The following is a 72,089-nucleotide window of genomic DNA, read 5'->3' as shown; positions in this document are numbered from 1 at the left end:
GCCTACTGACAAGTCCTTAAAATAGGCAGAGTGACATTCCTCTAGGGACACAACTGCCTCAATGTTAATACTTTGCTAAGGGCAAAAGGTAACTTTAGCCCGACCCCCAGGATCCTGTAAGCCTACTTTAACATAAAAAAAATTCCTTTAGAAATTTCCTTTATCTCTAAACCCCCCAAGATACGTGTTGGCAATCACCGCCGAAGCATATTGCCCGCCAATATACATCTGAAGGGTCTCATGACTAATGCTTTATTAGACAGTAATAAGTAAATGGTAATAAATCCCAACAATAGCTACCCCCCTCAAGGTCCTAGAAATCTTGTTTCCAAAATTTCTTAGAGACTTACACTATCCCTAATCCCCTCCCAACTTGAAAGTGTATAATGGGCCACTCTCCATGACCCCGGTGCAGCTCTCTCTGCCCAAGGGTCCTAATCCCATGCTTAAATAAAACCACCTTTTTGCACCAATGTCTCAAGAATTCTTTCTTGCCCATTGGCTTTGAACCCTAATATCTTTCCTACATCAGTCTCTTAACTTTTCTTTGAGAAATGTGATTGTTTTACTTTTTGCTTATATGTCTATAAATCTATCTCAAGTTAAGTTTTGTGTATACAGTGTGAGGTAGGGCTCATTTTTTTTTTTTCCCGAAACTGTATCAATCTTTCCCTAATGCAGGGCAGCAGTGCCTATGTCATAAGTCAGGAATCATATATGTATGCATCTGTTTCTGGACATTCTATTCATTTTGTCTATCCTTGTGTCTATCCTTGTCTATCCTTGTGCCACCCTGACTTAACTACAGTATTTGTGAAATTAGTACTGAGATCTGGTAACCTACTCCCTCCAGTTTTACTCCTGCAACTCAAGATTTTCTGGGCTCCTCTGGGTTCTTTGCTTTCTCATATAAATTTTAGCTTCAACTGATCAATTTTCATAAAAAACACACTGGAACTTTAAAGGGGATTGTACTGAATTTGTAGATTAATTTGGAGGGTATTGGCATCTTAAAAATATTGAGCTTTTCAGGACACCTGGGTGGCTCAGTCAGATAGGCATCTGCCTTTGGTTCAGGTCATGATCCCAGGGTCCTGGTATGGAGCCCCATGTTGGGCTCCTTGCTCAGCAGGGAGCCTGCTTCTCCCTCTGCCTGCCTTTCCCCTTGTTTGTGCATGCTCTCTCTCTCTCTCTCTCTGACAAGTAAATAAAATCTTTAAAAATAATATTGAGTTTTCCAATGCATGAAAAAGATATATACATCTTAATTGACAAACTGTTACAATTTCCCTCAGCCTTTTTTTGTACTTTTAAAATTGAAGTATATTTATACTTGCAGTGTTATATTAGTTTCAGGTGTACAATGTAATGATTCCACAGTCCTATGCATTTCTCAGTGCTCATCATGATAAGTGTACTCTGAATCCCTTTTATCTATTTCACTCAAACACCAATTTTTGTATTTTTTAATGGTAAAGGCCTTGCATATATTTCATTAAATTTAAAACTAGGCATTTGGTATTTTGGTACTATCGTAAGTGCATTTTTAAAATTTTACTTACTTTTGTTGCTAATAAGAAGAAATTCAAACAGACATTTATATATTCAATGATTTTTTTATTAATTCTAATTATTTGTGAGCCTCCTTTGGATTTTCTATGCATGTAATTGTGTCTTGAATTAATAATGGCGGTCTTAATTTTTCTTTTCTATTCTTTGTATCTTTTATTTCCTTATCATTTACACTGGGTAACAAGTACAATGCTGAATAGAAGTGATGGTAATATACATCATTGTTTTATTCTTATCTCAGTAGAAAATTGTGCAATATTTAACCAGCTTAAATATAACGGTAGCAGTAAGACATTTGTCAGTATCTTTTATCAAATTAAGGGAAGTTCCTTTCTTTTCCAAAACAATGAGAGTTTTTTTCTATGATAGTGTGCTAATTTTTATCAAATGATCTTTCTGTTTCTATTCAGATGATGTATGAATTTTCTCTTTTATTCTAATAATGATAAGAGTTATATTGATTGATTTCTGAGTGGTAAATAAACTTTAAGTTGCAAAACTAAATACCTATTGGTCGTAATATGCATAGTATACTATCTTTTATATATATTTGGATATTTTATTTGGATATTATACTACCTTTTATATAGATAGATAGATAAATAGATAGATGATAGATAGATATTTGGTTATTTTATTTAGGTTTTTAGTGTAGAGATATTGGCCTATAGTTATTCTTTCATGTAATGTCCTTGTCACATTGATGTATCAAGGTTACACTGGCCACATAAAACAAACTGGCTAGTGTCCTTCATTTTACAACTTTTTGGAAGAGTCTTTGGAATTTTACTACTATTTCTTCCTCAAATGTTTAGCATAATTCACTTGGGAAATCATCTGGCCCCGAAGAGTTCTTTGAAAGAATGTTTTTAATTACAAGCTATTCAACCTTTTCATTTCTTCTTATGGTAGTTTTGCTGATTTTTTTTCAAGTAATTTTCTATTTTATCAGATTTTTCAAATGTATTGGCATAAAGCCATTTAAATGTTTTATTATTATTTTTAATATTTGTAAGATCTATAGTGGGTTTTAGTTTTTCATTCTTGATATATCTTAAGGATGTATCACATTTATTAATCTTTACAAAGAAAATCTTTTTTGATTTATCTGTGTTTTCTATCACACATCTGATTTCTTTCATTGATTTCTTCTCTTGAATTTACTTTTTTTCCCCTCCTACAATCTTTGAGTTTACTTTGCTGTTGCTGTTAGCTTCTTGTGATAGAAGCTTAAATTGTTAAAGTTTAACTTTTCTTTTTTTCTGCTTCATGCATTTAGAGCTATAAATTTATAGTTAAATACTATTTTTGTTGCAGCACTCGAGTGTTTATGTCATTGTTTCATTATCATTCAGTTAAAAAAAATCTTATTATTTCCATGTGATTTCATCTTTGACCCACTGATAAACTCATTAATTTCCAAACATTGGGATTATTTTCTTTATATATATCTTTTTTTTTCTAGTTTAATTCCATTGAGATCAAAGAACATACTCTGTGTGATTTCAGTCTTTTGGAATTTGCTAGGTCTTGCTTTCTGGCCCAGCATATGGTCCCATTTGATAAATGGTCCATTATTAACACACATATAAAACGTTATTCTGCAGTTGGATGAAATCTTCTATATGTATCAAATAAGTCATGTTGGCTGATCAGACCTCCTATGCCCTTTTTAAATTTTGTGTGTGCTGATTCTGTCACTTACGGAGACGTGTTAAACCCCCCTCTATGATTTTGAATTGTCTATTTTCCTTTTAATTCTACCATCTCTTGATGTTGAAGCTATGCTATTTGGTGCATAAAATTTATAATTCTTATATTTTCCTGTAGAATTAAGAAATAATGAGTCTTTAATGTAATTGAAGACTGATAAAGCTGGATTTTAAACTAACATCCAGCTATTTATCTCCTATATGTCCACCTCTTCTTTGCTTCTTAATTCCTCCTTCCTTGACTTCTTTCAATTAATCAATTTCTTTCCATTTTCCTGTTCTATAAGGCTCTTATTCTTAGAATGTTTTATCATTCCCTAAATGATTGCTCTAGAGATTAAAATATGATTTCTTTCTTTTTTTTAAAGATTTAATTATTTGAGAGAGTGCAGGCATGCACGGGGAGGAGGGGCAAACGGGGAGGGAGAAACTTCAGCAGACTCCACACTGAGTGCAGATCCCAAAGCAGGGCTGTATCTCAGGACCCTGAGATCCTGACCTGAGCCAAAACCAAGAGTTGGACACTTAACCAACTGAGCCACCCAGGTGCCCTAAAGTATGATTTCTTAAATCATTATTTACATTAATATTACTACCATTTCCTCATCAATGTAAGAAACTTGTAACAGTTTAATTCCATTTATCCCTGACGGGGAGCAGGATATGCCACATCCAAAAATGACATTTTGGCATATTCATTATTTTGAATTAAAGTTACTTGAGAAAAATCCAGGGCAAGACACTGTGACCCTCCTTTGTCTTCCTGAAAGTAATAAATAAATCTCCCATGTAAAAGGTACCTACCCTTTAGCAAGAGGAAGAGAGACACCCTTATGATCAGGGATAGGGAATTCAGGGCTAAGAAGGCTGTATAAACAAACCTTGTCACTTCTTCATTAACTTATTACCCCTTTGTCTTGTCAATTCTTCATAAATTTATTGTTTGTCAAAAAGGTATAAAAACGGTCTGCTTTGATCACTTTTTTGAGTTCCATATTTTTATGGGCTTCCATATGTACAAAGTTCAGTTTGTTTTTCTCTTATCAATCTATCTTATGTCAATTTAATTATTAGACCAACCAAAGAACCTGGAATGGAAGAAAGGAAAACTTTTCCTTTCCTAAACTATTTGCATTATTACATTACTGTTGCATTATTTGGATTATTGCTGCATATGTATTATTGTATATTTTATAAACTGCATGAGACATCATTATTATTATTTTAAACCGCTAAAATTCATTTATATTTATTCCCATATTCACCTTTCTGATGCTTTTCATTTCTTCCTATAGTTTTATTTTTCCAGCTAGGATCACTGTCTTGTATCTAAGAACTCCCATTAATATTTCTGACAACATAGGTATTTAACAATAATTCTCTCAACTTTGTTTTCTTTTTTTTTAAAGATTTTGTTTATTTACTTGACAGAGAGACACAGCGAGAGAAAGAGAGAGAGAGAGAGAGAGCACAAGCAGGGGTAGTGGGAGAGAGAGAGAAGCAGGATCAGCAGGGAGCCCGATGCGGGGCTCGATCCCAGGACCCTGGGACCATGACCTGAGCCGAAGGCAGACACTTAACGACTGAGCCACCCAGGTGCCCCTCAACTTTGTTTTCTTTTAATCTGCAATTATGTTGATTTCATCTTCATTTTTGAAGGATTGTTTCTATAGGTATGGAATTCTGGGTTGGAGGTTTTCTACCTCTAATACAATACTTTAAGGACTCTATTCCTTTGCATTCCATCTTCTAGAGCTTCTGTTGAAAAGTCACCCATCAGTCTTATTGTTTTAGTAGTGACAATGGGCCTTTACTTCTTGTTGCTTTTAAGATCTTTCACTGTCTTTGACTTTGAGCAATTTCACTATGATGTGCTTAGGGTAGTTTATATACATATGTATATATACATGATACTTGGGGTTGTAGAGCTTTCTTAAATCCCTTGGCAAATGTCTCACAGCACTTGGGGAAAAGTCTCAGTAAATCAGAAGAATGTAAAATTTGCATCACAATTATGGATCATAGAGAAGGGGTAAAGAGAGAGAGGACTTAGTTCAGATAGCTGATCCTTCAGAAAGTCTTTGAAGAGTCATACCTACTCACAAACCCTAGGTTTCCCCTAGTTGTCCTCTCCTAGAACATTGCATTACAGCAAATTTAATAATATACTGTAAATATCTATCTTTTTCACTACTGAAATGAGCAGACTACAAATAATATGGACCCTTTGTTACCAATGTACACAAATGTGTATGTATGTGAAACATGTGAAAAATAATTTTTATTAATCATATGACCACATTAATAAAAATTATTTTATTATGCCATTATATATTTTTATTTTTGTTTATGTATTTTGCTTGTTTAAAAATTTTAAAAAACTGGACAATTAAATAGGTGCTTTAAATTGTCCTGAATAGTATTTACTTCCTGGAGTCAATTAAGAACTAATTATTTGAATTATAAAGTTATATTTTCCCCCAAATCAGTAGATTTACTTAATAGGGGGATCAACTCTTACATTGTAATTGATTTATAAATTTTTATTAAATATAAAATACCTATAGTAGATTCACCTTTGAAAATACTTCTAATTAAGCATAAAGTATAACACTAAACAATTATTTAATATTTACCATCCTATATCAATTACTTAAACTCTTAGTCAGTGTTTCTCTTCAACTACATTCTCAAATATCTTCAAGAAAATTACCACCCGCCTGCCTGTCCACCTAAAAGAATGAATTACATTATTTTGTCAAAAAGGTTGGGGAACTTAAAATCATTTGCATATTCTTGGCATAGATTTTTGTTCACATGTATTGATTATTGCTTCTATATTTAATATAAGTAATGCAAGAGAAATACTAAATGTTCCTGTGATAAAATTCTTTTAAGTTCCTGAGAATTTTTAGCAGAAGTATGCTACTACAGATAGTTACAAGAGTGGCATCTGTTGGTCACTCATGTATCTGCAGATATGTGACTAAAGCACAAATAATGTGGCAGCTTGACTGCATGAAAGCATTATTTACTTCAGTAGTGAAAGGTGATTCTGTGCTAACACTTTGTAATACCACAATGACCCTAGCATAGACCTTGTAGCATAGTAAAATAAGATTTTTTGGAATATTTTTGAATATGCAATAAGGGAGGCTAAGAGGTAAATGCAATAATTGAGATACCATTCAGTGTTTTTGGTACTTTAGGAAAGAGAACAAACTTGTAAGAACAAGCTTGAAGCCAAAGATTGCCAGAGGAGGTAAAGTAAAGCCATGTGAGAAGAATGTGTGTCATGGAGGACACACACATCCATACACACTCATGCAAGCATCTGGACAACGTAAACCACACAAGACTAGACAGAGGTGTTGAGAAGTTTAGATTAGTTCATCTGTAGAAAATGTGTGTGAAGCATAGCCAGAAAAAGCTATCAATAAAAACTCTCACCTCAGCATGGGGGAGGTTAAATGTAAGGAAATATTACTTGCACTTACTCTGTATGGGCAAGAAGCAAAGGAAAGTATTTGAAGAGGGAAGTTACATGTCAGGGTCGGCCTCAGAAAGACTGATAGAGCAATTGGGTGTTTCACAATCATATTTAAGAACCTACTTATTGCTCACTTGAACCACTGGATGTCCCAGAAATAACAGACATCAAGGAGAGTACAGAACCCAAGGAGAAGAATTAAAAACAAACAAAAACAGAATGAAGACTGCCTTGAATGCAACAGAGGGACCGAAGAAAATAAGAAGTGGTAGTTGTTTTCAATAAATAGATCACAGAAATCTTCCCAGGCAGTTTCATTTGATAAAGAACAAACATCATTCGAGTAATTGCTCAGATTTCACCTCCTCAGTGAGACCGTTCTTGACTACCACCATCTAAAGTACCCTTTATCTACTATCTTCTTCCCCTGCTTTCTTTTATAACATTTACCTCCAGTGGGCATTTTATTATGCATTTATTTGTTTCTTCATTTCTTCCCTCTGCCAATGCAATGTAAGCTTCTGATAAGCAGGTACTTTGTTTTATCTTGAATACTAGCTGATATGTAAATGTGCTCAAGAAATATTTATGGAATAAATGAATGAATTGAAAAGCATCAAAGATTAAAGGGGTAACCAGGATCTGAAATCAGTGAATAGAGATGGCATTGAATAGATGAACAGTGAGGGATTAAAAAGTGATTAAGACAGTGTATAGACACTGTTCAACAGCTACTGGTGGTTCTCAAAGGAAAAAGAACAAACTGAGTAGTGAGAGATTGAAAAGCAGATAAGACAGTGACTCTTGTGCTACTCTAGGCTTGGAGGAAGAGTAAAAATATAAGAGAAAGAAAGAATGATTGACAGAACCAAGTCTTAATAAAGGTAGCCTCCCTGACTATCTACAGAGAGAGTGGCCAGAGAGATCCTTCTAAAATGTGTCAGGTCATGATGCCTTTCTGCTCGAAACTCTCAAGGACTTTCCATTTCATTTAGAATAAAAGTCAAAAGTCTCAATGACTTTCCATTTCATTTAGACCCTTAAATGGTCTACCCCATGCCACCTGGTCTGGAACCTCCCTCACCTCATTCCAACATTGTTTTCTTCCCTCACTCTGCCGCAAGCCGGTGACACAACCAGCCTGGTCTAGTCCATAGTTCACCTCCCTTTCTTCCTCTGTCTGGAAACTTCTTCCCCAGAAGTCCATACTGTATGTGCCTTGGTATATTTTCCACGTAGCTATCTCCCCTAAATCTTTCATATCTTTCCTGAAATGTTCCTTAGTTAGGCCTTTCCTGACCCTTCATGTAAAATTGAGTACATTCCCTTCCTGTACTTCCCACTCTTCATCTACCTTATTTTATTCCATAGCATTTATTACTCTTTGACATATTTCAGTCTTACTTTGTTTACTGTCAATGTCCCTACCTCTAGAATGTAAGTTCCACAAAGACATGGATTTTTGTGTTTTGTTCATTGCATAGCTCCCAAACTTAGAATAGAGTCTGACACATAGTTGGAACTCAAAAAATACCATTAGAAAAATGAGTGCCTATGTGCGTAATTATAATGAAATACGGGAATGAACAACCCATAGAGGATTTTAATGCATTCATCAGACTACCTTGGTTTTGACTGCTTACTCATGAATATCTCTATCAATGGTTCTAAATCAGGGATATTACTGCACCCCTGCCCCTTCAGAAGGGCATTTAAAATGTATACAGGTAGTTTTGGTTGTCACCATTCTGTAGAAACTGAAGTTTCTCTAGGAACTTAGCATTCAGAAAAGCCAGGGATGATAGATGCTTTTCAAGGCATGGACAGTCTGTCGCAATAAAATATTTGTCAACATCATTCTTACTGAGAAACACTACTGAAAAATAATTCTTCCTTATCTATAAAAACACATAAGGTCTGCCTAATGCTGTTATGAGTCTGTTTATTAATAAATAGGAAAGTATTAAAAATAAGTGAACATTATGTTTTACTTCAGGAAAGATTTATAATTTATCTGAAAACTTATTAACATAATTATAGTTTTAGATAGTTCTATTATATAGTAAGATTTATCATTTTATTTTCTATCTCCAAAAAGGTATTTCATGTTCTTAGATTTTACTGTTTTTTTTTTTCTACTTGAATATGTTTCTCCTTCACGTTGGTTTGATGGTTTCAGTTCATGAATCCAGTCAAAATAGAATTCTCACTGTCTCAGTGTTCTGTGTACAAAAACTAAGTACTATGGGGAAAGACCCAGGTTGTACACATGACAATTAATTCTGTTATTTCCAGATTGTCCTAGTTGATTCACATGGAATTACCAAACAAATGCAAACCTTGACATACTTCTTTTTACTTCTTTCTTCTTTCTCTTTCTCTGTGGCCTACTCTCATTTTTAAGTACAAATAGTGCAGGAGAAAGCTGAAGAATTTGGTGCTGTTCTCTCAGAACTAGCATTCTTTGCTTCATTCTTTCCCATATAAGGGTGAAATCAGGGGACAACATAAAAATGTCTGTCTCGGCGATCTCTATCATAAGTTGGCCATTCAGATTAATGGACCTGTTCCCAAAAGGATATTAACTTAATTCTGATTTCAGCTACAGATTACAAAATAAAAGTAACTTAGATGAGAGATAATGGTTTTCTAGAAAAACAGGCTTGGTTTCTGTTTCTATGGCAAGTTAATTCTGTTAGCAGAAACTCTAAGGATATAGATCCCATAGATCCCTAGTTATTTTGCAGAACATCATGAAAAAATAATAGTGGTTGTAAAAATAAAGATTTTTATTTATTCCTTACCAAGAACTGTGTGCAAGGAATTCTTTACATCCATTGCCTCATTTAATCTTTGCAGCTCATTCATTTATTGATCTACCTCACAAATATTTATTGGGCACCTCCAAAGTACCAGGTATATCCCAAGGCCCTGGAAATAAGGTAATAAATAAGGTAAAGTGCCTGCCTTCATGAAGCTTATGTTCTAGTGGGAAAGACAGATAGTAGACCAATATATGTAATGGAATTAGCAGCACACACACACGCAGATCTTAGCTCAGTTATCATAGTGGTAGCTGTATGGAGGCAAAAATGCAAAGGCAAAGCTAGAGAGTGATGGGGGTGGGAAAATTTTCAGTTATGGGGATGGGGCAGATTGAAGGGATAAGAAAAAAGCCACGTGACTGTCTGAGAGGAGGATGTCCTAGTCAGAAAGAAGAACAAGTGAAAAAGCCCAAAGACCAGATGAATTTGGCAGAAAGCAAGCACAAATGGGCTGCCAAAGAGAAGTAGAGGAGGATGGAGAATGAGGCAGAAGCCCGCCCAGTAGAAGTGAGTAATGGTAATGCACTGGATGCATTGAGTGCGTTGGAATGTCATAGGAAGGTTTGGTGCAGGAAAGTCATTGAACGTGCTTTACTTTCAAAAAGATCAATCCAGAAGCTGTGTGGTGGTGGACTGTGAAAGAGCAAAAGCGGAAGCCTCAGAGAAATATGTAGCGAAGCTGCCAGTATTTAGACCTGTTGCCTCCAAACTTTTTGGTGTGTACTGTTACCCGTAAAAAGTTTTGGATCTTGCACACTCACTGTATACGATATAAATTATATCACATGCTAGTATACGTTAGACATTAAACCATGCACTGATATATTGTGTGTTTATGAAATAGAAATAACAAATAAAATATTTAGAATAAAATTTTTAAAAACTTTTAAAAATATTTTATTATCTTATCAGTGTTGTAAAAACATTTGTCTTCACCAAAATATTATTTGGTATTTCTACTATTATTTTAATTTCAAATTTTATTAGTATTTACAATTTCTATCAGAGAAATATGACAACATAGGCTCAGTAATTTTGAAAAGTTTTATTTAGTACAGAACTTCAAGCACAATTTTCATTTATGTCGGTTTAAAAATGTTTGCTAATCATGATAGCTTCACTGTCACCAGCTAACATATCAAAGCAAATGTTCATGAATGAATATTTAATAACATGGTCACCATTCCAAATAGTCTTGAAAATTTTTAATTCTTTGACGAGTCTGTCACACGTGATTGGATCATCATTATTTTTCCTCATAAGGTGGTTGACAGAAAGCTTGTTATCTTAAGCAGGGTAATTATGACTGTTAAACTTCCTTGTGCTTTCATTACTAGATTATTTTAAACCGTGGGGTTCTGCAGGAATTTTCTAAGAATATTCATCAATGTAGGGCACCTGGGTGGCTTAGTCAGTTGAGCATCTGCCTTCGGCTCAGGTCATGATCCTAAGGTCCTGGGATCGAACCCCAAATCTGGCTCCTTGCTCAGTGGGGAGCCTGCTTCTACCTCTCGCTCTGCTGCTTTCCCTGCTTGTGCTCGCTCTCTCTGTCAAATAAATAAATAAAATCTTAAAGAAAATAAAGAATATTTGTCAATGTTCAGTAAAATCTGGATTTCAAAAGTAGTTAATTCCCTTACTTGAGTCACTAAAATGTACTATGTGCAAAAGTCTTAAAAGCAAACAGCCACATGAGGAGCATGGTAAGGCTGCTTTGGACAGCTCACCAGTCCTTCAGGACACCCCACTCACTTCTGGGGACATGCGGCCCTTACCTGTGTGGACCTAGGTGGGGAGGGGCTGTCAACCCATTATCCTATAGAAAATCTTAATAATTTTTTTTCTTTTTTTATTGCATTTCTGTCAATTTTATTTTATTTCTTAACAGAAGTAATATACTTTGAAAGCAGTAAAGGAACAGAATGACTGTACTTAAACATGTAGTTTCTTTTTTTTAATTATTATGTTATGTTAGTGTTTTCTCTTCTTTAGATAAAATTAAATAGAAGTAGGAGTTCTTGTGATTTTTAAGCACTTTTCTTAGTGGTTCTTCTGGAGCATTCTCTGGGAGCACAAACTCCATCTTGGATACCATTAATCTATGTGAGAAACAATGGTGGCTTGGATTAGGCGGTTGGCAGCTGAGGTGGTGTCAAGCATTACTTCTAGTGGTGGATGGTATCAGAGATAACAATCTGGGCAATAAATGCACTTATTGTTATTGGATTGCCATAAACCCTAGGGGGCTTTTTACTATTCAAAGCTGAACATATTAATTTTCAAAAAAGAAGATATCTTGAGGTAACAACAATTCATACTTGACATTTCAAATTCATATTTAATGTTTTAGTGTTACTCAACTTTTTTGGAAATTATGCTTCTTTTCTCTTACACTGAAAAATTTTGGTTCCTAAAAAGAGTACCCTAATTACTTACTTGCGTTATTCTTCCTCCCCTTTTCCCCTTAATACTACCACAGAGAGCCAACTGAATAAAGTTACGGGTTTCTTCAGAGCTCTGTCTTTGTAATATATTCCACTAAGGATATACACTCATTGTGTTTCAAAGTTATTTGAAACATTGTTGTCCCCTCTACCCAGTTCCCTTCTTACTCTCACAGATAACCATTTTCCTTCTTTTTAATTTATGATTCTATGTCTGTTTTTGCAAATAAAAACAAGTATATATTGTAACTGCATGTGTGTATATGTGTACTATTTCCACTAATATTTCTTACAAGGGGAATATTCTAGTTATATACTTGTATACCATGCTTTTTCACTTAGCATCGTACGCAGGGAGACCACTCTGTACCAGTGTACAGAGATTTTTCTCGGTCTGTTTTTCCTCTGCATAGTATTCCCTTATGTGGACACACCATTCAGCCAATCCCCTTTGTAACTTTCCAAACATGTGGATAGGAAACTGGAGGCTTACAAGATGAGGGAGTGAAGTGAAAAGGAAGGACTAGCAGGAGAAAGAAAAGCAATTGACAAAGAGCCACAGGGCTCAGGGGGAGACTCTCTGAAAAGGTTCAGGTTAGCGAGGCTTTCTTGTCTTGGGTGAAATATGGTTCATTGGTTGTGGTAGCAATTCCAGGGTGTGTGTGTGTGTGTGTGTGTGTGTGTGTGTGTGTGTGTGTGTATGTGTCAGGGGCTAGGGGACTTCCCACACATCACCAAGCAATTCTCAGACACAGGCAGGGTGTCTAGGAAATCAACTCAATTCTGACACCATCTCCTCAGAGATAGCACCAGATCCCACAGGGGAAGGTTCAGTCCCACAGGACTCCTCTCCACCTCAAATGCCAGCCGCATGCCTAGGTCATTACCTGCGCTTACCACCAGCTATAGATTGGGGTTCCTGTGAATCCCTCCTTGAGGTTCAGATGCCAGTCGCAGGTCTAGGTTTTACCTGTATTTCTGAGCAGCTGGCTATAAATCAGAGGTTCCCACCACTTCCTCCTTGGGCTCAGTGAATTTGCTAGAGCAGCTCACAGAACTCAGAGAAACATTTTACTTATTAGATGACCAGTTTATCGTAAAAGGATATAACTTGGGAACAGACAGATGGAAGAGGTGTGTAAAGCAAGGTACGTGGGAAAGGCACAAACCCCTGGGCCCTGTCCCGGTGCCCCACTCTCCTACACCTCCATGGGTTCACCAGCCCCAAAGCTCTCAGAACCCTGTGGTTCTTGTTTTTTTGTGGAGGCTGCAATAGATAGGCATGATTGATTATATCATTGATCATTGGCTGTTGACTCAACCTCCAGCCCCTCTCCCATCCCCAGAGATCAGGGGGTGGGACTGAAAGTTCCAAGCCTCAGATCACAAGGTTGGTTCCACTGACAACCAGCCCCCATTCTTAAGTGCTTCCCAAAAGTCACCTCATTAACATAACAAAACACACATTTCTCACTCTCAGTCAACACTTAGAAATTCCAAGAGTTTGGGGAGCTGTGAGCCAGAAACTGGAGGAAGACCAAATATGTATTTCTTTTCTTTTCTTTTTTAAGATTTTATTTATTTATTTGACAGAGAGAGAGACACAGAGAGAGAAGGAACACAAGCAGGGGGAGTGGGAGAGGGAGAAGCAGGCTTCCCGCTGAGCAGGGAGCCTGATGTGGGGCTTGATCCCAGGGCCCCGGGATCATGACCTGAGCCGAAGGCAGATGCCTAACCGACTGAGCCATTCAGGTGCCCCTTGTTTTTCTTATAATCAATCACAGTATCACAGATGGTAAGGAGAAATTTAAAGCCCGAGATTCAGATCCTTCTCGGTGCACTGGTCTGCGAGATCTACATTTCACCAGAGAGAAAGGAATTACCCTTCTACAAGGTAGAGCCACCCTAGGAATCACTATCCTTGGGCCAAGGAGTGGCCTAATGCGTGCCTCTCCCCCAGGAACATCTATGGTTTCTCTTCAGGCTCTCTATGCGGGGAAGCATAAAAGTATTTGTGTTCAACTGCTGCAATTTTCCTCAGCCAGAACTTCTTGATACATCAATCTTTCCCTCTTCCTCCATGGAAATGTCTCTTATATTTGTACTTCAAAATATTCTTTGGAATTGAGTAGAAAAAGAAGGGAAGAAGGAAAGAATGAGGCAGGGAAGGGAAGAAAGAAAGAGGAATAAAGGAAAATAGAAGATTCTTGGTGTATTTCAGCGATGCATTAAAGATATAATCATTGTCGCTTTAGAGAAGTCGTCCATCATACCTTATCAAAATTATCATGCCATCTAGTTCTATTTGAAAACTCTATTGAAAACAAGAAAACAATTAGATATACTTTTAAAACAAAACAATTAATTATAATATTTTATTGAAAAAGAAAATACAGCAGAGCTCAAAAAGCTACACTTGTTAGGCTTTATAAGGACAGGTTTACACAGGTTTTATGTATGTACACATTCATGACATTATATCACATCAAAGCACCTTTCACTGCCACAGTGTTAAGTAGTGAATAAAACTTATCCAAATTAATCTTTAAAAAAATCTGAAATGATATAGTATATTTTAGGATTATGTACATATTTGAAATATTTAGATATTTTAAAAATGCATTATTTTCATATGTGCACCACAATTACCTCCCATTCTCAACCACTATGGGACCAAAATTCTGTTTGTCAAATAACAAAACACAAGATCCTGTAAGCTATCTCCAAGCACCAGTTAAAGTCAGCATTTAATTCTTCATCAAACCAGAAGCTTCTAACATATGTAAAGTGAAGTGGGTATTGAAATAATTTAGTGCCTCAAATTTTTTTCTTGCTTTAATTACCCGATTATTTTAGAGAAAAATGGGGGGAACTGGATGTTTTAGATCAATGTTTTTCTGTTTGATGGAATCCTAGGGCTCTCAGAACAAACTTCCCACGCACTGGGGAAGGTTGGGGTATGAGCAGATCCATTTTGTATGTAGTATATGTTAGAGCTTTACATATAATTGGGATCATAAAATGTGTTCTCTTGCTTTAAGTTTGAAAATACTAATGTGGAAAACTGCTTCAAAATATATTTCATTTGGTTATGCTAATGTAGTTTAAGAAACATTTCTGTCAAAACAGATTATCACAATTATGTGATATATACACATAATGTCACTGACATACCTCAACTGGAGGTTTGCCTAAGAATTTTGTCTTCATTAGTTATAGCAACTGATATAATTCTAAGTTTTTATGTACATTTGTTAGGCTAGAAGGACTTTGAATGGAGTAACACAATTTTATCATTAGCTAAATAGTATGACTAAAGAACATTATCACATTTTAGACCAACAGGTAAAAATGGAGAGATAATCCTTTTTTATGAAATTAATTATTTTAACATATCTCCTTTTAATCTTACATACTATGTTGAATAAAAATAATCACTTCTGAAAAGGAGACACACTTTTAATTCTGTTTGCTAATTTTAATTCTAATTGTATTTGTGATGTAAGCCAAATGAAAAATATACTTTAGTAATACCTAGTTTAAAAAAAAACACTTCGATAAGCACCTTAGAAATAAATTTTCATTAAAAAAAACATTATTATTTAGGAAAGTGGATGCCAAGATATAGTCCCTCTCTTATCCTCTTTGAAAATGATGTCAACAGAATCAAGCATTTTCAAATGCTGTCAGATTTAAGGAGTACCCAAGAGTTCCAATATTGAGGAACTTAAATTTTGTTTTTAACAAAAGCAACGTCTTTTTTTGCCCGCCAAGCAGCCACCAAAAATTTATTTTCACAATCACCAGAGGGCGCCAGTGCCTGTGGCATAGTCGGTGTAACCTTCAGGTGATACTTGAATTTGGACATTGCCACGCTAAAAAATGCCTTAAAAAAAGAAATTTGATAACTTCTAAAGAAATATATTTACATTCTGTAACATCTAGATAATGTTGGACTGTTACACAAAAAAGAGAGTTCACTGGCCTATTTCTGGGTAACATTAATTTAACAGGATTTTATTAATATTTCTGAATCAGGAATTGAATGGATTATCGCTTTTAACAATGAATAAAAAGAGCATTACTAAAACTATTAACACTAACAATTCATTTAGCACCACGTATTTAGCACCAGAATCGATACTGATAGTTCACACTTAGTAAAAACTTCAACTGAAAAGAAACCTCAAAGTTGTAGCCAGGATATGGTGGTTGTAACGCATTTTCAGCACCATTAACGAGTGAATTGTTTAACTTTCTAAGCTTTTGATTGACCTCTCATAAGTCAAAATTATATCATGGCATAATTTTTTAAAATCATTTTGCATGTGTTCAAATATGCCTTTCCCCACACATATAATGACAATATAATATACATACATATGTATATATATATATATATATGTAAAGTCAAATATACTGTTAGGCACTGATAGAAATCTAACTTTACTCTCCCTAAACACTTTGGTAGGTAAAAGCTTCCATTTATGTCAAAATTTGCATCCTGTGATACTGTGGAACGTAGGGGATGTTGTTATACAAAGGGAGAACATAAACCACAGGTTGAGCATTATTTTTCCTTCCTGGACATATTCAAATTATCTGTGTAGCTTATATATTCACTTAATAAGCAGGATGTGAACACAAAACACTCCAGCTGGTCTAAATATGTATCAGATTTGCTTATGTAAATGATACAAGTTGATTTTACACAAGCATGTATTAATGAGAAAAATGCATGCTGTTTCAGTCCAAATAGTCCGAGTATATTTTATTGGGTGAACTTGCCTTCATGTCTGGTCAACTCCTTGCTAGAGTTGCACGGAGCTTTCGAATGACTGTTTCCACAAAGGTTTCAAGTAAACGTTATGGCACTGCCAAATGAAGCTGGTAGGGCAAACCCTGACGAACCACAGAAATCATGATGCTTAGGCTACCGAACAGAAGCAAAAATGGTACTAATAAAAATTGTTTCCACCACATTTTAAAAACAAGCTTATCTGTCATAACCAGCAACATTAAGCCTGTGCCCACACAACTTAAATACAATTCTATAAAGAAATCCATCAGTTTAACAGCTAAAATTGTCATTTTTCCAGTCTTCTGATGACATGGAAGCCAAAATAAAACAAAACAAAACTGTATTGTGATGGAAGTGTTTTACTTTTTTACTGAAAACTCCATGCCATAGAGAGAGGATCAGTACTGTGGAATATGGAGAATATAGAGACTACTCTTTCTTTTGAATGATATGTTTTGAAATGAATACCTCAATATTGACTATTTAAAGCTGCTCTTAAGAAGTATCTGATACCCAGACTCTTTCTGCCCCTGGGAATTACAGTGAGAACTAGCTATCCTAGCACCATGGTTGAATGTTGTGAAAAACAGGACACACTGTTGATATCAGCAAATGTTCATTTGCTTTAGCCTGGAACATGAAACAGTTCACATGTCTACCTTATATTACTAAATTTAAAAAGTACACATAGCATAACAAAAAATACCCGTTATATTTTCAGCTGAGTTGTTGAGTTATAAATAAATGTATAGCTCTAGTGATTTGGAAAGGACTGTGGTGTCAGTTATTCATGCCTAGATCCTAGTCTTAATCTGGTATGTTTGATGGTGTATCTGGATTTTTGATGCATCCAGAGCTTTTTATTTAAGAAATTTTTTTGTCTTAATAAAACATGGAAAAGTGGGACTCCTCTAAATTGTTGCAATTCTAGGTTTTTTAGCTAATTCTAAAAATATATTCAGAGACACGTTTATTAAACACTTACTGCATTATAACCACTGTGTAAAAAGCTCGGATGAATACAAAGAATCAGACAGTTTCTGCCAAAGAGAAGCTCATAAAACTTAATTTTTTCCCAAATAAGTCTCACAACATTAATGTTGCTTTTAATATTGATAAATTGCTATTAGTATGGTAACTTTAGCCTCAGAAGATCCTCTGTGAAATATGTAGCAGATATCATTATTCTTTTTCAGAACTGAGAAACCAACCCCCACAAGCAATCCAGCAACAGGACTGGAACTGAGAACAGTCATGTTTGTTTAATAGTACTTTTGCTACTTCTATAGAACAAGTCTAGGAAAATGAAAGTTGGAAATACTTTCTAGAGAAATCAAGTAAACATCCCACTAATTGGCTTTCTCTTCAATTGCCCATAGTTAGATAAAAGTTAGACTGGGGCCCGAATCTAACAACTACTTCTGTTCTTCAGTTTAGTATCCAAAAATATTTATTTTTCATACAGTCTATATATGTGCCCACAAGAGCAGAGTAGTATGATATCAAAACATTTGGTCACCACATTCAATTTGTAAAAGGAATTAGGCCAATTGTGTGTCATCATGTAAACCTAAACTCCAGATGGTGGATTTTTCCCTCATTGACTGGATTTAATTAACTGTCATCTTTCAGTGCATCCGCCCTAAGAAATTGCAAATGTGTACAGAATTTTAAACAAGTAGCTTCTTTCTGTTATTTGCACTCTGGAACTAACCCTGTTTGCTTATTCTGTAATTCTATGGAAGCATTACATAACTTGTGAACACTCTCTCTCTCTCTTTCATTCTCTTTCTCTCATAATCTCTCTTTCATTCTCTCTCTCTCTCTCTCTTATAATCTCATTCTCTCTCTCTCATCTCTCTCTCTCTTTCATAATCTCTCTCATTCTCTCTCTCTCTCTCTCTCTCTCACACACACACACACACACACACACACACACACACACAAAACATAATATAAGTGTCTTGACCCGGATGTTGAATTTTCCTCTCTAATAGCGAATTCCTGAAAGAGGAAACATTGCATTTCCAAAATCACATGAGTGAAATTTTCATAGTGACTTTGATTTGACTTCCACAATCAAACTTAATGGAGAACTGAAAATTATTCTTCTACATAGACATGGAAATAAGATTTGCTAATTAGTCCTTAGCAAATCATCTGAAGAGCACCACTTTGCCAAAACCTAACTGTGGTGTGCATACAGAATCTTTAACGTGATGCTTAGAGGCTCATTACGATTGGATGGATGCTCACCAAATAATGATGTGAAGAGATGGAAGTGTTCTTGGCATCTCACATGTTTCTTTTGGCATTCTTCACCCTCTGCTGACAGGCCTCAAGATATACTAGACTCTCAGGAAAGGCCCTTCTGAAGCTCTCACCTGTAATTTTTTGTGCAGTAACCCTATTTCTGTGACTTTACATACCTGCCTCCTAAATCTTAGTTTTCCTGGGCCTTGTCAGGTTTTTTAGTGTCTTGCTGTCTGCCTTCCAAACTCACAACTATTTACTCTAATACAGTAATCCCTGGGCAGTTAATTCTTTTCTGCCTCTTTTAGTTCCAAGTGGTGTCCCTACATTTTCATGCTAATCAGAAGCCTTGCGTATCACACAGTGTCCTCATCACCTATTTCACCTATAGGTGACCACTGTGGCATCTATTTACTCAAACTTACATTAAAATCAATTTGTTAAAAAACTGTAATTTTGCAGCAAAATCTTAAACTGCATTATTTCCTGAATATTTTTGTGAGCTTCTTGAAGGCAGGAACCGCATCTCACATCTTTGCATTATCAGAACATAACTTGCAGAGTGCCTTGCACATAGTAAGCACTCAACACATGACTACTAATTCAATAAAAGAGATTAAGCAAAAGGTATGACTTGAATCTTACGTAAGTTGCGCATATCCTTTGGTGAACCCAAATAAGACAAAATACCTCCAGAATGAAATCCTTGGTGGCTTAATTAAATTATTATGCCCAGACATCACTGAGTGTTTTTTCGCAAATTGTCACTTTGTAGATATTATAGAAATGGGTGCTGAAGATGTCCCACCACCTCATATATATTTCAGAATAGTATATTTTTAAATTTCCCTCAAGTTAACTACTGAATCACATTATTCTCTGTGTTATATCATCTATTATATGTTTGTGCATGTATATCTACATACACATATGTGTATATATATCTACATACACACACATAAATTATAGGTCAAATATATATTTGATTCCTCACAAGTGTAACATAATTCCTTTGGGAAGCAAGTTTTAGAATTGGATGCATCAACTATGTCAATACTACATAGACAACATTTTAACTTGGGCTTAGAGGTCAGAAGACAGAAATGGATGTTTTGATTAACTCAAAGGTGAAACAAACATACTAGACAAACACTAATTTATACAGTGAATAATAAAAGGAAAACAAGATTATTATAAAATATGTATAATATGTGCAAAACTCAATATATATATATGCCTATGATTCCCAGAAACCATTCTATTTCCTGGAGGAAAAGATAAGCTTATTTAAACCAGTATAGGTAGTTTGACGTTACTCCTGGAAAACAAAGATTGTCAGTACAAGATCCTCCATAACTTGGAGGGCAAGCTGAACATGGTACCCCTACTTTATAGGGTGCTTCTCCAATCCAATTGCCCCTAGAAAGAAGAAAAAAAGTACAAAGATAAAATTAATGTTACATTAATGCCCATTTAAAGAAATTCGATTGTCCTTAAGCACATGACCACATGGATTGACATGTAATGATCTTTTTGAGAAGTTTGTCAGCTTAGAAAGGCACGGAAAATTATATCCATTTTTTTCTGTTTTTTAAGATTTTATTCATTTGAGAGAGAGACCGTGTGAGAGAGCATGAGTTGGCGGGGGAGGTGCACAGAGGGAGAGGGAGCAGTAGACTCCCTATGGAGCAGGGAGCCCAAGGCTGCATCCCAGGACCCTGAGATCATGACCTGAGCTGAAGGCAGACGCTTAACCCACTGAGCCACCCAAGCACCCCTCCAGTTCTTATTTATACAGTAACTTATTATTTTATATATCTTACTTTTTAAATATTTCTCTCTGCAACAGTTAATATTACCTTAATTTACAGATAAGACGTGAAGCACTACAATGAATGGTGACAGAATTAGTCATCTGATGCCAGGCTTGATGCTCATTCAGTCACCGCATCTGTCTCTGCCCTATAAGTGCCTTCTAGAGTATGTTGGCAGAACACATTCCCATTTTTAAAACTCCTGCTAATGCTAAGGATGGTAATATTTACATGTATTTAGTATTTTCTAGGAGGCTTACAAATGATGAAATAAGGAAGAAGTTGCCATAAGTTGTCATGGTAAGAGAAACAAAGGTGAAACAAAGGGAAACAAAGGTGATTTCAAAACCTTTACCTATGTGTAAACTCATAGCTTTTGTTTTTAGTAATACTATTTGTTTTTTGATAATGCTAAACACAATAAACTAAATTATTTTGCGTTGTCAATATTTTTATCTGTATTGATGGCCATGATCATAATAATACATCAAATTCATCATTTACAATAGTCGGAAATAGCCACAATGCCTTACTGTTCAATTATGAGGGAGAAGGTAATAGATGTATTTTCAATAGCATGGTGATTGGTATTAAGAAATAGCAACATAGCCAGCATTTTGAAGGAAATTGAATGGTCAGGAGAAATATGATTGTCAGTAGTAAAAAGTCAGGGTTGAAAATAAGCCAACAGTAGGTAAGAGGCTAAAATATGAAACAGCTGGTTCTCATCTTCTTTAAGATCTGAAAAAGCCCAAGAAGTGACTCCTAAAGTGTATCTACATAAAATATCTGCTTAAATCAGTCAGTTAAAAATTCAGGTTTTGGGGCACCTGGGTGGCTCAATCGATTAAGCATCTACCTGATGCTTAATCAGCTGAAGTCATGATCCCAGGGTCCTGGGATCGAGTCCCACATCGGGCTTCTTGCTCAGCGGGGAGCCTGCCTCTCCCTCTCCCTCTGCAGCTCCCCCTGCTTGCTCTCTCTCTCTCTCTCTCAAATAAATTAAAAAAAAATACATAAGTAAAATCTTTATAAAAATTCAGGCTCTGATCTATAAAATATTTATAGAAGAGAATTTATCTATAAAAATGAAAAACATGCTGATTAGTGATTCATATTACAAAATGTCATCAGATTCCAAGAGCATCCATCTCTATTCAGTTTATTCTATACTCTGCCCCCTGGATAAGCTTTCTCGGGTATAATTTGGATAATGACACATGCTTACTCCAAAACACTCAAGGAGGCCCATTCGCTTGTGAGTGTAGCTCACTCCTTTATCCTAATCTCTCCTATTCTATATTAATAATCTTATTTCCCTCTATATCTTTATCCAAAGCTATAAGTGTATATGGGCCCAGCCTATGCTATTTTAATTTCATATTTTTCTATTTATTCTACCTAATCTTTTGAAATTACACAGCACACATTTTTGGTAACATAAACTTAGAAATACAATTTTATTATACATAAAATGTATTACATATTACATTATAAACTTACATAAATCACAGATTTTTACAAAATAGAGGATAATTACATTCAAAAGTAAATCAGTCAACTACTAAACTTATATTATTCATCCTTCCATTTTTTGTTCTATTCCATCTAATTAAATTCTCCCTCCCTACCTCCCTCCCTCTCTCCACCTCTCTCTTTTTTCTCCCTAAAAAACAGGCTTGAGATAATTTTCTATTGGCATTGGAAAATTCACACCCAAATGTCAGTCAAGATTTTAAAACTTTTTTCATTGCCTAGGTTTCAAAATAATGGTTCTTTTTAATAGGAAATAAAGTATATTAACACAATATCTTAATCTTTCATATAAAGCAATCAGGTATCTCATCAATAATATTAGAAAATTTGAATCAGTGTTTAAAAACAAATGAAATAAAAATCTCTTTCACCATCTGAGTACTACTTGGCCTTTATGTCAGGAAGAGGGGTAAAGGCTTAATAGGAAAATATAAAGTGTGAAACAGAAAATATCAAACAAATGCACACTTTTAATGCTTTTTGTAATCCAGATACATTCTACTTTCCAAACCTTATTATTCTAATATTTATGAAGGGGGACCATGGGGAAAATCGCTATTTTTCTAACTTTGCAAAAACACTGCCACTGGCATACTACCATATAAATGAGTAATGCAGTTATTTGTGAAACATTTTCTCATTCCCTCTCCATATTGGCAAAGCTGGAGAAAATCTTTGTTTGGGACTTACTTTGGAAGACACCAAGAGTGTCATAAATCCTTTGCACATTTTGCTATTTGCTCCAAATGGGAACAGACTCATGTATAAATATTGGAACATTTTATCATCTCCAGAGTTACTGTTATCAGGAAGGCATTTTATCAAATGTTAACAAATGCTTATTTATACTCATCTTATAAAGAATATTTATAAATATGGCTATATTTTATAGTCTTTGATCAATTTTCACAATATATATGCCATAAAATGGAACTAGTGAAAAAATTTTGTTTTATTTTATTTTTTTTTAAAGATTTATTTATTTGAGATAGAGACAGAGAGAGAGAGAAAGCATGACTGTGGGGGAGGGGGCAGAAGTAGAGGGACAGAGCTAATCTCAGACTCACTGCCGAGCAGAGTCCCACCCTAAGATCATGACCTGAGCCGAAATGAAGAGAGGGGGACTCTAAATCAATTGAGCCACCCAGGCGCCCCTAATAAGAAAATTTTAAATTTTCAATACTGAAACTTAAACCATGGCAAAGCTTTAATTTAAAAGGAAGTCACAGCATTTAAATTTTCCCTTCTGGCAATGAATGGCTCCTTAACCATTTATAAAATCAGTAAACTATAATTTTTAGTTTTACTCTTAAAAGAAAGGAAGAAGGACTGTGTTTTGCTTTCCCAGTGAAAAAAATAAGCCAACATTCTAGTACTGATGGATGAGAATATTGCAATGTTGAAACATTCCCTACAAGATTCTTTTCTGATAACTTTTATAGAACTATCAAAAGCCTGAAAGTACAGTGTTTATTTTGCAATTATCATGACTAAAAATAGGTGAAGGGAATTTAGTGAATCTCCGTATCTGATTGTTTTGCCCACAATTTTAGGCCCAAATATCTGTCTTTGTGAAAAATAACTATTCATCTCATTATTTTTCATGTATATGAGGTCATGGGAGATTTGAGGATTAGAGGCTATTGTAATTAAATCTTATTCACATCAAAATAACTAACAGACTGGAGATATTTAATATCATTAGAGGTTCCAGGAAGTAGAATCCAGCCTAGTACTTACTTTGGGGCATAGTTGCATACCAGGTAAACTGCACGTCGCCACACAGCTCCCCAGACATTCATGTTTTGGCAAGTATGAATTGCACATCCTATCCGATTGGAGGTGGCCCAAACCATCTGCAAAAATAAACCAATACCTCATTATTGAAGTTAAAGATAAGAAAATGCATATTGCCCAAAATAGTAAGAGCATTTTTAAAACTATGAATCAAAAATTAACAAGAGAATTGAAATAACCTGCGTATAATGTGTGCACATGGGGCCAAAACATCTCATAGGACATCTGGGGTTGCAATCCTGAGGGTATGGAAAAGCATAATCTTTCACTTCATCATACCATGGCTTGACCAGCTGGAGAATAGAGCGATATCTGGATACCAAGAAAAACAATGAGAACTTAGAGTACAGCAGTGGTAATTTATAGTGGACTCATGTTAAGTTGTAAGTTAATAGTTCTTTTTGCAGATTATTCATGATGACTCAAGAGCAAATCCATACCTCACAATTACCATCATCACCTATTCCCCCAAGTAGCGCCAAGCATGAAAATGCCCGGGACTAAAGCAAGTGAGTCTATATTCGTTTAAGTATATGTCTGGTTGTTTCAAAAAGAGAATTACAAATATTTCAGGAATCTTCATCTTTATCTTGTTTTATCTTGTCAAAAATTTATCCACCAGAATCATGTACACAATTAAAAATTAGATACATAAATTGTAGTTGTGATACTAGAACTCAGTGTGTTTTTTCCCTTAAACTTGAATCATTTTAATTTTAATAGGAAAATCAGGCACACCTGATTTTTCTCCTGTATATGGAAGAGAATGGGTCTTTGGAATGTTGGATGATGACATTCCTCAGTGGTGGAAAAATTATCCTATCACTGGAAAGGGCCTTTCCCATAGTTGTACATACTTTGCATATGTATGTGTGTGTGTGTATGTGTGTGTACATATATATGTAAATATATAACACACAGAGACATATATAAATATAGATATATGTAATCATGGGAAAGTTGCATAAACACAAAAATGGCTTCTGCCACATTGAAAAAATCTCCCTGAGGTGGGAGAATCCTTTCAAAGATTCTATGAGGTAAGTGAAGAATACAGGCTAAGAGAGGGTGTTCCAAGGGTGAAAGGGGAAACTGGTCTTATTAGGACCTTTTAACCAATTAAATAATCCTTGAAGACATCTGAAACAGTCACAGGCCAAGCATCATTGCCTGACACATAGTGAGTACTCAATAATATTTGCTGATATTAATTGAAAATGGTGTCACTCCCCCTTGGGATCCATAAGTAATAAAGTGTGTGGATGAACAGTATCAGTGAAATTGCTTCCTACCTTCCAGTTCGTACAGATAGATTTTGGCCCAAAAACCTCAGTAAATAAGAAGGTCCATGGTCCCAAATGCAAGTAGCTGCCCAAGCCTCTGCAGATTTTGCAAGATTTTCATCCCAAACCTGTGAAGGGGAAAAAACCTTCAGCTTTACCAGTTTTGCTAGTAACTGACAAAAGTAAGAGGAAGAAATGGTACTACTATTTCCTAAAGTTCTTTCGATTCTGGTTCCTTAGACTATTTTAACTAAAGAAAGCAAATTTAGACCATTGATATTAAAAGTGCTATAATGTGATATGATTATATCACAGAAAACATCGCTGTTTTTACAGTGTCATCCAAATCCCAAATCCAAACATCAGTTTTAGTAAAGGATAGGCTAACAAAAATACCACATCTAGATGTAACTTGGAGACACCTCATACTGACTACTGAATTTTTAACCCACCCAAGTCAACTGATTTTCCTAGAGGTCATCTTCCTAGCAATGAGGAGCCATTCTATTAATATATTTTAAAAACTAATATCAAATTATTTATTCAAATTCATTTACCAAAATCAATAATGTCTAATACTACACTGCAATTTTTAAAGGTCAAACTATATTGTAGTATAGTAATTCCCAAGGAGCCTTCATATTTTATAGCATTTTAATCTTTGGTAGTAATAATAATAATAATATGAGAATTAAATTTTAGTGGGTTATGAACTAGAAACGAATTATGATAAAGAATAATTTGACTATGCTACATACAACTTCTGTGAAAATATAGCATATTATGGTTCAATTAATAAATTAAGAAAAATAGTAATTGTTCTGAAAAAAGGAAGGTGTTTAAATTGATAAGGGTGTTATTGATGTATAATAACCCTTCTTTAATTGAGAAACTATGGGACAAAATTTGAATGAGCCTTAGATTTAATAGATATTTATACTAGTTACCATATAGATTGACATTTTCATCTCTGAAGCTGTATGGGGAAATGAAGCCAAGCATTTGTGGACCTGCCAGTAATAAATCAACCTAAAATGGTGATCTATTTTATGACAAGTTTCAAGGTACAAAAACTCAAAATAGAGAATATTTACAATTCTTGTAAATCAGTATAAAAAAACTGCATTCAAAATTTTTCCCTACATCAAAAACTAATGATGTAATGTATGGTGATTAACATAACAATAAAAAACAAAAAAAATTTCCCTAGTAAAAATATAATTTAGTGAAGTATTTTTCTCTTATATGGAATGGTTTTAATTGAAGTTTGTAGTTTGTATCATGACATTACTTCCTAAGTTATTTAAATATTATTCCAGCTATCTAAAAAAATTGTTCAAATTTTGACTAGACAGTGGTATATTTTAGAAGGTAAGAACTTACATGAAAAAGTAAGTGCCAATTTTATAATTACTCAAATTCACATGGAGCTCCCTACAGGAAATGGCATAGATGTTTTTCTACTGATCATTGTTTTCCTGTTTTTCATAGTCTCCCTTATTTTATCATTCTTTGGGGACTTTCTCCTCTACCAGGTTGTATGGAGCTAAGCAAGACTCACCTACATTAGGATTGATGGCCTTGAGTTATAAGCTTTCAAGCAAACGCATGAGACTGCTTGACTACAACAGTGAGAGGCTTAATTTTCCACAAGGATGGTGGGATTCATATATTTATTTAAGATAACAATGTATTTAAGGGAAGAGAAATTATTTTAGTGATTTTAAATAAAACAGGCAAAAATCAAAATAATAGATGAACTCTTCCAGAGACACTTTCATCCCATGAGGCCATGGCAGCCACCTTCAACAGAAATTCGTTAGTTACTCCGAAGTTGTTTTAAATTAGGAAAACAAAGTCATCTTACATACACTTATCTAGAATTACACTAAAATAAACTTATAAAGTTGTATAAAATGAGAATTATCTAAATTCTATGGTGACAATGGCCACATCTTCTTAAGGAGCTATAGCAAGACACACTTTTCTTAGTTACCCAGAATATCATCTGCCAATTAAATGTGGCAAAATATTACATAATGCCATTTTAATCAGTGAGTAATCAATGTTAAATACAGTGTCAAAAATGGAAAACACTCTATCATAAGAGATGTTGTACTACAGTTTTCATAGTTACTTAGGTCAGACATGAATTTTATGAATTATTGCTTCAAACTTCTCCATTGTTTTACCTGTAAAAATTTGGGCAAAGTGTCAACATACAAAATAAATTTATAATGAAAGTCATAATATCCAAGGACTGGAATTAACTTTTAAAAGCATTGGGGTGCCTGGGTAGCTCAGTTGGTTGAGCATGGGACTCTTGATTTCAGCTCAGGTCATGATCTTAGGGTCTTGAGATCAAGCTCCAAGTCAGGCTCCACACTCAATGGGGAGTCTGCTTGTCCCTCTCCACCCCCCCACTCTCTTTCTTTCTCTCTCTCGCTAAAATAAATACATAAAATCTTCAAAAAAAAGTATTTGTTTGGATGATAGTGGATTTATCTAGTATTTATTCTTTTGATGTTTTTCAATGAAATATGGATTTATGAAATATGGATTAGAGTTCACTGAAGTACAAAATAGTATAATTAATTCACAAAGGAATTCCAGATGGAATGGCATCAAAAAATTATGTCCCCTGATGGGTTCTTAATTAATTGTAATCAGTTGGGGAAAAAAATGCATCTAAGTATTATTTACATATTGAACTACAATGTGTACTCAGATCAACAACTGCTAAAAACATTTTATTATAGTCTTATCCTAAAATATAAGCAGAGCACGGCACAGATAACACTGACCTGAAAATAAAAATCTCGTGTTCTAACCCTAGTTCTACTGCTAAGATCGTCTGTGACTGAAGAAAGTCAAGTATTCTTTCTCCCACTTAACTCATCTGTAAAATAAGATTGGATAAGGTCATTTCTAGGGTCCCTTTCATCTTCACGTCTCATAATTTAATATACCTAAGTAGCACCAGCATCAAAGCCAGTAAGATGTATATTATATTGGCCTATAACTTGCTCAATCCTAGCCCTTTCCATTCCACAGAGAGAATAAAACTAGATTCTTTTCAAAATAATTAACAATATTTAAAGCTGTTAAGAATTTAGAAGTAATTTAGCATATATAATTCTATCTTTATACTCATTCATGTATTTTAAAACTTAATATTGTATATGTCACAAAGATAAACTATTTATTGTACATATATAAGATGTAGATTGATAGATTGATATAGAGTTGTATTTAGATCTCAGTCTACACTTATCTGAAATATTTCTACTCAAAACATCAGTTTGGATATATGGATTAATCTTTTATATGGCTAAAAGCATTTTTACTTTATTAAAGTGTTGGTCATTAAAAAAAAAAATGAACCAAAAAGTTCATGCCTGAAAAATATCTTACACGAACATACCTTGTTAATGATGATAAGGGATTTTGACAAGAAGACAATGTATTTAGCATTACTGATGTCTACATTTTTAGGCATGAGTTCCTATGTACAAATATTACAATGAAAATTTGGGGGAAGATGGTTAGGGAGGAGAAGGGATAATCACTTTCTTTCTCTCTCCATGTTTACTTTTAGGGAACCGATGGGAGGGATTTCTGTGTGTCTCTATGTTCCTGAAGGAAGATGCTAGAGAGACTGATGGGCATGGGCTATGTACGCCGCCCCCCTGCCCCCGCCGGAGCCGGCCATTTTGACTCCCCGTGGGAGACATGGTCCACTGTCCCTTTGATACCCACTGCAGGGGAAGTCAAAGGTGCTATACTCTTTCTTGCCTTTTTATCTTCAAGCAAGACTCACAACTCATCCTGTAGAGAGGGGAAGATTCAGCTTGAGTAGGGAGCTCTGAAATTTAGGAATTACATCAATCACATCTACTAGTAAAGTTAAGATCTGCATTTGCTATCTGTCTTTCTCCATTGGTTATAAGTTCCAGGAGAAAGTGGATATATTATTTATCCCCTTAATATCCAGCGGTATTTAAATTTATTAATATGATGAGAGGTGTTTGAGGTTTGAAAATAACAAGCAATGATAACTTTATTTAATAACAACAGATTTCAACAAAAAATTGGGGGCTATAAAGAGTGACCCAGTATGATCTATTTTTTTCCTATCCGGAGGCTCTAAATTGCAATGCATGTGGCCAGCGCAACTATATGAAAGAATTTTTACAACTTATAAAGTTCAGAAAATGAAGATGTAAATTATTTAAACATTTAACTTCACGTATATATTTCTGGATGCTTGATGGACAATCTATCTGCTGAACTTTTCTGAGTATGTGTAGCATTTACTTGAAATAATTTTATTTTATTTTTAAAATGATTTTATTTATTTATTTGACAGAGGACAGAGAAGCAGAGAGAGAGAAAACAGCAGAGCAGGGAGCCTGACGTGGGACTCGATCGCGGCACCCAGGGATCATGACGTGAGCCTAAGGCAGACGCTTAACTGACTCGCCACCTAGGCGCTCAGAAATAATTTTAATGTTGGATCCTACAAATATAACAACAGAAAAGGGCACACATGTGCATCCTATGGAATGTCTAGTAAATATGCAACATACTATTTATTACCTTTTGTTGGAAAACTAAATATGTGATACTTAGTTTTTATTCAACCAGCTTGAACATTCTGTATTTCTGGTTTCTGCCCTTCTAAATAGGTAAGATGATTTTGCAAAAAATTTAGTTGTAAACCCTTAAAATTTGATCTTGCCTCCTAAAAGTGAGGCAAAAATTAGGAATATTATTCACGGATACCCAAAAACATTTATAGGACACACTAGAACTGAGATATTATGATTAAATTAGATAGTCCACGAAATAAAGATGACTTAAAACAGTGTCAGAGCATGCATATGATTGTAGCTGTGCCCTCTTGCTCCAAATGGTTTTCTTATAATCCTTGTTGTTAGAGCCATTTAGTTGGTCAGCTTATAAAATGATTGGTTTATCTTTGTACTAAAATGTTCACCATGAACTCTTCTACTTGTAAATAAAAGTTAGCATCTTGTCTGTGAAAACCACATAGTTGGACTAAGCCCTAAGAGATATCCAAACTTCAAGCTGATATCATTTAAATATCTAGAAGAGTTGTGGCTCCAAGAAATAGGAGGGGTATGAAAAGAATGTAGATTCTCATCAAGTTTAGTAGTCTTTAGAGCTTAAGCCAAAGAAAGACCAAATCAAATCAAAGAATGTTGCAGTATGGGAGAAGTTCGCTGACTTTCATAAGCAGACAGAAGAATTGGATAGTGATATAATCCAGCCCAGGGATGAGGTTGTTTTGCCAGCCATCCATAAATTTTGGTATCCACAACACAGTAACAGCCAGAATCATGAAGCACATTGACATCTGAAGCACCCATCTTAAATCCCAGTCAACATCTCGGACAAGAAGTGTACTCAGACTAGAAGGCAACCCTAAAAATTACTTGGGAGTACATCCTCAACATTGAAATAGTGCTTTTTTATAAAAAATGGGTAACAGCTTTTAATTCCACACGGAAGATTTAAATGTATGAGTGTTTGAAAGAATCGAATTTAAGGTATTAGAAAAGAATTTCTGGCTAAGGAACCTGTGTGTACTTGATATTAAAATTAGTAATGGTTAAGAAAATATGCCTATTAAAGCAACAGGTTGTTAGTCTTGTAATTTCAACATAAGCATATCAGTGAGTAATTATTTAACTTGAGATTTTAGGTTGAAAATTACAAGAAAATCTTAAATTTTTAAGATAGTACTGCAAAATTTAAAACTTAAGAGTCGCTGTATTTCTTAGACTTTTTTTCTTTTTTAAAAAATTTTTATTGTTATGTTAATCACCATACATTACACATCATTAGTTTTTGATGTAGTGTTCCATGATTCATTGTTTGTGCATAACACCCAGTGCTCCATGCAGAACGTGCCCTCTTTAATACCCATCACCAGGCTAACCCATCCCCCCAACCCCCTCCCCTAGAACCCTCAGTGTGTTTTTCAGAGTCCATCCTCTCTCATGGTTCATCTCCCCCTCCGATTTCCCCCCCTTCATCCTTCCCCTGCTGCTATCTTCTTTTTTTTTTTTAACATATAATGTATAATTTGTTTCAGAGGTACAGATCTGTGATTCAACAGTCTTGCACAATTCACAGCGCTCACCATAGCACATACCCCCCCCCAATGTCTATCACCTAGCCACCCCATTCCTTCCACCCCCCCACCACTCCAGCAACCCTCAGTTTGTTTCCTGAGATTAAGAATTCCTCATATCAGTAAGGTCATCTTTCTTAGACTTTTAAGACTCTTTAAGGGGCGCCTGGGTGGCTCAGTCGGTTGAGCATCTGCCTTCTGCTCAGGTCTCCATCTCAGGGTCCTAGGATCGAGCGAGCCCCGCGGGCTTCCTGCTCAGTGGGGAGCCTGCTTCTCCCTCTTCCCCTACCCCCTACCCCACTCATGCTGTCTCTCCCTATCTCTCTCTCTTAAATAAATAATCTTTAAAAAAGACACTTTAATATATGAATAAATTAAATGTATACATGCAGCTTAGGAAATTTAATTAATTAAATCTGCTGGTAATAAATATTAAACAAATGTGTTTACAGCTAAATTAAGGAAGAAACAGGAATATTATTTTTGGCCTCTTGGAAAATCTAGTCTGCTCATGGATACTATCTTCAAAGACATAAAATGCTAAAAATTAAAATATCACACTTTGAATTTTTAGAGACACATTTCTAAATTGGTTATTGTCACAGACAGGGTGGTAACAATGCCACTAGAGACAGTTTGGCATGCCCCATAGACATGTATTTTTTTGGACATTTATGTTGTCATTTCTTGTATATTCTGATAAAAAGTAAAGTCAATTTAGATAGACAGGCTTGGAAGTTTTAAAGAAATAAGTTAGCTAAGACTGTGTGATCTTTTCCTGGGTTAGTCAAACTGGAAAAGGAGTACTGATTTACAAAAGTGAGAAAGAACCATTACAAAGAAATTAAGTGATGATGAAATTATTTCCTCTGAGGGCAGCTAAAAGCTTTAAAAATGCTTCACAGGCATGATTGTGACTCTGATTTGAAATTGGTTGGTTTGTCCTCATTAGGTAGAAATGCCTGTAAAATGGCCAATAAAGGACACTGAAAGCAGAATACACCAGACCCAGTGTTAAACCAGACAGGAAGGTAGGAATGAGCTTTGGTAAGGCTAGGGAAGGATGGGGTGAGGTCAGGTGGGGTAGGGCAGAAGAAGAGAAAAGGCCTTCATATGGGAAATTCTGGGCATTGATTAGACTAATGAAATTGATTCTGCTTTATAGGAGAAGTAGATAGTTAAAGAACTTGATAAAAAAAAATTCCCTCAAGTCTCAAAAATAACTTCAAAATATGGGAACACATTACACCACAAAATACCAAAGTAGGGTCCAGAGCATTTTTTAAATGCTTAAAAGAAGATAATGAAGACTTCCCTCAGGTAAGATGAGTGCTACCTTTCATGTAGGCAGGAAAGGAAAATTTCTATGAAGACATGAGGTAAAGTGGACGTTTTTTTAGAGGGAATCATTGCCAATGACATAAATTTATTAAACAACAAACAGAAAAAGGCCTCTCTTGACCCCTTTTCATCTTCCAATTACTGCATCATTCTCTCCTTTCTCTTACAGTGAAATTCCCTGAGAATCGTCTTAACTGAGAATTCCCAATTTCTGTTTCCCTTCTCTCTTGAGTCTACACTGGCAGACTCCCCATCCCACCTCCACTCCACCCAAACTGCTCTTATCAATGTCATCAGTGGTCATTTCCTGGTTACCGTCTTACTTGTTCTATCGGTAGTGTTTGGCATGCCTGACCGACCACCTGCTCTTCCTGGACACACCCCCATCTCTTGGTTTCACGACCCTACACTTGCCCTGATTATTTCTGGTTGCTGCTTGTCCTTATGCTTGCTGATTCCTCCTCATCTCTCCAACCTATGTGCTGGAGGGTCCTCAGGACTCAGGCCACATCCCTTTCTCTTTTTTCCCCCCTTTGTTTCATCTATATTCACTGCTTAGGTAATCTCATCCAGTCTCACAGATTGAAATACCATTTATATGCTGGTGGTATTGTTCCAAATTTTATCTCTAGACCACTCAGTTGAATTCCAGACTACTTAATCCATCTACCTACTTTAAGTGTCTACTTAGCATACCCCAAATTGAGCTCCAGATATTCATAACCCCACTCCACTCCCTAGCCCCTCACCAGCTACTCCAGTAGTGTTCCTTCTACGAGTGAATGGCATTGCCCATCTTCTCGTTCAGGGATCACCAAATCTGTCCCAGTGTCTGTTATATTGTCTATGGATCCTGCTGTGCTACAAAAGCAGAGTTGAGTAGTTGCAACATACACCATATTTACTATTTGATCCTTTACAGAAGAAATTTACCAACTGCTGTTGTAATTGCTCAGGCCAAAAATCTAAGTGGTCATCTTTACTCTTTCTTTGCTTCATAATCTTGATCAGTTCCATCAGCAAATCTTGTTGATCTTACCTTCAAAATACTGTACATTCAGAATATAACCACTACTCATCACTGCTATTGCTATCCCCTCGGTCAAAGCCAACATCATTTGTTATCTGGGTTATTGCAAGAGACCCCTACCTGAAGGAGTGTTTCATATCTATGAAGCCTTAATATGTAAATGAGTGTATGGATAAAAGATAATACATTCAGAATTTGAAGTAAGAGTACTTAAATACGGTTGGTGTTTAGGAAAGAAAGTTCTAGTGCTTTAAATCTATGTATGGATAAATGGGCACTATGAAACTGTACTTGACTCAAGTGTTTTTGGAAATAGTAGAGTACTGTATAAATATAGTCGCACTCAAATGACTGTGTTGGGGGGATGGTCTAGTATTGAAAATGAATAAAGTCGTATTGGGTGTAAGACAGTGTTTGACCTCTGGACAGTTACATGGGGAAAAAAAAGAGACTCAGAAATGAACAAATCTGCCCCACCCAAAGAAGCTACTCCTCTCTGACCAGTTGCTGACAAGTAGGAAGTGGGCTCAATGTCTCTAGAACTTTCCTCTCTTGAAGATAATCTGGAAATCCTGATGTACATGTGAAATGTAGCAAATTAAACATTTGGCAAATAATTTTTAAAAATGTAAAATTCTGTACAGTTCAATATCATGTGGAGCAAATTAAATATGCCCACTAATTAGAATGGTTGATGGACCTACAGTTTATGAACTCTGGTGAAAGGTATCATTCTCACCATTGCACTCACACCGATGTGGCATCTTCCCTCCTAATCTCCATTGATGGTGGCAGGAAAGAGTGTCCCTGGAGCCACCTCTGCCCCAAACCTCCTATAACAGACTTACCACACATGGGCTGCTGTTTTGTCCTCAACAGTGAAAAATGCAAGAAACCCACATTTCCAGATTAACCAATAGGACCCTAGGTAATGCAATCATCTAGGCAGCCAGTAAATGAATATTCACTGGGAGGCATTGGGTACTGTGAATTCAACAGTCAGCAGGGCGAACACGAACTCTAAAAGTTTAGGGAAGAGACAGATAACAAAAACACTACCAAGCAAATAAATGAATAATTGCAAACTGTAATACATCATATAAATACATTATTATATGGCAAATTATACATATATAATGTATATAATGCATTATATTAAAAAGCTTCAGAAGAATCATGTGCTATTTAAAAGTTTGCTTCTTTTAAAGTCTCCTTAGTCAATCAAGTGTATTCCCAAGTGAGCATTGTTTCATGTTGCAGACCCACAGTGCCCACATGATATTTTGTGAAAGCAGGTGCTGAATAATTTCACGTGAAATTTTGTGATAATATAGAATTACCACTGGGATAATTCTTCCTTTGGCTTAACCTATTAATTTGTGCAGTATGTAGTCTCTGGACAAACAAGTAGAGATTTAAATATTTTTATTATTTCCCTCAGCTCAGTTTTGTGTCCTAAACCATGATTGAAGAAATTTCTCACCTGGAAAATTACTCTAGGATCTCCTGGGGAACTTTCAAGAAGATAGATGCCTAGCACAATCCTGGACCTATCAAATCAAAATGTTAAGATTGTGGATCTTGAATGTGTGCTTACAAAGTAGTTCTGTTCTCTTCAGGTTAGAAATAATTATCTAAAGCCTTTTTTGGTGGAGAGTCATTTTGATTGCAGAGAGCTTTGGGCTGCCCCTCTCCTCTCCCATCCCTACTTACCCACTGCCACACCACAAAAGATGCTTAAGAAGAAGGGGACATTTCTGATAGTTAACATCTGTTAATTTTCACATATAAGCACTTATATCAGTATTCTCCCTCTAAACTCTGGTCTGTTATTGATTGAAGTTGAAATAAATATTAAAAATAACATTTTATCATGAAAATGTCTCACTGTCACAGATGCTAGGTGCCAAATTCCATGAGGATATTTGTTCTGTGTATTCAAGGAAGACAGAATTATTGGTGAGAAAGATAGAGAGATCGTTATGTATGTTGCTATACAAATAAGCTAACATCATTCACTCTGACAGTTACAATTTTAGGAGAAAGGAACATGTATTCTGTGGTTACGTGGATATGAATACAGAAATAACATGGTATTTACAGTGCTTATTTAGATATCATGGGAACTCTAAATGGCTTTATTAACTGAGATATTACAAATAACATGTGGGAGAAACATATATAGAACTTTCTGAAGATCTGAAATCTTGGAAAAAAAGATACAAAATTTAAAAAGGATCCTTCCCTACGCATGTGGGGTGAGTGTCCTTTTATGATAATCACCTGTGACCAACAAGGAATAACCAACCAGACCCTAAAAAGGAACTAAGCCTTTAAAGGTGCTCAATGGTGATATCAATAGAAATGTTAACAGGATTTAAGTTCCCTGGTTAGCTTTCTATAAAAGACCAACCTTAAAGGCCCTCACTGGCAACCCTGTTGGGACCCCTCTCACTCTTGAGAGCTTTTTCTGTATCTTCACTTAATAAACTTCTATCACTTGGGCGCCTGGGTGGCTCAGATGGTTAAGCGTCTGCCTTTGGCTCAGGTCATGATCCCGGGGTCCTGGGATCGAGCCCCACATCAGGCTCCTGGCTCAGCGGGGAGCCTGCTTCTCCCTCTCCCTCTGCCTCTCTCCCTGCTCATGCTTTCTCTCTCTCTCTCTCTCTCTGTATCTCTGTGTCTCAAATGAATAAATAAAATCTTTAAAAAAAAATAAGAAAATAAACTTCTATCACTTTACTCACTTTCTGTTGTCTACGAGATTCATTCTTCGACTCTGTGAGACAAGAACCTAGCTCTCCCGCATCATATCTATCTATCTATCCGTCATGTACCTATCCATTTTATTTCTGTGATATGATTTCATAGTTTTTATTGTTGTATCTCCAATTCACTATTTACTCTTCAGTGAAATATGTATTTCAGATATTGCATTTTTATCTCTAGAAAACTCTTTCAGCTATTTAAAAATTCTTCATTATATACATGTTTTCCCTGAAATATTTGAGCATGTTTATCATAACTTTTTAAACTTTTTTTGCTAATACCATCAATTGTGTTTCTAGGGTCTGATTTATCTCTTTGCTATGTATCCTATTTTTCTGCTTCCTTAAATGTCTGATACTTTTATTTGATGTCAAACATCATGAATTTTATGTTGTTAACAAAAATGAAATAAAATAAAAAGTAAGGCAATCTCTTTCCACTATAATGACACTGAAACTATATTTAAAATATGCAACTCATGAGAATACGAGAATATGATCTGAATCAGCAGAAGGTGCCCACCAATTCTGCAAACTTAATTTTAGGATGCATCCATAGAAGTAGAATAAATGGAGAATGATTTGTCATTGCTACTCTGCACTTGTCGATCACATAAATTCTAGCACCTTACTGTAAGAAGAGCACACATGTATTGGAACCCAACCTAGATGACAACAGGATGAAAGGCTTTCCTTGCTCAGAGCCACCATGCTTCCATTCCCAAAACAATTTAATAGGCACCATTCGTGTGTGTAGGCGAAAAAGTGTGGGTCAGAAAGTGTGGGAGAGAGAACACTGATTTTCTATTTATTTAATAGTACAACTTCTTACCTTTTCCAGTATTTTCAGGAGGCAAATACCTTTTTGCAACATTCCCTGATAGGCTACTTTGGCAATACTCTGCATGTAAGAGGTGCTATATATAGATACTTAACACAAAAGGGCTGAAGGCTAAGAAAAAGCTGGGTGACTTGAGGTCAAGGGTCCAAGACATCAATGTTCACAGCTTTCAAATACTTGAAGCACTATCACAACGCAGAGTTTTCCTATATGGTTACCAAGGATAGAAAGAGTACTGGGAGTAAGATTTGATTCCATGTGAAGAAATACTTTCTAATATTCAATGAGGTCCTCAGATCAAATGCATGTAGAGAAATACCTTAGCCAGTGGTCTCAAGAGCGGGAGATGAACACATGAAGGGGAAAGCATGGGCTTTGTTGTCATACAGAACTATGTTCTCATCATTTTGGTTTACCTGCTGTGTGACCTTGGGGAAGTTATTTATGCTCTCCAAGCTCCAAGTTTCTTGTTTCTAAATGGTTAAAATTGTCCTCATCTCTCAAGACTTCTCTGAGGGTTAAACAAGATTGTGACTGAAGAGTATTTAGCACAGACCTAGGAGGACAAGGGTGTATTTAATGGTAGACATTATTATCATTGGAGATGCAGGCACTGGAATGGTGGTGATGACAAGTGAACTAGAAAGCCACCTAAAATGGGAAGCAGTGTGAGGTGCACTTTTGATCATGTTATCTGGCAGCCTAAAGTTTAAGAGACACCAAGCTTTAATCTCAACAAAGCACGCAATCAGATAAAGTGAAAACAGATAAACCCTGAAGCAACTAAATAATCAGAAACAGAATTGTATACAGATAATAAGGAGTTTGCTTCCAGAGGAAGTAACATCAGACAGTGAAAGATAAAAATTAGAGAACATTTTAGATGTCTTAATACTTATTAATTCCCCTCCTTAAATCCCTCTTTACTGTATGTTTTATCTTTCAATTTTAAGATCATTTGTTGATGGATTCCAGTAAGAATTCTCCTTCCCAGGGAAATATAATACCCATCACCTACCATTTAATACTGGAATTATGAGCCAGGAAGATATTTTCATGTGTGGCTAATTTTTTTCACCAACTCAGTGTTGCAATAATCTAAAAACTGATTTCTTGATTGTTAAACCATCCTGTGATACACATGCATACTCCAAATCATGCCATTGCCCACGTGGTCAGAAGAATTCAGATGCCTTTCTGCCTACCTACTGCCTGCTGAAAACATGATCTCCCTGGAATGCAGAGAGATTGATCTGGTAGAATGTTCATATTTAATGAAATTATGAAACATGAATTTGATGCACTTTTTAGGAGAAAAAATTATTGTGTCCTGAAGCAACATTTCTCAACTGTTTCAGTTTGGAGTATGTGGTGTGAAATTCTAAGAGTTCATGAAAAGTTTAGTCTAAGAACACAACTTGTTGGGCACTGTTCCATATTCATGTAAAAAAAAAAAAGTTTGGTGCCTGATTTAGACACTACGGGTAATACAGACTGGAAACATTCGAATCCCATGCCTCCAAACCTCAATCTGTGACGTATTTTATGCCAAGCATTTTCCTTGACCAGTTTAAGCTGTTAGTCTTGATCTTCTCTACCCCCTTCCTACACCATTCTTCATAAATTCTCATAGACTATTAAACATCTCAAGTTCATAACTATTTAATGGCCACTGACTAGTACATGCTTTTTAGATATGCTAAGTTCAGGACACCAGACCAGCCAGACTAGTCAACCTCTGTTATTCTGAAGTTCTTTGATTAGTTTCCAAAAAACCCTTATCCTGAGCATGTCAAAAGAACTAGGTGGACCTGGTCCTACCCAGGTCCCTGAAACAGATTTGGATTTGTGTGGATTTAAGCCTCAGCACTTATTTAAAAAAAAGATACATGAAACTTTCTTGCAAAAATTCTTGAGTAGATACCCAGACATAAAATCATCCACCCATGCTGTCTCTGTGACACTACCTTACCCCTATTATGAAAAGTGGTCCGTGTTGATTACCAAAGCATATTCCTAACCAAAAATTTTTATAGTAGAAGAATGTTCCCTCCCACATACTAGCTACTTTTTTCAACTTTTGTAGATGTGTACCCTGGATGATAAACCTGCAGCCACTTAATGACTACCTGAAACCTGCTCTTGATTTTGTGTTCCTCAGCTCTGAGAAACCCAATTGTCCTAGTCAAATCACAGAGGTATCCTCGGCTGTGTCATCATATCAATCTTCATTTTATTTCATAATGTAGATCACTCACTCCTATTTTTTAAAAGAGTATTTATTTATTTTAGAGAGAGATAGCAAGAGTGGGAGGGGCAGAGGGAGAGGGAGAGAGAATCTCAAGCGGACTCCACACTCAGCACAGAGCTGGACATGAGGCTCGATCCCACAACCCTGAGATCATGACCTGAGCCAAAACCAAGAGTCTTATGCTTAACCGACTGTACCACCCAGGCCCTCCCAAATCACTCATTCTTATTGACTTGATCCCTAACTCCACTTTGTCACAATCCGATAGGCTTCAATGTCAGAGCGTTCATTCATCTCTCACCCAGACCAGTAAAACAGCCTCTAGAACACTCACCTGGTCTTTATTTCTGCCCTTTCTAGTCCTTTCCTCACCTTGTAGCCAGAACAACCTCTCTGAAATGCAAATTAATTATATAGCTTCCCTGCTTAAAACCTTCAATAACTTCCCTTGATTTTATAATAAAACTAAACAAGTTTTTGCATGCCTTTTCCGGCCTCATCAAACACCATTTTTTCCTCTTATACATGATATCCAAGTCACACTGAATTTTTATCCTTGCCTTCAATGTACTATTTACCATCTTAGAGCACCGTACCATACCTACTACATCTTCCCTACCTCTATACCTTAAGTCCAAGTCTGGGCTAAGTACGTCTCATGTAATCCCAAAGCACCCTATATTTTTTCTACTTTAGCACTCAACTCACTACTTTTGCATTTATCTGCTCACAGTTCTTCCTATAAAAGAGTGTCTTTCCACTCCCCATTGAATCTCCCAGCACAGTGCCAGGCACATGAGTAAATATTGTGGAATGAATGATTGAATAATGAATGACTCTTGCCCATCAGACCACTATAGCCACATATTGTTTACATCAGATGCCCAGAAAATGTTAAAAGACTTCATTCAGGTGTTCCACAAATATTTATTGAGTCTTCTCTGTGGAACAGATATGATGCTAGGTTCTACAAATACTCAGCAGGAGTACAATAGATTTATTTTTCTACCCTGTTGTATGTGGCCAAATATCATTTGCCATCAAAAAAGCAGTGTTGTAATACTAGGAAGTATAGTCACTATATATATATATATATATATATATATATATATATATATATATTCATATGATTCAGAGCTTTTCTGTCTACCACCTAATGGTGAGGTTCTGAATAATACTGTGTTAACGTTTCCATTTGCACTTTAGAGCCTGTATTCAAAATGGTCACAAAGAAAATGTTCTCAACCTTCAGCTGGCTCCATACATGAAGAGTTGAATATTCATATATAAGTAACACTAAGTAAGTAATATTAAGCAAGATGCACCTTGAAATAAAATTCCTACAAAATGTGCCCAGTCTCCGTTGCTATGAGAAAAGGAATGTGGAGTTCCAAAAGTGCTGGAGAAATGCCTTCCTGTCAGCAATCTTTCTCAGCTCACCGCTGGCTGGCAACGGGTCTCGGGAGGCTTTCTAGTAGTCATAAAAGTATTCATTGAAAAGATGTAGGTTAGACACATCATGTTTATAACAAGAAAATTGAGTTACCCTTCCCAAATGAGAGGAAATGTGCCATCTGGGACAATATATGGTTTCGTTAAAAAAAAACAAAAACAAAAATAAAGACAAGGAGAGACATCACAAGTGTTTGGTCAACTATTGAATAAAGAAAATAAAAGGAGTTTAACATCATCTACGTTCTCTTTCACATGAGGCCCAAATGAACAAAATCAGCATTTTCATTATTCCTGAGTCATAAATTATTGTAGGCAAATAGTTTATTGGCTCTTTCCAGGGATGGATTAATCTCTTCTCCATTCATTCATTGGAGTCATGCTTTCTGTTACTTTACTACCTGCCATGACTTGGTAACTAGTATTTTTCTCTTTTCCAGAAAAGCCTAGGAAGCCTTATCCTTTTAGCTCTGCAAATAATATTTGCAGACACCAAACAAATGAAATGGGCCATATTATCAACCTAGTGAAATTATATTACACCTTTTCAGCTTTAAGTTGTTCAGTTCATACCCGTCGTTATCTTTTCACTGTCCCTAACCTGTCTTTCCATCATTGTATATCGACTGTGAAGACTGCTGTCTCATGCACCATGCTTCAGTTAGCTGTTCATACCTGTTGCTGTGTAGGTGCAGGTGTCTGACTCCTTCTTACTTTCCCTAAAGGAGTGGTACTACTAACTCAGTGATTGCCCCTTCCCCAGTCAACTTCACTGGCAATCTAAGCTCCATCAATTGCTAGGCCATCTTTCTAAAATGTGGCTCTGATGCCCCTCTAAAACTTCTATAGTCTCCCTAATCACCTTTTATGAAGTGATCCTCAGTATTTTCTCAAACTCCTCAAAAATATGGCTGACACATCATGCTTTTCTTCTCCTGGTGATTTTGTGCCTGCATTGCTTTATCTGGTATAACGTTCAACCCTGCCCCTTCCTGAACATCTATCTCAAATGTCCCTCCTCCAAAGAGCCTTTCATGATTTTGCCAACAAGAGATTATCACTTCTTTCTTTGATTTCTCCATGGTATTTATCTGTACCTCGTTGATTACATCAATCTTATGCAGCAGTGTATTATACTGAATTATATGTCTAGTGTTTTCTTTCTTGTTTGTTTTGTTTTTTTATGGTTTTGTTTATACTTTAAAGGCAAAGATTTCTGTTATCAATGGATCTCATCCTCTTATGGAGGGAACTCAACATTTTTAAAATCAATTTATTCAATTAACATGAATTCAAGGAATATCTTACAAATTTTACTCCATGTGTGAGTCTTGCAATTTCATCCTTCGGGGGATAATTCTTATTCTAAGAAACTAGTGTGGTTTGTGGTTTAGAGTCATGGTTTAAGCTGCCCTTAGAAGAATGAAAAACAGCTGGTGTCCAAGGAGCTCTGGAAATTTGTCAATAAACTAATTGTGGAACAGAAGCCAAGAGTAAAGAAGTTTGACTTGCATATCTTAAGCCCTATCTGTTTTATTATTATTATTTAAAAGATACTGTGTTTAGAAAATTAAATATTTCAAATATATATTTTTTACTAAAATCATGGACAAAATATCCAAAGAAAATATTATACAACTATAACATAAATGTCAACACTCTGTGTTCAAATTGCCTCTACTTTATTTAGTCAAGGGTACACTGCCATAGCCAAGTACTCAAAAGGAGATAAAATCACTTAATTTTGAGGGACTCTTTTAGAATTTAGGAAAAACTTTTTGTTTCAAACTTTAGGTGCATGTGGTAAAATATCATTATACATGATAATAAAATTTCCATTAAAATATATAACAAAATTGATGCTGCTTGTAAATATATAACAGTTCATAGGGACTTCAACTAAATCATCAAATAAAGGTTGATCACTGCCTATACTCAAGAACTGGCTCAAAAAAATAGAGATACAAAGGTGAATATACATAGATTTAGCACCTAGAAAGCTTGCAAGAACTATACAAATAAGTATAGAACGAGTTTGACAATCATGAGAGCAGAATAACAGACAGGAAGGGTTCTTTATAGCTGTTAAAAGAAGGAGAAATTGATGGGGTGCCTGTGTGACTCAGTCGGTTAAGCGACAGACTCTTGATTTTGGCTCAGATCATGATCTCAGGGTTGTGAGATTGAGCCTTGAGTAGGGCTCCCTGCTGGGGGCGTGGAGCCTGCTTAGGATTCTCTCTCTCCTTCTGCCCCTCCCCCCCCCAAAAAGAAGGAGAAATTGAATATGGTTGTGAGGGTAAAAGAATATCAACAAAGGACATAGCATTCTGATACAAAACTTGAAGGTCAGTGTTGTAAATCATCGAATAAGCTAAGGAAGAGACAGATGGAAAGAGACAGCCTGGGAAGGTTTAGAGAGAAAAATTGTGGGTGAAAGAGATCCAAATCAGGCCAGCATGGTTAACAAAAACCTTGAGCTGAAGACCGTCTTTGATGAGGCTCCCGTGGCTGCTTTCACACACTGATGAGGATTTGAACAACGCGGCTAGCAGTCCTAGTGAGCTAAGGGTCCTAAGTGTTTGAGGTACATAGTAAGAGTTAGGAATGGAGCTCACTTTCAGACTGCTCACAATCCAAATCAATGCTGAACAAGTTAAAATAAAGGTAAATGCTGAATTGAGATCTATATTTTTCACCTGGCTTAGAGATTAGTCATTTACAGTTTGTGCTCCAACCTCCAAGTGGCCTATTATGTTGTACTTCCTTCAGTGCTTCAGTATGAGGGATCATATGAATTATTTCAATGACTCCATTTACTCAAACAGTCCTTCTACCTTACAATTTCATAAAATTGAGCACATTTTTCTAACTAAACTAATCAGTTTTGTCCTTCTTCAGGGCCTTTTCCATTGCTCTTCCCTCCACCTGGGAAGCTCTTCCCTCATCTATCAATGTGGTGGACTCCCTCACCTCTCTCCAGGACACTCTTAGTGAGGCCTTCCCTGGCCACCCTATTAAATTTCACAATCTCACCACAACCAGCTTTATTTTTCTCCACAACTTTATTGTCTTCTAATGTACTATGTACTTTATTTATTTATCTTGTTTATTGTCTGGTTTCCCACCCAGGGGGTCAAGGACTGTCTATTTTATTCATGAATGTAACCCCAGTGTTTAGAATAGTGCCTGACATATAATAAATGCTCAATAAACATTAAATGAATAAATACATGTGCAAATGAATTACATGCAGTATTTACATGACAATTTGAGACAGTCATATTTAATTTTATAGAACTTGCTGTTCCAATTACTGCTTCTCATTAACTTTACTGAGTGAAGGAGGATTTATAAATCATCTACTGACATAACAAGCACTGTATTTGGTTCTTACAAGATAAATCATATCATAGCTCCTATATTTGAGAAATAATAACAGAAGAGAATATGAATACTACAGGATTTCAGCTGGCATTTTAAAGGAGGACACAAAGCCTGACACCTCCAGGGGTTTCCCCCAACAGAGCATTTAATAAACCTTGCCAGTGGAAAGATGTTTCCCAACAAAAGCAATGACTTTGAAATTTCATAGACCTAAATTCTAACTCCATTAATACCATTCACTGTCCATACCACCTTGGCCTAGTCATCAACTTTTCTAGGTCTACGTGATTTCATTTGTAAAATGAAGATCACAGTTTTAACCTCATAGGGAGAATGTGAGCTATCAAATGAGATCATCTATGGAAACAATTAGCCAAGTCATTGGCACATGGAAAAACTTAAATAAATGCATGTGAGATGAATGAGTTCTTGATCAGTGGGGGAAAATACAACCAGAAAAATGTAGCTTTTTCAACCATTTATACTGTGTTGTACCCCACCTTTACTCATGATGATCCCTCTGCCTTCAATATCATTAAAATAGTGAATTGTACATATATTGGTTGGTTATTATCTATATTATTATTCCCATTTTAAAGATAAGGAAATTGAGTCTCACATACATTAAGTAACTTGCACAAAGTCACGAAGTAAGCAGCAGTGTTAGGGTTTGATCTCAGAGGACCTCGCCTCTAAAACACTTCAGCTATCTTGGCCCTACTTTTGTTTGCATAGCGCTGTGATTGGCACCAGGAAGTATTTCCTAAACCCACAGTCTATATATTACACTTTCCTCATTTCACATAGAATCTTATGAATATTTCTCTCCAAATTTATGGTAACTAAAATACTTATTTATTCTTTTTTCTATATCAATATATCACCTTCTAGAAAGTGCTAATGTTTATTGAAGGTCTATCGTGCTAGGCTCTGGTCTAGTTGCTCAACCCCTCAACTCATACTTTCCTGATTACAACCCTATGTGGCAGGTACTACATTTATCCTCATATACGTGGTGATAAAAATGAAATAAAACATTCACATAGGTTATATTTCAGGACTGAGGTTTGAACCCAAGCATTTAGATTCCAAAGCCCATATTCTTAATCATGAGAGTATAGTGCTATTCCTACACCAGGACTGATTATATCTCCTTTTCCTCTTTCTTTATTGAAAACTCCTTAAGAAAGTGCATTTTCATAGAGTCTAAGTTGTACTTCTATGAACTATGACTCTCATATTTGGCAAGTCTTTATTTTTCCTTTAACTCTGACATCTGCAATTAGTCAAACTTACAAAGCTTATTTAAATAAAAGAGATGAATTTAGAATCTGATAGAAACACCAGATTTTAGGTCAGCATTTATAAAAAGTTGTTAGTGGTACCACCTCCCGACCCCAACTTAGAAAAACCAGGCTGGTGAACTTCATTGCCTTAAACAGACTCCAAGCTGCGCTCTTAGAAGGTACCGGACCCTTGCATAAATACACAACAAAATTAAAGTAACTTTAAAAAACACAGCTATCCTTTCAATACCAACTCAAGGGTTTTGTTTTAGTTTTTACTTCCTAAGTAGAGTGATTTAAACATAGAGTGCCTATTTTTAAAAGAGCAAAGAATGTGTTCATGGCAAGTTGGAACAGTGTGCAAGTGTGCCGGCTTCACTCTTATCTGAATGACAAAGCATTAAATCACAAAGAGGAAAAAGTCAGCATGTTCTCCGAGAACACAAATAGATTAGCATCAGGAAGAGCCTTGTCCAAGAAAGGGAAAAGACACCTACCCAGAGAATAAATCATGTACACAAAACGTATAATTTAAAAAAATTATTTTCAAGAAATGTTTTAGCAGATAAATATGACCATTAGATAAACAAAACACAGAAAAAGTTTCATGTGAATATTTTTTTTTAAAGTGTACCTTTCAAATGTGGTCAGTCAACATACCCCATTCTTTATCTCTGTTTCTTATATAAGACCTGATCCATCAGTTGTTATGGAACTCACAAAAGAAAATGAGGAACCCCCCCCTTTAATTCTATGATGGAACAAACTTTTATGCCTACTAGGCATAAAAGAACCTTTCCTAAGTTAAAATGTATAGCAGAGCTCCATATCCCTTAACATATAAACACTCTTTAGGTTCTTCGATGAACAATTTAAATCCAGCGTCCTCACTCAGAACTCAAAACAAATTCTTCTTACCATATATTCCATGTTTGCTGCTGGTGGGAACACCTTGCCCCGAACTTGATTATGATAATCAAGAATGGCGATCATGTCATTCTGAGAAATGTAGCGCTTCCGCCTGGCTTTGGGGATATCCGCAGAATCTAGTTGTGCTTTTAGTGCTGCTTCAATATCAGTGAAATTATTGGTTGGCGAGGATGAGTCAGTGGAATTGAGTAAGACGACGGCACTTGCTTCACAGAGAAGGGAGAACAGGAGAGCGCTGCTGACTGCAGAGATTGCTATCATTTTGAGGGGTGGAGAAGGAGAGGCCACCGAGTTTACTTTGCTTTAAAGCAGAAAGGTAGAGTTAGGGTCTATGAGAAAAGAAAAAAAAAAGGGCCAGTGGGTATGAATTTACAAAGTCATCATTTGGGAGCATCGCTTGATTTGATTTTCTCTGAAAAATTCAAACAAATGTTGAACTCATGCCTAGGAAACAATCTATAGTAGTTGTTAAACATTTCTCTTGGTGTCATGAGGCAGATTCCTAAAAGAAACTTCCTATAGCTAAAGAAAAATAAATAACATGACTACTAACCCTAAAATGAATGTGAACCATTTGCCCCAAATGCCTGCACCACATAATGCACTACTGCATATTTTCAGAAGGGAAATCTTTAGGAATTGAAATTAATCTTGAGAGTGAGAAGGAAAAATGCATCACAGGTAACAACAGAGAATGTGCTGATATTGTGTCCCAGACATATATGGACACCAAGGGATAAAATACAAACAAACAAAAAAAAGTTATAATAAGTCAATCTCATTTCTAAAAAAATAAAATAAAATAAAAATGTGAGCTAGTATAAAATCAATGCATGCAAAATAAACTTGTTGAGCTAAAGAGCTTACCTCTGCAGAATGCCAAAATGAATATACTGTTCTTCCACAAATTTAAAGTTCTTTGCTAGGTTGTAGCATGAACTCTTATAAGAGTGTGTCTTTTTACAAGCTCTGAGAGAGCAAAACTCTGCAAGGTTTGAATGCTGCTGGCTGCAGGAGCAGCTAACAGCTTTTATATGTCACAGTCTGCAACTTCCAGAAAGGGCAGTCTTTCTTAGGGTCTTTCCTAGCCAAAATCAAAGGGGAGGGGTTTTGGATAGAAAAAAACAGTGATTGGGTGGCAACCTTTTTATGTGGGTGGTGAGGAAATTGAGTCACACCCACAGCTTACAAAGTACAAACCATAAAAGACAAACCCCTTTTCTCTGGGCTTCCACCTTTTCTGTGAGTGGTTAATTTTCCTCATTTAATGCTTTCTAGTTCCTGGTTCCCATACAAAAAAGAGGAAAAAAAAAAAAAGACTGAGTTCTTGAAAACACAGACGGCTGAGTAACAAGCAGTACATTTTTTTTTTTAGGACAGTAAATGACATGGGAGCTGAAAAGAACAAGCTGATATTAAATCAAGAGATCAGCTCACATCATTAATCTGGGTGGCCACAAATATGATTCAAGAGGGATGCCCGGCAAATCAGTAGAAGCCAAACTATAGCATATGATATGAGGATAATAGATGTTCAAGTGGTTGTACTCTCTGTCTCCATGTGGCTTTATTCTTCTAGTTTATGTATTTATTCTCTCCCTTTGTCTTGTTTCACCCTCTCTCCATTTTTTTTTCTTTGTCCACAGAGTGAGGCAGCAAATTACCTGCCTTTTACCTGCCTTGTATACAATGCAAATGGAGAAGCTCATGACAAATGACAGGAGCCAACAAACATCTGTTTCAGGTTTAAAAGCATATAGTTGAAATCTCAGCAGAGAGAGGCTCAGCCTCTCAGGAAGCATATTGGAGGGCATAGCACAGAGGCCATGAAGAATTTAACAGCAGCAGCTAGCTGCCAACAGTTAGAAGTGCCTTCTCAGAAAGATGGCATTGAAGCAAAATCTGTGTCCAGCAAGAACAAGAGCCAAGAATGTGAATGTTAGGGCAATCTACAATGAAAGGACCCTCAAAACTGTCGTGTGTCATGATATCACTAGTAAAATGTGGACCATTCACAGTCAGTGGCAACAGGAATCCTGGAGAATACACACTATTCAGTTTAGGAACTTACTTAACATGCACTGACTTGTCCAGTTTACCAACGTGATTGTCTCCTGCATATTTCAGCAGAAAGAGTACTATGTGAATTTACAGTCATCAGAAATGACGGTCATGTGGTTAGAAACACACCAGACTCAGAGCCAAGTTTCCTGGGCTATATTCCCAGTTGGGTCTTCAGCACTCTGTGTGGCCTGATGCATACTGTTTAACTCTTCATGGTGCAGCCGAAACTGGGAGGCAAAAGGTACATATCCTCTGGTGAGATCGACATCATCCAAATCCTTAAGAGAGCAGTAAGGCATTTGAAACCAGAGGTTTCTTTGAATTTCAAAGTACAGTGATGGTTGCAGTCTTAGATGTTAACATGTGTCAAGTGCCACTGTATTTTAATGAGCTCCTAACTAAAGTGAAGTCATTTTAGGAGAGCTTACCATACAATACTGAAAGCTGTAAATAAGAATTAATTAACACTGTAGAACTGGAAAGGCAAGAACATAAAAGCACAGGAGGTGAGCAGGAAGAGTATAAAACATTAGAGCAGATTGAGAGAATGCAGGTGGCTGTTCACAGTTACAGATGCTTAACAACTGGAGCTGTCCAGCTAGGGTCTCACCCTTCAGAAGGTACTCATGGCAACTTGAATGAATCTCAAGAACACAGTGATAAGGATTCCTTAATTGAATAGGAAGTTAGGCAACATACTCCCTGTAGTCATCCAGTTCAAAGATCCCAGGACCTTTGAGAGTTTAGTGCTAGCACTGATTAGCCTATATCTTTCAACATATCTCATACGGCCCTCCAGCAAAAATGAGACTAAAGGACTTTTGTTACCTAAACAGCAGAGATGAGCCTTTCTTTCTCCAGGGTGGCTGAGCTCTTGCTTAGAGACTCATAAAAATCAACCATTGCTTTCAAGGTTACCTCTTTGTCATGTACACTCAGAGATATTGCCCATCTCTTGAGGTTCGAATTAAGGGACTCCCATGGGGATAAAAATGCATTACTTGAGAAATACGTCTGAACGATAAATGAGTTTCCTCTAAGAGGAAATAGAGGGATAGAGGAGGAGAAAGAGAAAGAAGGAATTTCTGAGTTGGACCTAAATGGGAGATTACCTCTTTGAGTCCAATTACATGAGGACAGAGCTGATAGTTGCTTAATCCTGAGACCCTGAGGCATGTCAATGATTTCAGATGTCTTTCAACACACATGGATTATATTGTGGAATTTCAGACTATTAAGGAAACCCACAAGGCTATGGAATCATAAAAGAAAAGACCTGTGGGAGGAGAATTAAAAATTCTGCCTCCAAGCAGATGTTATTGCCAGGAGTATTTGAAATGCTTTGGAAGTAATTTTAATTTTAAAACACTTGCAAAATTAAGGGGCATACATCCAAGTTGCCAATAAGAGAGCTATTAATGAACAACTAACAATGAGGTGGTTCTTTATAAGATATCTTCTCGAAAAAGACCACTAACATGTTTAGAAACCTTAGGGGAATGCTTGCCAACAGTGACAGAAATGGAATGTAGCTACATTACTGAAACAAAAAAACAAAAACACACGTGTAACATATACAGTTCGTAGCAACTATTGTCTACCTTGAAAGCTGTGAGAAAATGGTTGTGATTTTTAAAATGAATTAAGATATAAATATCCCAGAATAGCACACTTGCTTAACTAAAGGTACTGTGTGTGTGTGTGCAAATGTATGTGTAGCTTTGATCTAAAACCTATCTAATCAAAATTTGTTCTATAGACTAGTAACATTGACATTGCCAGGCAGCCTGTTAGAAATGCAGGATTTCAGGCCCTATCTCTGAATTAGAATGCATTTTATTAAGATTCTCTGATGATTCATATGCTTTTTTAAGGTTTGAGAAATACTATCTAAATCACTTTTTTTCAGAGACACAGAGACATAACCATATGACCATTAAATAAACTATTGTAAAAATCCATTGATCTAGTAACATGGGGAGAAGAAAAGACAATATAGGTGTATATGTATTTTTGATATAGGGGATACAAGTCAACTTGTGCTTCATAAGGAAGAAAGGTCATGGGGAAAGTACCTATATATAATAACTCCCGAAGAAATTACTTAGTAGTGGTCAGAGTCTTTTTAAGACTGTTATTTAATTCATATTAAATAGATTATTGAAACAATGGAATGCAGTATACATGAAAGTGCTTTGTAAATTGTGACATGTTATATAAACAGAAACTATAATTGTATTCTCTCACCTCCAGGACAGAAGCTCCAATCATCCTTCGCTCCTCACTCTGTTTCACATATCCACTAGCTCTGTAAAATATGTGGATTTATTTTATTTTTATTTAAGCATTGTTGACACACAATGTTACATTAGTTTCAGGTGTACAACTTAGTGATTTGACAAATTTATACATTTTGCTATGTTCACTACAAGTGTAGCTACTATCTGTCCCATTACAGCATCACTCTTACAATATCACTTCCTGTATTCTTTATGCTCTAACTTTTATTCCCATGATTTATTCATTCCGTAACTGGAAGCCTGTATCTCCCACTTCCCTTCCCCATTTTACCCAAACCCCCACCCCATCTCACCTGGCAACCATCAGTTGTGTATTTTATCTCTGAAATGTCTCACCAAACTACCCCCGTTTTAATAGCATTATTATGTCTTCTTTTTTTATTTCTCTATTTTTCAGTTTTATTTATTTATTTAATCATTCAGTTAGTTTTTATTTTAATTCCAGTTAGTTAATACACAATATTATAGTAGTTTCAGGGGTACAATATAGTGATTCAACAATTCCATACATCACCTGGTGCTCATTCTGACAAGTGCACTCCTTAATTCCCATCACCTATTTCATGCATCTCCCCCACCTCCCCTCTGGTAACCATCAATTTGTTCTCTACAGACTCTAAGAGTCTGTTTCTTGGTTTCTCTCTCTTTCTCTAAATCACTATTATGACTTCTTAAAGTTAATCCCATTATCTTTTTCTAGAATTACTCTAGTGTCTCTCCTCTCATTCATTAGTCACATTGCTTTTTGATACCTTCTTGAAAAGCAAACAGAATCATTTCACTCACGTATATGTAATACTCTTGGCGTCCATTGTCCATAGGATCAAGTTTAAGTGCCTGGACCTTAAAGGGGTCTTGAGATTATAAATCAATTATATGTTATTATTAAAAAAGCTCAGTAAACTATAAGATAACATTGCATAAATTGTGTATTAACTTCTCTTTAATATTTTCTTTCTTAATTACAAGTCTCAATAGCATTCTAGAGTCATCAACATTTGCAGACGTCTAATGAGCTTTGCAAAATTTTCACAGATTAACCATTAATAATTACTAATCAATTTATGACATTTCAGATAAAAGGCTGATATCCAAGATCTATAAAGAACTTACCAAACTCAACACCCAAAATTCAAATAATCCAGTCAAGAATGGGCAGAAGACATGAACAGATATGTCTCCAAAAAAGACATACAAATGGCTAACAGACACATGAAAAAATGTTCAACATCACTAGCCATCAGGGAAATACAAATCAAAACCACAATCAGATACCACCTTACACCAGTTAGAATGGCCAAAATTAACAAGACAGGAAATAACAAGTGTTGGCGAGGTTGTGGAGAAAGGGGAACCCTCTTACACTGTTGGTGGGAATGCAAGCTGGTACAGTCACTCCAGAAAACAGTATAGAGGTTCCTCAAGACGTTAAAAATAGAGCTACCCTATGATCCAGTGATTGCACTACTAGATATTTACCCCAAAGATACATATGTGGTACAAACAAGGGGCACATGCACCCTAATGTTCATAGCAACAATGTCCATAATAACCAAACTGTGGAAGGAGCCAAGATGTTAAAGAAGATGTGGTTCATATATACAATGGAATATTACTCAGCCATCAGAAAGGATGAATACCCACCATTTGCATCGACATAGATGGAACTGGAGGGTATTATGCTAAGTGAAATAAGTCAAGCAAAGAAAGACAATTATCGTATGGTTTCATTCATATGTGGAACATAAGGAAAAGAGCAAAGGACCACAAGAGAAGGGAGGGAAAATTGAATGGGAAGAAATCAGAGAGGGAGACAAACCATGAGTGACTCTGGACTCCAGGAACAAAACTGAGGGTTACAAAAGGGAGGGGGTGGGGGGATGGGGTAACCAGGTGATGGGTATTAAGGAGGGCACATGTTGTGATGAGCACTGGGTATTATACACAACTAATGAATTGTTGAACACTACAACAAAAACTTATGGTGTACTGTATGCTGGCTAACTGAACATAATAAAATATATATATAAAATGTGTATTTATATAACATAATAAAATATATATATATATATACTTAGAGGGTAACTGATGAAGGGTGAGGCCTTGTAAGAATAATAGAGTTTTACTGTCTAATATGTACTTCCATTTATAATGTTTTAGAGAATCACAAATTTAGTGGATTCAGAAAATGTGCAGAATAAACATACAAAATATTCTCAAATTTTGAGCTTTTTGTCTAATTAATATTATATATAGATATATAAAATATATAGTTGATATGTTATATACTTATATAAATTTTATATATTATGTAATAAATATATATAATTATGATACATAATACCAAAATACTGCATTTTCAAAATATTTGAGAAATTCTATAAAATAAATATAATACTATATATAGTATAATTTATTTTACTATATTACTCTGTATTGTTGAAACCAGATTCAAGTTTCTACATTTTAATTCACCATTATCTCTCTCTTTTTTTTAATCTTTCTTACAAAAGTGATTAGGAACTAAATGTAACATAATGATATTTGAATGATTATTCCAACTTCTGTGTGTTTATTTTTCTTCAAGGAAAAAAAAAACCTTTTAGAGTTTCTGTATTTTAAAAGCATTAAAATTAACAATTTTAAGTGTGACCAAACTTGAGCTTTCTCATTGGAAATAGTTGTGAAAATCATAGTTCCAAAACAGCCTTTTAAGTCCCTGACAAAACTTGATTTTAAAATAAACAAATAATACAAAATAATAAAAAACAGTTGTTAAATGAATATTTAATGTAAGAATAGAACAAAATTGTTTTATATTCATACAAGATCTTCAAAACTTAACCTTCATCTAAAAAAGGGGAAGCTATTACAGAATTTGCTCCAGCAAAACAAAGCAATAAATAAAGATATAGATATGTAATCCAAGAAATAGTTCTACATAAGAATTTTTTAAAAAGGGGAATTCCAATGATGATGGTGAAGGGAATTATCACAATAAAAGCTTTGTGTAGCCTGGAGAGGAGCCAGTCTAGATTGGAAAAGAATTACAAAGAGTCCCAATATAGAGTGTTTCCAAGGAAAAATAACTGAAATTGATGGATATTATAATGCTTTTTAAATATGCTGAGAGTATTTTTATAAAACAGTGTAGGAGGAAAGAAGTATAATTACAGAATACTATGTGATTCTACTATGAATATTTATAAATGCATAATAATATAAACAATGAATAGTTCTATAACCCCAAAATATGAAATTACTCTATGGTAGGATGAAGAAAAGAGAAGTGTGAATTTGTATGTTTATTGGGAAGGGGGTGGTGCTTGAAAGAGAACTTAATACTCACCTTTGTTACAGGAAATGTTTAACTTACCAATTACTGCGTAAAAAATTGTCCCAAGTTATAGGTTAAAACAACAATAAATATTTATTATTTCACACAGTTTCTGTAGGTTAGGAATTAGGGAATAACTTAGCTGATACTCTGGCTCAGGGTCTCTGATAAGATTGCAGTCAAGATGTTGGCTGAGAGGGGGCAGAGCAAGATGGTGGAGGAGTAGGAGACCTGGATTTCGTCTGGTCTCAGGAATTCAGCTGGAGAGGGATCAAACCATTCTGAACACCTACGAACTCAACAGGAGATCGAAGAAAAGAATAGCAGCAACTCTCTGAATAGAAAAGTGACCACTTTCTAGAAGGTAGGACTTGCGGAGAAGTGAATCCGAGGCGATATTCGGGAGGATAGACGGCGGGGGAGGGGATCTCTGTCGACCACTTCTGGCAAGTGATAGAGCAGTGGAGCCCCAAATTGGAACTTTTAGAAGTCAGCTCCGCTGAGGGACGTCACTCCAGTGGCTAAGTGGGGGGTGGAACCCTCATTGGGACAGTGTGGTCTCAGGACCCTCGGGGTCATAAGAAGACTGGGGGTGCCTGAGTGCGGCAGAGCTCCCAGGTATCGGAGAGGGGAAGCCAGCTGCAGAGACAGAGCAGAGGCGCAGGCTCTCAGCTCGGGGTTGCCATAAACCATGATCCGTGTCACGGTCAGGCCACTTCTCCTCCAGCAGGGACCCAACAAGCGGCAGATCTGGGGAGACTCCCCTTTCTCCCCCAGGAGGAGTGGCGCAGGAGCGCACTGCAGGGATCTGCTGGGTTTGGAGACTCCACACGGGGTCGGGTGCCAGAGATAGAAACGCTCAGTCACAGGCCAGGTGAGCACGGAGTGCGCCGGAGACCGGGGAGACTGGAGTGACTGACTGCTTTTCTCTGGGGGCGCACTGAGGAGCAGGCCCCTGAGTTCTCAGCTCCTCCGGGGCGGAGAGTGGGAGGCCGTCACTTTCACTCTTGTCCTCCAAAGCTGTACGGAAAACTTGCAGTGAAAAAAAGCTCCTGAGAGCAAACCCGGGCAGATTGCTTAGCCTGGACTGGCAAGGGCGGGGCAATTCCGCCTCCGGCAAAGACATTTGGGAATCACGGCAACAGGCCCCTCCCCCAGAAGATCAGCAAGAACAGCCAGCCAAGACCAAGTTTACCAATCAATAAGAATGGCAGAATGCCAGAGCTAGGGGAATACTGCACATAGAATCCATGGCTTTTTAACCAGGACTCTTTAGTATTTCAAAGTTAATTTTTTTTAACTTTTTTTTTTTTGATTTTTCTTTTTCCCCTTTTAACCAACATCTTATCAATCCTTTTTCAAAAAATTTTTATTTTTCATTTTTAGAGTCATATTCTATCACTTCATAATAGTTACCCTTATTTTTGGCATATATATATAAGTTGTTCTCTCTAAAATTTTGAGATACAGTTTCTTCTAACAGATCAAAATATACCCTAAATCTCTAGTGTATGGCTTTGTTCTACTCTCCTGCCTGATCACATTCTCTCCCTTTTTTCTTTTTTCTTTTGTTTAAATCGCCTTCTATCTTTTTTCAAACAATTTCTTATCTGATCAATTTCTTTTACAAAATTTTTTATAATTTTCATCTTTACAATCATATTCCATCCCTTCATCGTATTAGCCCTTACATTTGTAAATATATAAGTTTTTCTTTCTTTAAAATTTTGGGAGGCACTTTCTTCTAACAGACCAAAATACACCCAAAATCTAGTGTGTGTCACTGATCTATGCACCAGCTTGATCATATTGGATCATATTGTTTTCTTTTTGTTTTGTTCGGTTTTTGTTTATTTTTATATTTTTCTTTTTCTTTTTTCTTTCTTTCCCTTTCTTTTCACCCAATTTTGGGTCTTTTCTGATTTGTTTAGAGTATATTTTCTGGGGACATTGTTACCCTGTTAGCATTTTGTTCTCTCATTCATTATTCTCCTCTGGGCAAAATTACAAGAGGGAAAAAATCACCTCAACAAAAAGAACAACAGGCAGTACCGACTGCCAGGGACCTACTTAATACAGACATTAGTACGATGTCGGAACTAGAGTTCAGAATGATGATTTTAAAGATACTAGCTGTGCTTGAAAAAAGCATGGAAGTTATTAGAGAAACCCTTTTTGGAGAAATAAAAGAACTAAAATCTAACCAAGTCGAAATCAAAAAGGCTATTAATGAGGTCCAATGAAAAATGGGGGCACTAACTGCTAGGATAAATGAGGCAGAAGAGAGAATTAGTGATATAGAAGAGCAAATGATGGAAAATAAAGAAGCTGAGAAAAAGAAAGATAAAGAACTACTGGATCATGAGGGCAGAATTCTAGAGATAAGTGATACCATAAGATGAAACCACATTAAAATAATTGGGATCCCAGAAGAAGAAGAAAGAGAGAGGGGGGGCCGAAGGTATATTGGAGCAAATTATAGCAGAGAACTTCCCTAATATGGAGAAGGAAACAGGCATCAAAATCCAGGAGGCACAGAGAACCCCTCTCAAAATCAATAAAAATAGGTCAACACCCCGACATCTAATAGTAGAACTTATGAGTCTCAGAGACAAAGAGAAAATCCTGAAAGCAGCTCAGGAGAAGAGATATGTAACCTACAATGGTAGAAACATTATTGGCAACAGACCTATCCACAGAGAACTGGCAGGCCAGAAAGGACTGGCATGATATCTTCAGAGCACTAAACGAGAAAAATATGCAGCCAAGAATACTATATCCAGCTAGGCTGTCATTGAAAATGGAAAGAGAGATAAAAAGCTTCCAGGACAAACAAAAACTAAAGGAATTTGCAAACACGAAACCAGCCCTCCAAGAAATATTGAAAGGGGTCCTCTAAGCAAAGAGAGAGCCTAAAAGCAACATAGACCAGAAAGGAAAACAGACAATATACAGTAACAGTCACCTTACAGGCAATACAGTGGCAATAAATTCATATCTTTCAATAGTTACCCTGAATGTGAATGGGCTAAATGCCCCAATCAAAAGACACAGGCTATCAGATTGGATAAAAAACAAGACCTATCAATATGCTGTCTGCAAGAGACACATTTTAGACTCAAAGACACCCCCAGATTGAAAGTGAGGGGGTGGAAAACCATTTACCATCCTAATGGACACCCAAAGAAGCTGGGGTGGCAATCCTTATAACAGACAAATTAGATTTTGAACCAAAGACTGTAATAAGAGATGAGGAAGGACACTATATCCTACTTAAAGGGTCTATCCAACAAGAAGATCTAACAACTGTAAATATCTATGCCCCTAACCTGGGAGCAGCCAATTATATAAGGCAATTAATAACAAAAGCAAAGAAACACATTGACAACAATACAATAATAGTGGGGGACTTTAACACCCCCCTCACTGAAATGGACAGGTCATCTAAGCAAAAGATCAACAAGGAAATAAAGACTTTAAAACACACCCCGGACCAAATGGACTTCACAGAGATATTCAGAACACTCCATCCCAAAGCAACAGAATACACATGCTTTTCTAGTGCCCATGGAACATTCTCCAGAATAGATCACATCCTAGGTCACAAATCAGGTCTCAACCAGTACCAAAAGATTGGGATCATCCCCTGCATATTTTCAGACCACAATGCTTTGAAACTAGAACTCAATCACAAGAGGAATGTTGGAAAGAACTCAAATACATGGAGGGTAAAGAGCATCTTACTAAGGAATGATTGGGTCAACCAGGAAATTAAAGAAGAATTAAAAAAATTCATGGAAACCAATGAAAATGAAAACACAACTGTTCAAAATCTTTGGGATGCAGCAAAGGCAGTCCTAAGAGGAAAGTATATAGCAATAGAAGCCTTTCTTAAGAAACAAGAAAGGTCTCAAGTACACAACCTAACCCTACACCTAAAGGAGCTGGAGAAAAAACAGCAAATAAAGCCTAAACCCAGTAGGAGAAGAGAAATAATAAAGATCAGAGCAGAAATCAATGAAATAGACACCAAAAGAACAGTAGAACAGATAAACGAAACTAGGAGCTGGTTCTTTGATAGAATTAACAAGATTGATAAACCCCTGGCCAGACTTATCAAAAAGAAAAGAGAAAGGACCCAAATGAACAAAATCATGAATGAAAGAGGAGAGATCACAACCAACACCAAAGAAATACAAACAATTATAAGAACATATTAGGAGCAACTCTATGCCAGCAAATTAGATAACCTGGAAGAAATGGATGTATTCCTAGAGATGTATCAACTACCAAAATTGAACCAGGAAGAAATAGAAAACATGAACAGACGTATAACCACTAAGGAATTTAAAGCAATCATCAAAAATCTCTCAACAAAGAAAAGCCCAGGGCCAGATGGCTTCCCAGGGGAATTCTACCAAACATTTCAAGAAGAATAAATACCTATTCTTCTGAAACAGTTCCAAAAAATAGAAATGGAAGGAAAACTTCCAAACTCATTTTATGAGGCCACCATTACCTTGATCCCAAAAGCAGACACATGAAAAGGAGAATTACAGACCAATATCCTTGATGAACATGGATGCAAAAAGTCTCACCAAAATACTAGCCAATGGGATCCAACAGTACATTAAAAGGATTATTCACCACGACCAAGTGGGATTTATCCCTGGGCTGCAAGGTTGGTTCAACATCTGAAATCAATCAACGTGATACAATACATTAACAAAAGAAAGAACAAGAATCATATGATCCTCTCAATAGATGCAGAAAAAGCATTTGACAAAGTACAGCATCCTTTCTTGATCAAAACTCTTCAGAGTATAGGGATAGAGGGTACATACCTCAATATCATAAAAGCCATCTATGAAAAACCCACAGCAAATATCATTCTCAATGGGGAAAAACTGAGAGCTTTCCCCCTAAGGTCAGGAATGCGGCAGGGATGTCCACTCTCACCACTGCTATTCAACATAGTATTAGAGGTCCTAGCCACAGCAATCAGACAACAAAAAGAAATCAAAGGCATCCAAATCAGCAAAGAAGAAGTCAAACTCTCACTCTTTGCAAATGATATGATACTGTATGTGGAAAACCCAAAAGACTCCACCCCAAAACTGCTAGAACTCATACAGGAATTCAGTAAAGTAGCAGGATATAAAATCAATGCACAGAAAACAGTGCCATTCCTATACACCAACAACAAGACAGAAGAAAGAGAAATTAAGGAGTCGAACCCATTTACAACTGCACCCAAAACCATAAGATACCTAGGAATAAATCTAACCAAAGAGGCAAAGGATCTGTACTCAGAAAACTATAACATACTCATGAAAGAAATTGAGGAAGACACAAAGAAATGGGAAAAAGTTCCATGCTCATGGGTTGGAAGAACAAATATTGTGAGGATGTCAATACTACCTAGAGCAATCTACACATTCAATGCAATCCCTATCAAAATGCCATCCACTTTTTTCAAAGAAATGGAACAAATAATCCTAAAATTTGTATGGAACCAGAAAAGACCCCAAATAGCCAGAGGAATGTTGAAAAAGAAAAGCAAAACTGGTGGCATCACAATTCAAGCTCTATTACAAAGCTGTCATCATCAAGACAGTATGGTACTGGCACAAAAACAGACACACAGATCCATGGAACAGAATAGAGAGCCCAGAAATGGACCTTCAACTCTATGGTCAAGTAATCTTCGACAGAGCAGGAAAGAATGTCCAGTGCGAAAAAGACAGTCTCTTTAACAAATGGTGTTGGGAAAATCAGACAGCCACATGCAGAAAAATGAAACTGGACCATTTCCTTACACCACACACTAAAGTAGACTCAATGGTTGAAAGACCTCAATGTGAGACAGGAGTTCATCAAAATCCTAAAGGAGAATACAGGCAGCAAATTCTTCGACCTCAGCCGCAGCAACTTCTTCCTAGAAACATCGCCAAAGGCAAGGGAAGTAAGGGCGAAAATGAACTATTGGGACTTCATCAAGATAAAAAGCTTTTGCACAGCAAAAGAAACAGTCAACAAAACTAAGAGGCAACTGACAGAATGGGAGAAGATATGTGCAAATGACATATCAGATAAAGGGCTACTATCCAAAATCTATAAAGAACTTATCAAACTCAACACCCAAAGAACAAATGATCCAGTCAAGAAATGGGCAGAAGACATGAACAGACATTTTTCCAAAGAAGACACACAAATGGCCAACAGACACATGAAAAAGTGCTCAACATCGCTCGCCATCAGGGAAATCCAAATCAAAACTTCAATGATATATCACCTTACACAAGTCAGAATGGCTAAAATTAACAGGACAGGAAATGACAGATGTTGGTGGGGATGCGGAGAAAGGGGAACCCTCCTACACTGTTGGTGGGAATGCAAGCTGGTGCAGCCACCCTGGAAAACAGTAAGGAGGTTCCTCAAAAAGTTGAAAATAGAGCTACCATAAGATCCAGCAATTGCACTACTGTGTATTTACCCCAAAGATACAAATTTAGGGATCCAAAGGGGTATGTGCACCCCGATGTTTATAGCAGCAGTGTCCACAATAGCCAAACTGTTTAAAGAGCCAAGATGTCATCGACAGATGAATGGATAAAGAAGATGTGGTATATATATATATATATATATATATATATATATACACACACACACACACACACACACACAATGGAATATTATGCAGCCATCAAAAGGAATGAAATCTTGCCATTTGCAATGACGTGGATGGATGGATGGAACTGGAGGGTGTTATGCTGAGTGAAATAAGTCAGAGAAAGACATGTATCATGTGACCTCACTGATATGAGGAATTCTTAATCTCAGGAAACAAACTGAGGGTTGCTGGAGTGGTGGGGGGGTGGGAGGGAGGGGGTGGCTGGGTGATAGACATTGGGGAGGGTATGTGCTATGGTGATCCCTGTGAATTGTGCAAGACTGTTGAATCACAGATCTGTACTTCTGAAACAAAAAATACAATATATGTTAAAAAAAAAAAAGAAGATAGCAGGAGGGGAAGAATGAAGGGGGGGAAATTGGGGGGGAATCGGAGGGGGAGACGAGCCATGAGAGACGGTGGACTCTGAAAAACAAACTGAGGGTTCTAGAGGGGAGGGGGGTGGGGGGATGGGTTATCCTGGTGATGGGTATTAAAGAGGGAACGCTCTGTAGGGAGCACTGGGTGTTATACACAAACAATGAATCATGGAACACTACATAAAAAACTAATGATGTACTGTATGGTGATTAACATAACAATAACAAATTAAAAAAAAAGATGTTGGCTGGGACTTAAACGGGGCTAGGGAATTAGCTTTCCTGATGGCTCATTCACTTGACTGGCAATTTGGGCTATTGGCAGGAGGTCAGTACATATGGACCTCACCACTTGGACCTTTCCTGGCTTCTCCAGAATGAACAATCCAATTAGAAGATCCAATGTATTTTATGCCCTACATGCGGAAGTAATACATCAGCATCTCCACAATATCTTGTTGGTTATGTGAGCCACTCAGACCTATTCAATATGGGAGGAGACTAAACAAGGCCGTAAATCAGTAGGTGGGCGTTATTTGGGGTCATCTTGAAGACTGGCTACCACAGAGTGTTTTTGGAAAATAGCTAATTATTTTAAAATAAAAAGTTTGAATATTATTCAGAAATATGGTGTTGACTACCAAAAGAAACAATTAAAAGAGGTGAAAGTGTATGCTTCGGGGGAGGATAAATGTAGGGAATGAGGGACATGGTACTATTGTATTTTTTATTTTAATTTTATGGATTTAGAATAAAATACATTAATTCATTGATAAAAATTAATTTGGTAAACAGTGCAGATCAAAGTATGTTCACTGAACTAATAAACATAACAAAACTGGAGATGTAGGTAAAAGGGAAACCACATTTGAGTTTGCTTAGGATCTCTCTCATTGGGTTTGATTCTGTTACAGGAGCTTCTAACAGACTAGAGCCTCTTATCTTAATAATTTAATAGGTACATTCCTAGAAAAACCCTACTGTTTTAAAGGGTCTTTGTCTACCTTTTTTGTCCCACTGAATTTGAGGCTATGTTTTCATCTTTCTATAATTTATGGAGGAATTGGGGTCCTGAATGAACATATATGTAGTAGTTGCTACTGTGGATATGTCATGGCCCTGGGTAAGAGGGGTTAGCTTTAACTCATCTCAGGGATTGTCTTAATGCTTTAAAGCAAAGTGTATGAACACCGTGGTCTATGTTTTCTTCAAGGTCTGTAAAAGACAAAGGCACTCTTTCAGTTTTCTAATCAATCCTTAAAACAGGCACATACTTTTCTCTGCCTCCCCTAGACATCCTTCAGAAATCTTGGGTAATAATCTCAAGGCTTTTAAGACCAATGTGCCTGGTGGATAAAGAAAAATCTCATAGCTTAACGAGATTTCATAAATTTATGGACTTTGACAGCCTTGAAAGAGGACAAGCATGAAGGAACTCTTCAAACAGCCAGTATGTTTGTGTTGGTGTCTGCAAAATAGCCAGCTGGAGAGCTGTGTCATTCTCCACTAAGAGGCTTGTAGATACATTAGACTTTAATGGGTATGAAAGATTATATAATTGAATTTGTAACCATTTGGCTCCAGGAGGTATACAAAAAAAAATTCATGGTGAATAGATAAAAGATATAGTTAACAGTGGTAAATTCTGACATGAAATATTGGTTACATCTGGTGAAATACATGAAGAATCCAAAGTACTTAAAGGCAGATGGTTGGAGTTGGAGTATGGGTGTTGATTATTTTGTGAAGGGAAAAAGCAGTCAGGTGTTAGGATCATACGGAAATTGTATTGTTATCCTACAGATATGAAATGTCCTGAAGTTCTTTTCTAATATATATATTAGATATAATATATATACATATATATAATATATATTACAATATATATAAATATAATATAATTTATATATATATATATATATCCATCCCCCTAATGTTTAGGAAGTTGTTTCTAGAAAAGAAGAACAGCACCATGACCTAAAGATAAGATATTTATTTTCCACATGCCAAGAATATATCAAAATAAAACCCAAGAGGTTCATGTTGTGGTCAAGTAGACTGAGAGATTTTAATGCACTTATTCATGGCATAATTTCAGACTTTGCCTATAGTGGGCATTCAAAAGATGTTTGTTAAATCTGATAAATAAACAAATGCTATATCAGCATGGCCTTTTCTTCATCCAAGACCTCAGCACACAGCCAGAAAAAACTTGGGCTTTCCAAAAGCCATCTGCACTCCAGCCAGAGTCATCAATTCTCCTTGGTCCTTTCACTCACTATGAAGAAGGTCTAGATAAACTTTGTGGGAAAATCTCGTTAGCTGCCCAGTAAAAATTTAGAAATGAACATATGGGATGGTTATATTAGGCTGTGTGGAGCCATTAGTCAGATTATATATCACAAAGTCCATCATTTGTCATTCACACAGACCATGATTAGAGGTGTGCAATCGGGCAGCTTAAGTGAAGAGTAACAGGAAGAGAATTAAATATGTGCCATTCCAGACATTTAATAGTAACCTCAGACTATCGGGTAATCAACAGTTTTGACAAATTCTTCTGAGTAAAATTATACATAATGGGTTAATATTCCAAAAATAATAAGCTAAAAGAATGATTATTTCTCCCTTAAATCATGTTCCCACAAAGCCTGCCACTATGGCCCCAAGGAAGGGAATGGGTTAATGATATCTCAAGGATAAGGAAGCTATCACATAAGAGAAGTCTTTTCTAGACAGAAAAGGAATAAAAAGAAAGCATTTCTTGTTCCAGGGAACATAAGAAGAAAAGCAGGAAGGCAAATGCTATACAGCTGTAACTCCAGGTTGCATTCCTGGGAGATGAAACATGGATTGCAAAAGGTAGATACTTCATATACACAGAGCAGAAGGCCAACAGTAGAAAGACTTTGACTCACTTCTAATTTGAGCTTTTAGGAGGAAAGCACATTGCAGGGTGCCCCATACCAGTATGCAATTCCCATTGAATGGAGTAGTGGCATTGAGAGCATGGCATATTTGAGCAGAGAGAAGAGCAAATGTGGTATATGCCAAATTTCCCTCTGATCATAAGTATCACAGAAAGCAATTCTCAGCATGCTGTAGTGGTGGAGAGATTGGAGGACAGAAGAGGGACAACAGTGAAGAATGAGGTAACCTTGTAACAGAGGCTGCAGGCGGAGATGAAGAACCCAAACCGAGTGGGAAAGAACAACCTGATTGAAATTTTGAAGACTTGTAGTACCAGGAGAGCTGATAAAAGCTAACAACAAAAAGCTCTAACATCATGAAATTATCTAAGATTTTCTCTATCCCCAGTGTCTTCATGGGCAGGATGGAGGAGAAACCCTAAATTACTGAGTATTTACTCAAAAGAGATTGAGTTAATCTGTGAGAGTCTGAAAGTCCCTCTTTTGGCAAATTGACAGATATATTTGCCCCCAGATTGCAACTACCTTAGCAGTGAGGGCTTTTGGAGAAGATTAGGGAAAAGAAAAGAGCTAAATTGTTTTTGGAACAGTCTTGAATTGTGACACGTAAATTTTGAAATACTCTGTAGATGTTTACATAGGATTGTTTGAAGGACACATCTAGACTGTCTAGATGTTATCTCTGGATTAAGCCGAATGTCAACAGAGAGCCACACTTTTGGACCACATTCCTTTCAACCTGTTGCAATAATGCTTTACCTGACTTGAATATTGGTACTATGCCTCAGGTATAAGAGTGTTAACTGAAAGGGGAATAGTGCTATCTCAGTAATTCCAGGGATATTGTTAAACATGTTGTCAACCATATCTAGCATTTCCATGAGAAGTCTCAGTATGAGAAGCTTATTTCTTATAGATAATAGGAAAAAAATTTATTTCTCCACCAGAATTTGTATGTTTTTCCTTTTGACCATCTCAAACCTTATAATTCATTGTGTTTCCTTACCTGCTTCGGTTAACAGAACCTGACAGTCTATTTCAGTGTCTGCTGTTGACTCTAGGATTGTGTATCTACATATCCATCTGGTTTTGTATTTCTGGTCTACTTGTATTTTTGCCAGCCATGATTTTAAATTATTGTCTTTATTTTAATATTATTCTTATCTATTTTTAAATGTCACCTAATATTCCTTCATAATGACAAATAATAATTGCCATAACACATTGAGACTTCTTATAATAGGAACTCTTATAAGATAAAGTTTAATCCTCATAACAATCTATAACCTATGGGAAAGTTTCTATACATCTTTATTTTACTGCTAAGAAAACAGGTTTAATGAGATTAGGCAATTTACTCAAGTTCACAAAGCTAAAAGTGCTTGAGCTGGTCACATTAAAAAAGAAAAGAAAGTGTTCAAGCGAGGATAACCTATATCTTTCTGAGGGCAGAGTCTGATCTCTTAGTTGCTATAGTATGCCATCATTTTGGAGCAAAGTGAGATTTATATAAGTGAATTATCAATTATTAAACAACTATGAATTGTTCACTCAATTATCAAGACTCTGTTGAGCACTAAAGATCACAATAGAAATAATAATAAATAAATCAGCCACCCTGCATTCTTAGGGATATATAAGTTGGGGAAAAAATTATAGAAGAGAATTTGTAATTAAATGCATTCATGTATTAAGTAATAGAAGAAAGACATCTGGAAATGTTTAAATGGAGGAAAAACAGCCAATATTAATTGGGGATTTCTTATCAAGAAATGAAAATCCAGCTGAATATAAAGGAAGGTTAAGAATAAAATTGATGGAGGTGAAGACAGAGGCCTCCACATAAGGGAAATAGGTAGAAATTAGGCACAGGGACAAAAATGCAAGAGCAATTTTATGAGACAAAGTGATTAGATTGTAGTCAAGGAATAGGGTTTCATAAGTGAATCATTAATAAGGTTTAAATGTCTCAAAAATTCTAAGGCTAGAAGCTTGGGGAAAAAAACCTGACTAACAATTTGGGAAGAAAATCCCATTTGAGGAATAAGATGGGAAGCTTAGTTTACATGTGTTGAGTTTGAAATGATATCTATTTGGAAATATCAAGCTGTGGGGAATTGGGTAATGGTCAGGATTTATCATACTGAGATAAATGAGTGCTGGACACAGAATATATTCAGGTCAGGTTCTGTCCAGAAACCAATCAACACTAGAGAATTAGTTAATATGTGAATAAGTAACTCATCTTAGTCCAGACAAGGGAGAGGTGTAAAGTTTGAGAAGGTTATATAAATGAGAAAAAGAGGTGGAAAAAAACTAGAGGAGAGAAGGAAAAACAGAATAAACAATCTCTCGTTTGAAGCCTAAGCTATATGTTGCTAGGTATAGATGGGTGGTTAGATAAGAGTGTGTACATCTGGAAGTAAAGAAAGACTAAATTCCATAAAATTTAGTAGACTGTGGTTACAAAAACAGCACTAGACTTCCAAAAATATTCTGAGAAGACTAGAAATAAATATAATCTTCAAAATCGAGATGCAAGTGAGATCCTTGAAATTGTACTAGTTACTTAAAGTAGTGTTGGTAGACAGAGAAATATGTCAGAGAACAGTCCTAAGAAAACAATACGTGTTAGAAGTAAAAAGAATAAAAATCAAAGGAAAGAGATGAAGGAATGATTAAGACAAGGAGGAGAAGGAATTATGCTGGCTTCCTTTCAACTATGATTGTACACATCAAGTTTTACCCTAATTTATCTGCATTTAAAGATTATATAAAAATAAATACAAGACATACAATGTAGTATTATAGAAAATAAAGGCCTTGATTAATTTGAAATGTCATTGTGTAGAGGCTGCTGTTCCATGTACATGTAAGTTACTGATTGTAACATGTGTTTTGAAAAAATTTGAAGAATCTACTTACCACTTGATATTCACCACTATCTACTATGGTGGAACCCCATATCCTTTCTCTGATGTGAATGCCCACATTAGAATCTCTAATGAAATGGGCAACAAATGCAAGACAAATGTGTACAAAATGTCAACAGTAACATTAATTTATGATACCTAAAAGCAACTTTTTAATCTTTTATCCCTATCAGCACACTGATACCAAAAGTTGATTTTGCCATATACCCCTTGAAAGGCATAGATGGCCTACACCAAGGACCTCCCCAACCCCACTCCCAGCTTCTCATTCAACTTACCTTCCTAATTCTCTTAGAGTGGAGGTTCTCAAACTTTAGCATTATCAGAATCATCTGGAGAGCAGGTTAAAAAACAGATTGCTGGGCCTGGATGAGGGTAGGCTCAAGAATTTGCTTTTCTAATATATTCTCAGGTCATGGTAATAACTGCTGCTCTGGGAACTATGAACACTATGACAGCCATACTACCTAGTACAATAATAAACATGGACAGAATGGACAGATTTACCCCTATTTCTATCTCTCAAGAAGTTGTTTTTTTACGTGTATGCCTATCCTCTAATTTAGTATCCCCCACACACCCCATACTTAGAATAAGAACTACCTCCTCTCTCAAAAGTTAAATCTTCAAACCATGACCTTAATTTCCTCCATTTCTAGAAGGGATAATCGTAGAAATGAGACATTTCTGCAATTATTCCTTCCCCTTCCAGGATTTCAGTATTTTGTCTCTACTTGTTTACCATTCCCTGACTCAAAGTTCATTCATGTCCTGCTTATTCTAGAACAGTTTTTGAATATTGTTTTCTAATGCTCTGGTCCACTCATCTTCCCTCCACATTTACCTTGTAACTTTGATATGCCTTCAGTCTCTGGCCCTGGGTCCTTTATCACTTCACAGTACCTTGTCAAGAAGGTTTTCCAGAGGTCTTTGCCTTCAAACTGCACCTCTCGCTTAAATCGCAACTTCATACTCTACACTGCTTTCTATTAGATAACTCCAAACTCAACAATACCAGAATGATTATTATATACTTCACAAAATATTTTCTGTCAACCTGTTTCTATTCATGTCACCATTGGTCGCCTATTCCTAGTATATAATGTAGCCCAAACCTACCATTTCCACCTTGAAATAGCTGCATATCCATTTTTCTCTCCCCATTTGAACTTTGATCACCCTATCCTAGGCAATCAGGAGATGACATGCTCAAATACATGCTTAATTAATTACTTGACTTCAGTTTTGTCCTAATTCCTATATAACTAACCCATTATTAACCAGAATTTAATAAACACCCTTGTGTTATTATTCTTCTGTTTGAAGTTTCAAAAGACTCTTACTCCACAAACATAAATCCTTCTTTCTCCGTCATACTATCTCTTCCTATTTCCCATTAATACTAGGCTAGTAAGGTCAATTGCCTCCATATGAGATGATGCCTATCACAACCTTGGTGGCTTTGCTAAGGATGTGTCTTCAGTAGCATAAACCTACTTCCTCTTTACCTCTCATATCTTCTCTATAGGCTTTCTAGATCACTTCTACAAATTGTCTCAAATCCTTTATCTCAAATCCTTTTGGAGACAAAATGAGGAAGTACAAACCAACATTTATCTCACCTGTAACTGATACCATTTTATTCTGTATTTGATTATATGCTTTATTATTCCTTCTCTGGCATGTGTAGAATTAATCTTCAAACTGTCACACAATCATAAATTCCTTTTGGACAACGACTGTATCATCTATAGCTTCACACCACCTAGAAAAGTTAGAAAAGTAGTCAATACATAATATGAACTCAATAACTACTTTTTGGCTGTTATTTACATACCTAAAAGTTAAAAAGAATACATCTCACCTTAATGAAAAGTACAGATCATACGATGAGTGGAAGAAAACCATATAAAAAAGTTTGAATTGTGATTCATATGAGCCTCTAAACAGTTAAAAGTTACCTTTTAAAAAAATGACTGCCCTTTAACATCTGAAGTAGAAGTGAAATTGTCTTACACAAACCACTACATGCAATCTTTATCTCTGACTAACAGTAACTAAAGCAAAGAGAACAATTTCCTAACCTTGTGGTGGGAAAATCATCCTGTAATACCCACTTTTCTTGCAATTTTCAGTGGTTTATTAAACAATGTTTTGATGTGTATATACTCCCACTACAGTGTAACGTCAGCCATGTAGTCCTTTAATTCCTCCAAGTTTGTGTTCTTGGCAGAAGGCCACATCTTCCAGCCAACTTCTCAAGGATCTGAAAAGTAACAAGTGGTACCCAGAAGTTGAAAAACCCTATAACACAAAAAGTTATGTTTTTCTTTTCCAGAAGATAGTGGGAATTAATCCATAAGACATGCAGTGAGTCTTCTTCCTTCTTCTCTTTTCCTAGCCCTAAAATACCCCAAGTTTGTACAAGCACAAGCCTCACGTTTACCATAACTTTTCATATACTACGGGGAGAAAAGTGAGAAATGATATAGCAGGGCAGCTGACAGCAAATACTCTGGAAACACACAGCTGCCCTCCAGCACGTATCCCACACTACTACCTCCCAGCTCTCAAACTGTCAACAAATTGCCCAGTCTTTCTTAAACCCAAACTTTTTTCTCTTTAAAGAAGGGACAATAACCTACCTCACATGGTTGTTGTAAGAATTAAAAGAAGTAACATATGGAAAACATTTAACACACAAATTCATACACACACACACACACACACACACACACACACACACACACACACACACATTCCACAGTACATTTAGGGCATCTCTGCCTATGTCCAAAAACCCTAGGAAGAAGGAGGAAATTGTGGGACTGTGGAGGTGGACAAGAGAGAAAAGGAAGGAGAATGTCCAGATGGTTGATAAAAGGAAAAAAGAAACATGTTCTTACAATAGTCTAATTTTCTTTAAGTGGTACACAGTTGAGAAGATAATCATAGAGTGATAGAATTTAAATTTTAATGTATGTGAATTTAAAGTGTGAATTTAATGTAATGAAAAAGAGAAGAAAGAGGGTCAAAGAAAACAACTATAACTTTGGGACACAGTTTCCCACACTGCTCATAAGTGCCATTCTCAGCTTCAGTGCGAGGTGTTCAGACTAGCTGCTATAGAAGCATATGCCAAATCCTGAAGAAGGTTTGAACTGAGAAAACTGGAGGAAGGAACTGAGAAAGAGGGTAAACTGGAATGTGTAGAACACATGGACTATAACCAGCAGTAAAGTGATTCAGTCAGAATGTCCGGGAAAACCCAGATGGCTGTACCATCAATAAGGTTTTGGTGTCACACTGTCCTAGCACATTGAGTAACATTTAGAACGGAACAGATTCAAATGTCCTTTGATCTTTCTCCTTGTTCCATTTTCCCACCAATACTGATGACCTCTGTGCTCACAGAATATCTGTGCATCATCTGAGCTACATGAGTCCATTGAATGATGCACTTGTTCAGAAAGAGATACATCTGACTGTCCAAATATTCGGGCCAACTCCAGAGGGTGCCAAGCAAGATCCACTTCAACAGATCATAATTTATACTGGCAGCTGGACAAACAAAAGCAGAGTGACGCATGAACCAGCTTAAGAAAATTGCCAATCCTCCACCAACTGCTTGTTATATTACTCTTAAGTGTTTCTAAATAGGTCAGTTAGAATAACATCATGTGGGCCATAGTAAGTCAGAAGAAAATAAATGTCACTTTTAGCAAGCTGAGTTCTTCCTTTAAATGCCTTACCTTCGCTTTGGTTCTTTTAGTTAACCATCATCTGGTGAAGGGTAAAAAAGAAAATTGTCATGGTTTTGTGGTGGTCAGCAGTTTCAATGATTCACATTTCAGTGTGGCCCTGTGACAACTGTGGGTCTCTTCCAGGTGGTTTTTGGCATTACCTACATAGCTGGTCGTACAATGTATTTTGCCTTGGAGACTGGAAGAATAATAACAATGACCCCATCTCTCAGAGAACCACAACTTCACTCTGGCAGAGGTTCTGAGCCAAAGCTCTGAGATCGTGAGTTCTAGGATGGTAAGGAGTTCCAGAGTCTTGGGTCACCCAGCCTCTCCTTCCTCAATATTCAAATGACAAGATAATCCCTGGAAGTGTCCCAAATCTGTTCTTCTGGCTGAGGTTGGGTCTCATGTCAAAAGTGATCTCTAATAAGATTTTAGCCAGATGGGGTTGTGTTCATGGTTATGCACATCTGGAATTGTAACCAGAGGAACTTTGTCAGCAATGATAACTATAAAGTGTTGTTGACTTCTTTTTGCTGGTATATACTGTTCTATCTATAATGGTTTTGAGGGAGAAAATTACTAGGGTCTAGTTTTGAGGGAAGGAAATAGCAAAACTAAAAAGGAGGAAAGAGGACCTAAAGTGGTATTTTTTTTCTTTTGGTATATTAAGATAATGTATGATAGTCATACTCAAACTTTTTTCAATGTGAGAAAACAGAATCTCTAACCATTCCTATATTTATATATTTACCA

The 72,089-nt window shown here is 36.3% G+C and overlaps 1 protein-coding gene across 2 annotated transcripts; it reads right to left on the bottom strand.

Moving 5' to 3' along the window:
* Positions 1 to 13,696: 13,696 nt before the first annotated feature.
* On the bottom strand, positions 13,697 to 48,016 carry PI15 (peptidase inhibitor 15). 2 transcript variants are annotated; one of them, XM_027598350.2, is made up of 6 exons: positions 47,838 to 48,016; positions 46,959 to 47,299; positions 25,537 to 25,655; positions 24,424 to 24,556; positions 24,188 to 24,303; positions 13,697 to 20,516 (listed from the first exon to the last, which is right to left on the bottom strand). In XM_027598350.2, exons 2-6 carry the CDS (start codon positions 47,229 to 47,231, stop codon positions 20,381 to 20,383), a joined length of 777 nt encoding a protein of 258 aa, XP_027454151.1. In that variant the 5' UTR covers positions 47,232 to 47,299; positions 47,838 to 48,016; the 3' UTR covers positions 13,697 to 20,380. The 2 variants fall into 2 exon arrangements, with proteins under 2 accessions (XP_027454151.1, XP_027454157.1); XM_027598356.2 differs by having other exon boundaries at positions 46,959 to 47,271.
* Positions 48,017 to 72,089: the final 24,073 nt, after the last annotated feature.

Source organism: Zalophus californianus, chromosome 4, assembly GCF_009762305.2.
Source record: "Zalophus californianus isolate mZalCal1 chromosome 4, mZalCal1.pri.v2, whole genome shotgun sequence".
NCBI lineage: Eukaryota > Metazoa > Chordata > Mammalia > Carnivora > Otariidae > Zalophus > Zalophus californianus.
The sequence above is the reverse complement of the archived record's forward strand: the minus strand, read 5'-3'. Positions and strand labels throughout refer to the sequence as shown.

Bases quoted from the DNA above. Each gene is read 5' to 3' on its own strand.
- PI15 (XM_027598350.2), bottom strand. From the start codon at position 47,231: ATGATAGCAATCTCTGCAGTCAGCAGCGCTCTCCTGTTCTCCCTTCTC. The intron at 25,656-46,958 runs GTAAGAAGAATT...TCCCCTTCACAG, and splicing joins CAGCAAACATGGAATATATG to GTTTGGGATGAAAATCTTGC. The intron at 20,517-24,187 runs GTAAGTACTAGG...TCTTCTTTCTAG, and splicing joins GTATGCAACTATGCCCCAAA to GGGCAATTGGATTGGAGAAG.